We start from the raw sequence: 62552 nt of genomic DNA on the forward strand, positions 1-62552 counted from the left end.
ACTTTCTCAGAGACTACCTGCAACCTTGTCCTGAGTTGTTTCTTCCCTCCCTGACCCTTTCAGTATCACAGCCTGCCCTTCTGCCCTATCTAGGGCCTCACTCCATCAGCTCCCGAGCCCTTCGCCAGCGGAATCTACCTGGACTTCCTCAGCCTCCTTGCTGGGGTCTATGGACTCCTTTCTTGCTCTTCACCTTTTGTTGTGGAATATTGTTTTCACCGTGTAAAGGTATGCTACATTTGTTCCTGCTGCTTTTGTTAATGATGCAAAGACAAGTTGCATTTGTTTGATTAAATAAAATTAGCCAAGGGTCAGGAGGTTGAGTCAGCAACTAGATGATAGGAAATGGTAGGGAGGAGGGAAGTGTAGAGGAGGTTCTTTAGTGGGGGCTGAGCAGAAGGGAAGGATGCCCTTTTTCTGGAAATGTGAGCAAGGAGAGGTTAGCTACTTGCTATTCAGCCTGAGCTAGCAGGATTTCACCTCAACCTTTGAATCTTGAGTTCTATAGCAACTTAGATAAAGTTTCCTTTAGTGGCCCAGATAGAGTTGGTGCCTGAGGGAACAGAATTCCCACCTAGCTGTGCCCATGTGGCAGAAATGCTGCTGGTAGCTGCAGAGTTGCAATTGCGGGTTGGGACAGCAGTTGCTTAAGGTGCAGCTACTGTATCTATTGCAAGCATTCTCACACAGCACCTTTCTGGGTGAAGACTCAGGTCTGAGCATTCATTCCCTTGCTTAAAGCCTTCCGTGGCTCCCTGGTGCCCCGTTCAAACTTTTTAGCCTGCAATCAATGTCTTTACAATCTGGATCTTACCCTATCCATACATCCTCTATGCCTTACACGCACATGCATGCACACACACACACACATACACACACACACACACGCACACACTCCCTCTCACATGACTGTAGGTGCGTCCCTATTTCTGAACACACAAGGTCAATGAGTAAAATCCCTCTGAGTCTACCCCATGGGCTTCTCCAGGGTTCCGTCAGTGGGTGGGGGAGGGGCCCAGCCTGGCACTCCACCCCCCCCCCCCATTCTAGCCTAGGACTCAGGTCTCTAACAACAGAATCAAAGCCACTCAGCAACGCTGGAACCCATTCAGAGGGGCCTGAGCCCCCTCATCCCAAGCCAGGAGGGCTTTGGGGGAGGGGTGCAGCCCCTGGTAGACTCACAGTGTGGCCAAGGGGGCCAAGGGGTGCCAGGGAGGCAGGGGCTGACCTCATAGGGAGAGACACGAGTGTGGTTATCTTTCCCCCGCTGGGAGGACTGAAGGGCCATCGTCAAGGTGGGAGGTCTAGGAAGCCAAGCCAGTGGCTCAGGAGTAAGGGTGGGGCAGTGACTGGCAGCGAGGGCACCATGGCCACCATCCAGTCAGAGACTGACTGTTACGACATCATCGAGGTACTGGGCAAGGGCACCTTCGGAGAGGTGGCCAAGGGCTGGCGCAGGAGTACAGGTGAAATGGTGGCCATCAAGATCCTGAAGAACGACGCATACCGAAGTCGGATCATCAAGAATGAGCTGAAGCTGCTACGGTGCGTCCGAGGCCTGGACCCCGACGAGGCCCACGTCATCCGCTTTCTCGAGTTCTTCCACGATGCCCTCAAGTTCTACCTGGTCTTCGAGCTACTGGAGCAAAACCTTTTTGAGTTCCAGAAAGAGAACAACTTCGCACCCCTTCCTGCCCGGCACATTCGCACTGTCACCCTGCAGGTTCTGAGAGCGCTGGCTCGCCTCAAGGAGCTGGCCATCATCCATGCTGACCTCAAGCCTGAAAACATCATGTTGGTGGACCAGACCCGCTGCCCCTTCAGGGTAAAGGTGAGGGCGGTTGCCTGGGAAACAGCTTTGCTCAACACTGGGGTGCTCTGCCAACATGTGAGTCTCCCTGGTCAGTTCCATGGTGTGGCTCTGATTTCCAAACTGCCTCTCCTTGCTGCTGTCTGGCAGTCTTCCATATCCCATCCCAATTCTTTAGTGTGGTTGTTGTTTTTGAGACAGGGTCTTGTGGTACAGGCTAGCCTTGAACTCGCTGTGTAGCTGAGGATGTCTTGAATTCATTGCCTACCTGCCTCCACTACCCAAGTGCTAGGATTACTGGTATGTGTCACCACAGCCAGCTCGGTTAGCTGGTTTTTGGAGACAAGGTCTCATGTAGTCCAGGCTGGTCTGGAATTTGAGTGGGTCCCCCTTCTCAAGTATTTGGGCTACAGGTATTCACCACCATGCCTGGCTTCTCCATCTCATTTCCAAGGTCCTCCATGCTTACCCTCCAGGCCCTGAAGTCTCCCCAACCCTGCTCTGTCCAGCTTCCCTCCCATGGCTCAGGTCAGGGATGACATTCTAGTGAGGGAGACAGTACTTGGTAAGGAGTAACGTATCAGGTGAGTGAGAAGAGGTGGAAGCGGGAGGGAGAGGATGTAGGGTATTGCTCAGGGGTGGGATGTGGTGGAGGGGCTGAAATTTACAAGAGGCGGTCAGGGAGGGGGCACCAGAACGAGTCTTGAGGGTCAGAGAGGGCCATGGGAGAAGGGACAGTTTTCCAGGGAGAAGGGACAGCCAGCAGAAGGGCCCGAAGGCAGAAGCATGTGGTGGTTAAGGATTCTAGCAATGCAGGGGAGTTCTATAGCGTTGAGTAGAATGACCGGGCAAAGAGGGAGGGAGGGGAGGCGTTGTGCATTCAAAACTGGTTTGTTTTTCTTGTTTGATTGATTTTGGTTTCTTGAGATAGGGTTTCTCTGTGTAACAGTCCTGACTGTCCTGGAACTCACTTTGGAGACCAGGCTGGCCTTGAACTCACAGACATCCGTCTGCCTCTGCCACCAAAGCACTGGGATTAAAGGCCTACACTACCACCACAGGGGTTACTTTGTATTTTTTTTGACACAAAGTCTCACAATGTATCCTGTGGCTGGCCCTGAACCTGCTATGTAGACCAGGCATGCTTCAAAGTCATGGGAGATCCTCCTGCCTCTGCCTCCTAAGCAATGGGGTCAAAGGCACACACCAACATGCTGTATTCACAGATGGATTCAGAGTAGAAGGGCCTGCTCTGACTTAGGTGTTCAGTTTTTAAGGGGAAGTAGGATCAAGAAGGCAGATGGGGTAACCCAAGTAGGAGTTACAGATAATGAGATATAGCTGGGATGTGTGTGGATTGGGGCAGATGTGGAGCTAGGGAACAACAGAATTCACTGGTGGGTTTCGCAGTGTGAATGAGGGAGGTTTCAGGGATAGTCAGATGGTAACATGCCCGTTGAGCAAGCAGGAGGACATCATTTCAGGTCCCTAGCACCCATATAAGAAGCCAAGTGTGGTGGCTCACCTGTAATATCAGTGCTGGGGAGGTAGAGACAGGATGATTCCTGGAGCTTGTTGGCCAGCCTGTCTAGCCAATCAGCAAGCTCCATGTTCAGTGAGTGACAGCCTGTTTAGCCAATCAGCAAGCTCCATGTTCAGTGAGTGATCTTGTCTCAAATTATAAGGTAGAGAGTGACAGAGGAAGGCTAACTTCTGACACATGTGTGCATATGCACACAAACATGTACACACACACTCACAGTTTAGAAAAAGAAGGGCCAGCAGAATGGCTCAGCCAGTAAAGGTGCTTGCTGCCAAGCCTAAGGACATGAGTTCAATCCCCAGGACCCATATGGTGGGAGCAGAGAACTGACTCTCAAAAGTTATCCTCTGACCTCTACACACACACACACACACACAACTGCATTTGCATATTCCCCCTGAATGAATTAAGTCTAAAGGAAGAATGTGTGAGGGAGAGCTGGGCACAGGGCAGATACTTCCACCACTGCAGAGGCAGAGGTGGAAAGATTAAAAGTTCAAGGTTGTCTTTGGCTGTGGTGGCAAGTTCAAAGTCACTCTACACTACTTGAGAGCCTGTCTTTAAAAAAAAAGTGGGGGAGAAAGATAGGATTCAACTGGGATCCGCTGTCCTAGGCATCTGTAAGCTAGGTGGCTCTGGCCTCTGTTCTTGTCCCTGGGGGAGCACCTGAGCTGTCTCCTCCGCCATGAGTTCAACTTCTTCTGCAGCGCCTCTGTTTATGGCTTCTCAACCTACACCGACACCCTCTGTGCCTCCTCCACCTGTGTATTTGTCATCCAAGGCTCTGGCTATGACTGGGCAGGCAGTACCCAAGGGCAGGGCTGGACCAAAGCTGCCTGCATTGTGCCCTTGGCCTCTTCCAGCACCCCACTGAATGTTAGAGACAGAGACAGGAAGAGATGGGTGTTTTTGCCCTGAGGGGTGGAAGCACAGTGAGCTGAGAGATCACTGTAGATATATTAGGGCTCACACAGTGTCTGGGGGTGGTCACTGTCACCCTACAGTGTTTTCAGAATGAAGGGACCCCACAAACACGGATTTACCGCGCTCTTGGGGATTCTGAGTCCCAACTAAAATCCGTTTCATGATCAGCCTTGTGGGCAGGGAAGCTGTGGTGGTTGAGTGCAACGCAAGCAGGAAGCTCCATCCACTGCGTTAGTCTCAGGGATTCAGTGAAACCAGCAGAGTGCCACCTGGTGGCAAGGGGGAGAGATGAAGGCTCCTGCCCGCCACCCATGGCATGCTGAGGGCCTTCCGGGTTTTAAAAGTGTTGGATGGTGAAGATCATAGAGGATTTGGCTTTTAGGGTGGTTCCTTCCCTGTCCACAACACAGAAATGAAGACAGAGATACTCAGAGATGAGCGATTAGCTGTGAAGAGGCAACTGGAGACACACACACACACACACACACACACACACTCACAGAGGGGGAAGGGAGGGAGGCGGGCTGCTTGTGAATTCAGGGCCTGCCTCAGAAAGCAGCCTCAACATAAACAGCAAAGGCCTAGGGTGCCGGTACACACATGTAACTTAATCTCAGTACTTGACATGTGGAGGCTGGAGGATCAGGAGTGCAAAGTCACCCTGGACTCCACAATGGGTATGGGACGCATGAAACCCTATCTCAAAAGATCAAACACTATACCTAGCATGCCTTTAATCCCAGGACTCCAGGGGCAGGGGCAGGGAGATCTCTGAGTTTGAGGTCAGCCTGGTCTACAGAGTTCCAGGACAGCCAGGGCTACATAAAGATACCCTGTCTCAAAACAACAAAACAAAACAAAAAACCCTAAACAACAACAACAATGAAAGGAAAATCCTGATTGGTCTAAAACAGCCACTTGTTTCTCATTCACTTTTTCCTGAGCTCTATGATGTGCTGGGCACCATGCAGACCTCTAGAGACACAGCTTTGAATGAAATACAAAGCTCTTCTTCTCATGGGACTAGAATTTTATTTCACTTTTTAATTATTTTATTTCTTTTTTTCAGACAGGTTTCTCTGTGTAGCCCTCACTGTCCTGGAAAGTACTTTGTAGACCAGGCTGGTCTTGAACTCACAGAGATTCACCTTCCTCTGCCTCCCAAGTGCTGGGACTAAAGGTGTTTGCCACCACTGCCAGGCTAATTTAGTTTATGTGTGAGTGCCTGTGCATGTATTGTGGCTTTTCTGGTTACAGACAGGTATGAGCTGCCAGAGCAGCAAGTACTCCACTGAGTCACGCCTCCAGTCCCAGTGGGTTAAGTGCTTGCTGCACACAAGCAGATCCTAAGTTCATATCTCCAGCACCATTAGATCTGGGCTTGGGTTTATACTATCAGGGCTGACAGGTTGTAAGGGAAGACAAGAGGATCAAAAGAGCTCAGGGGTCTGGCAATCTTGCCAATATAGTGAAATTCAGGTTTAGTGAGAGACCCTGTCTCCAAAAACAAGGAAGAATGGTAGAAGATACCTACCATCAACCTCTCTCCCCTACACAGTACCCATGAGTGATGACACCCACCCGCATATGCATGTACCCCCACACAACCCCACATACAAGTGAAATTTAGAGTAGATGAAATATTAAAATTATAGCTGGGAGCTGGGCTTGGTTATACACACCTATAATCCCAGCCCTTGAGCAGGAGCTCACGGTCACCCTTGCCTACACAACCAGTGTGAAGCTACCCTGGGATACCTGAGATCCTGTCTCAGCACTAACCAACAACGGGCAGGGGATATGGGAGAAAGTATGCCCCACTATGCTCATGGCTCTGCATTGTAGGCCCACGCGGGGGTGGGTGGTACCCAACTATTATAGGCACAAGTTCAAGAGACTCAGAGACAGACCAACACCTAGCCCAGAAACAACAGCTAGATGACAGAGAGAGGGACATTCATAAGGAAGGAAGTCTCAAGGCACAGAGCTAGACAGACACAGGAGAAATAGAGATGAGTCCCAGGAGGGGCCCACTCCACCAGCCTACCTACCCCGTGTCCCATACCCTCTGCCCTTCACAGGTGATCGACTTCGGCTCGGCCAGCATATTCAGTGAGGTGCGCTATGTGAAGGAGCCATACATCCAGTCCCGCTTCTACAGGGCCCCAGAGATCCTGCTGGGGCTGCCCTTCTGCGAGAAAGTGGATGTGTGGTCTCTTGGCTGCGTCATGGCCGAGTTACACCTGGGCTGGCCTCTCTACCCAGGCAACAATGAGTATGACCAGGTGCGCTACATCTGCGAGACGCAGGGCTTGCCCAAGCCCCACCTGCTGCACGCTGCCCGCAAGGCTCACCACTTCTTCAAGCGGAACCCCCACCCCGATGCCACCAACCCCTGGCAGCTGAAGTCCTCTGCCGACTACCTAGCTGAGACCAAGGTACGGGAGGAGCAGGCAGGGTGAAGACAATCTGTGCTGAGGGGTGGGAGACTGCCATATTAAAAACAATCTAGATTAGACCTTGGGGGAGGACCAGAAGTCTGGGAGCTGGTTGTCAGAGCTGGTGGGCCAGCACATCTGGTGGGCCAGCACATCTGGTAGGCCAGCACGTCTGAAGGTTACGGTCATGTCTCTGGATTAGACTGAAAGTGTAGGTGCAGTGTGGAGCCCGAGTTAGGTGATGTGGGGGGGTGTCAAAGAACAGAATCGCATGTCCTCCCTATGCAGGAGAGCTAGGGACTAGAAATCGAGGCTCTGGTGTGAGGGGCCAGACTGGGCAGTCCAGCAGCAAGACAGCTTCCAGTCATACAGGCAGAAGTCAGGGGGATCCCACTTGGCTCCCACCATAGGTGATTTCTGGAGCCCCGAGTCTAGACACATGTCTACCTGGTCTCCCCCACGCCCCGTCAGGTGCGTCCACTGGAGCGCCGCAAGTACATGCTCAAATCCTTGGACCAGATTGAGACGGTGAATGGTGGCGGGGCTGTAAGTCGTTTGAGTTTCCCAGACCGGGAGGCACTGGCGGAGCACGCAGACCTCAAGAGCATGGTGGAGCTGATCAAACGCATGCTAACATGGGAGTCTCACGAACGCATCAGTCCCAGCGCAGCCCTGCGCCACCCCTTCGTGTCCATGCAGCAGCTGCGGAGTGCTCACGAGGCCACCCGCTACTATCAGCTGTCGCTTCGTGGCTGTCGTCTGTCCCTGCAGGTGGATGGCAAGCCACCCCCGCCTATCATAACCGGTGCGGAGGAGGGGCCTCCCTACTACCGCCTGGCCGAGGAGGAGGACACTGCAGGCCTGGGTGGTGTGGCAGGCAGTGGGTCCTTCTTCATGGAGGAGAAGGCCCCGGGAGTGCAGAGGGCCATTGACCAGCTTGATGACCTGAGTCTGCAGGAGGCTAGGAGAGGGCTGTGGAGCGACACACGGGCCGACATGGTCTCTGACATGCTGGCCCCACTCAAAGTAGCCAATACTGGCCATCGAGTCCCTGATTCAGGCCCGGAGCCTATCCTGGCCTTCTACGGCAGCCGCTTGACCGGCCGCCACAAGGCCCGCAAGCCCCCGGCGGGCTCCAAATCTGACTCCAATTTCAGTAATCTTATTCGGCTAAGCCAAGCCTCACCAGAAGAGTCTGGGCCCTGTCGGGGCAGTGGCTGGGAGGAAGGAGAAGGCCACGGGGCCTCCACAGAGCCATCTGTCATCCCACAACGGGAAGGAGATGGGCCCAGCATCAAAGACAGGACCATGGATACTGAGGTGAGCAGAGTGTACAGACTGGCACCCAATCTGGGTCTTGGTCTTCCTAGAGCTTAATCTATGGCGATGCACAGGTAATAGGGCCATGCTTCCCACAACTGTAGCATTTGTGATCTCACACCCAGGCCCTAAGGTTCAGTAAACATTGACACAAGGTGACAAGGCTCAGGTCACACCAGCACCCTCAGGACAGCTCAAGGCTTACACTAACTCTAATTAAGGCTGGGAAAGAAAATAGGCACCTAGTGATGGGCCTGTTAAGAAATGGGCAAAGCCCTGGGTGGTGTGGCACCTATCATCCCAGGAAGTTGAAACTGGGGGTCACCTCAAGGTCAAGTTTAGTTTGGGCTCCATAACAACACCCTATCTCAAAAACTAAACACTAACACCTCCTTCTTGCCCAAAAGGGCTGGAGCTTTAGTTTTGCAGTAGACTCCTTGCCTTGCCTAGTATCCGCCAGTGAGGGACTGGGGACTCTCCTTCAGGGGCAGGTAGAATGTTTACCTACAATCCAAGGCAAGGAACTGAGATATAACAACACTTGAGCATTTGCTTAGAATTCCTCAAGAGACCCAGAGGCAGAGTTTTTGCCTAGTATGAGCCTGGTCTGTTCTGGTTCCTATCCCTAGTCCCTGACTTCAGTGTGGGAAAGCCTGCACGAGGAGTGAGGGCCTTCCTGCCTGCTAACCCCTTCTAGTAGGTAGGTACATACACCAACAGGTACCCATCCCTCTTGCTGATGTTCCTCCCTCTTCCCCCACAGCGGCCAGGCCCTGAGCTGATCTTCGACCCCAGCAGCTGTCCTGGAGAGTGGCTGAATGAGCCAGAATGGACCCTAGAGGGCATCCGGGGGTCTCGAGCTCAAGGGCTCCCAGCCCGCCATCCCCACCCACACGGGCCAGCCAGGGCCACCAGCTTTCTGCAGCATGTTGGAGGGCACCATTGATGGGGATCCCACCCCTATCATTTTTGGGGGTTTGAGCTAGCTGGGCTGGCATCCCCTCTTGCTCTGAAATGGCTCTTTAGAGCCATCCTTTGAACCCACAGATTATTCTTACAGAAAATAGCTATCCAGAATGTTCCTATTTCCCTGTCCCTGGCAACATGCCTGTATCCCACTCTAAATGTTGGAGGCCATCAGGTCTGGCCAGAGAGTCAGGAAGAGGACTGCACCCCATTGGCCATGACCATGCCTGGACCCGCTTGCCTCTGTGTATTTCAATAAAAAACTGTTCCAAACCCTGCTCCTGCCTATTACCACTGAGTGAACCTGCACTACCCATATGGCCATGGTCTGCCTCTCACGCTGTGACTGGCTGGCTACCGGCTGAGGCCAGAGGCCCAGCTACTATGGCATTGGATTGTGCACAGGAATCTGCTCCCTAAATAAACTAAATTAAACTTGGCATGGTGGAGTAGGTTTGTAATTCCAAGCACTCAGGAGACTGAGGCAGGAAGAGAATCACAATGACAATGTCAAGACCAGTCTGGGCTTAAAGTGAGACCTTGTCTCAAAAACACAAAACAAAATAAAATAAAAAGATCAAGGGCTTGGCCCCTTGGGAGCCTACCCTCAGAATGCTCTCTGTTGGACACATGTCCATCTGAGTTTGCACGGACCACTGACTGGTCCTCTGTGTTTGCAATGGCTTGGCATGCTCACTTACTCACGCTCAGAACATGCTATGTGTAAACACACTGATGGGAATAAATTCAGACCTGGCACATGCTCTGGTGTTCAGATCTGTTGGTCTGTCTGTCATTACCCCACCCCCACCCCATACACCCTGGGATTTAGCAGTAGCTCTTCCCATATCGCTCTGGAGCATGCTCAGTACAACACATGCTGGTTATATGCATGCTCAGCCCATGCCTGCTAGTGTGGACACACACGGCATGCCCAGCCCACGCCAGCTTTGTGTGCATTGCATGCTGAGATGCCTCCATCAGAAACCCATGCCACCTGTCCCCTAACCAGCATCCCATCTCACGCCACTCAGGTAAGCACAGGCCATACAGACAATTATTTAGTTAGTATAATCTTGGCCCCTTTGCGGGGGTAGGCCAAAGGTCCAGGCCCAGCATGCACCCCCACTACTTGGGGCCTGAATCTCCCTAGGTCTGCTAGGTCCACAGGGGCCAGAGTGTCAGGCCAGCGGAGGTGGAGGTAGCGATGGGAACGCAGTAGGGGAGACTGTGGAGCCACGATGGGACAGACAGAAGCAAGGGCATGGGGCAAAAAGCCGGGACCCAAGGTTGCGTCCAAGGAGTCCTGGAAGGCTTTGGCCTATCCTTTGGGCCAGGCCTCACAGCAGGCGACAGGCATTGCCCACGCTGTCAGCTGAGGTGTCAAGATCATGGCTGTATGGGGATTCCCAGTCTCTCAGGAAAACAGCCTCCAGCTGGCTGCGCAAGCCACCATGCCCATTCTGTGTCACCAGCAGGGAGGTGCCTGCTGTCTCTGTGAAGTAGCTCCCAGACCAGTTGGAGGTCCCTGGCGAAAAGGGGTAAAGTAAGGATCTGATGGGCTGGTACCGATTCCCTCCCTTCTTTGGCAATGCCCGCGGTACTGGGGGCACTCACCGATGTACGTCGCACGTTCAGTCACCATGTACTTGTTGTGGTTGACACGGGCATAGGGGATTCGAGCCTGGCCTTCATCCGCGGGGACAACAAACAGTTTCTGCAGGGGAGGCGAGGACAGCAAGCTTGAGGTGCAAGTTGGGGAGCTGTGTGCAGATCTGGGATGACAGGGGGGCCACGCAAGTGGCATCTCCAAAAGGCACTTGGCTGCTTCCCGGGGTGTGGTGGGACCCTTGGACCGAAATAGGGCCCGGTGCAGCTGGTCCCCATAAACACAGGCTGAGGTGGGGGGGGTGGGGGGGATATGGATCTACAGTGACTCTGTTTCATCCTGAAGCCTTGTTGCCAATGTCCCTTTTTCTAGAGAAAGTCTGTCTTGCCTATCTCTCTCCCTTCTGTTTAGAGATTTTTAGGGGGCTGGAGAGATGGCTCAAAGGTTAAGAGTACTGGCTGCTTTTCCAGAGGTCCTGAGTTCAATTCCCAGCAACCACATGGTGGCTCACAACCATCTGTACTGAGATCTGATGCCCTCCTCTGGCGTGCGGGCATACATCGAGGCAGAATGTTGTATACATAATAAATAAATACATCTTTAAAAAAAAAGATTTTTAAATTTGTGCACAAGTGTGTGTGTGCGCACACGTGCATGCGTGCTGGTGCCCACAGGGACCAGGAGGATATGTGATTTCCTGGAGCTGGAGTTATAGGTTGTTGTGAGCTGCCAGCTATGGGGTGCTGGGAGCCAAAATTTGGTCCTTGGGAAGAGCAGCAAGTGCTCTTAACCAGAGAGCCACCTCTCCAGTTCACAGACGGTTATCCTTCCTCCTTCTCTGCCCCTGGTTCTTTTAGACCAAGTTTTACTACATTTCCCAGGCTGGCCTGAATTCACCGTATAGCCAAAGATAACTCTGAACTTCTGATTGTCTTGCCTCTGCCTCCTAGGTATTAGGGTTGTAAATGTGGGTTCACCCCTGGTTTATGAGGTTCCAGAGATTGGCTCACAGCCACAGCCCCTCAGAAAGTCTTTCTTGAACACCAGTATACAGCAGGTACTTTCTCTGTCAGTCTCACCTACCCTTGCCCCCTCCACGTGACTCCCCATCTCAGCGATGGACCTCTGCACTCTCCAGACCCTAGCCAGCCATGAGTCATAGTCTCCCCCTCACGGCTGTACGCTCTGGGTCATCCTTGTCATGACACTTGTGGTTCACGTGGGCTGTGTCCCCAGGACCGGGCACAGTGGAAAAGGGGTGGTCTGGGCTAGGTTCTTACCACCTGGATGTCAGAGTGAGTGTGGTTGTCACGAAGAGCAGCCAGGGAGAGCAGGAAGGACCGCATGGATGGCTCAGAGTGCCCCCAGCAGCTGATGAGCAAGCGCACTTTGACACCTCTTTCATAGGCAGCCCGTCGCAGCCCGTCATCAATGGCCGGCCAGAACCTGAAGGGCAGCAGGAGGAAAAGGCAGGGTTTTCTTTGTAATTTGTTTGGCTTTGTTTTTGCAGGCAGGGTTTCTCTGTGTAGCCCTGGCTGGCCTCAAACTCACAGAGATCCACCTGCCTGTGTCTCCCGAGTGCTGGGATTAAAGGTGTGCACCACCACCACCCCCTGGCTTCTTCTTCTTTTTAATTTGAAAAAAGATGTATTTATTTTTTAAAGAATTTAATATTGTTTTAACTATGTGTAGCTGTGTCTGCGTGTAGATGTGAGCATGTGAGTAGCAGTGCCCATACAAGACAAAGGCATCAGACTGCCTGGGGCTGGAGTTACAGACGGTTGTGGGCCACTTGACATGGGTGCTGGGGACCAAACTCACATTTTCTGCAAGAGCAGCAGGTGCTCTCACTGCTGAGCCATCTCTCCAGCCCCAACAGATGTATTCATTTTGGTTTTACGTGTACCAGTGCCTGATCTTCACGCATGTATGTGTGCTACCCTAGAGGAGGCGGTGTTAGCCCTAGACTTTACCTTCAGCTTTGGGGCTCCCAAGCCCTCTTTCAACATTCTCATATTTCTCTCCTCTTGTTCCTGGCCACCATTTGGTACCCCAAAACCCATCCTCCCATCTTTCGTTTTGACAGGTTCACTCTGTAGCCAAGGCTTGTCTCCATCCTCCCACTTCAGCCTTTCCTTCAAAGGACGGGATTAACAGACATGTGCCGCCATGCCCAAACCCCTCTCATCTCCTGAATGTGTGTGTGTGTGTGTGTGTGTGTGTGTGTGTGTGTGAGTTTGAGGGGGAGAGAGAGTGTGTGTGCTTATATGTGTGGGAGAGAATGTATGTGCACACACGTGTACATGTGTGAGGGAGAAAGAGAGTGTGTACGTGTGTATGAGGGAAGTGTGTGTGTGTGAGAGAGAGGGGGAAGAGAAAGAGTTTGTGTGTGCACGTGCATGTGAGGTGAGAGTGTGTGGTGTGTGTGTGTAAATGTGTGTGTACTCACTGGAATGACAGGCAGTTGTGAGCCACTTGACCTGGGAGTTAGGAACAATGTAGGTGCTGGGACTGAACTGAGCAGCAAGATTCTTAACTGCTATGCGATCTCTCCAGCCCCATCCACCTTACATTTTCAGACAAGGTCTCCTGCTGAAGGTGGAACACACCAGTTCAGCTAGGGTGGCCTTCCAGTGAGCCTTTGGGATCATCTGTGTCTGTCCCCACACCGGGGTAAAAGATGAATGCTGTCATGCCTACCTTCATCTGCAGTGGTGCTGGGGATCCAAATGGATCCTCACTCTTGCTTGGCAAGCGCTTTACTCAGCCTTCCTCCCAGCTCTCTATCTTCTGACCTCACAGCCAATCCCTCCCTGTCCCGCCCCTCCTTGGCGACCCTAGGGGTGACCCTGGGCCTCTAGCGTGTTATACAGGAGCTCTGTCACTGAGCTACAGCCCTTGCGTCCATATTTCCCTTGTATCTGCTATCCTGCCTGGGCCTCCTGTCGCAGGGGCTCCCCATTCTGAACCTCGCCCCCACCCGGAGTACCTGCGTGGATGGGAGAACTCCATGGTGGGCAGGTAGTTCATGACAGCAATGTAGATGAAGCTCCGGGCGTTGTCCACCACGTTGAGCAGAGCCTTCAGGTCTGGGGTGCGGCCACTCGGACACAGCGGTGGGGGTGCACTCTGGGGGTGAGGGCACAGTCAATACATGTGTCCTGCTAGGGGCAGCATCACAGTGGACCCCAAGTCTGGACAATTCACAATAAGCTAGGTGCTATAGAGCTCACTAATAACAGCCTCCATGAAGGGAAAGATAACGACCGTCTGGTTTGCAGGGGAGGAACAGGCACAAAGGGCAAGCTACTTGCCTAAAGTCACACAGCAAAATTAGTACAGCCAAGATGGACGTGCTTGGTTCTGGAATTCATACTGTTGAGTGGGTCCTGATCCAGCAGCAATAATGTCACTTTGTTACTTGGGGACTTGCTTGAAATTCAAATCCTCTCTCTCTCTCTCTCTCTGGTATATGTATACATATGATACATGATGTGACTGCTCATTGCACATGTGCCATAGCATGTGCGTGGAGGTCAGAGGACACCCTCACATGTTGGTTCTTGCCTCCCGTTTGGTTTGAGGCAGGGTCTCTTTGCCACCATATCTCCAGGGGAGCTGGGAATACAGATGTGCATGAGTTCTGGGGATTTGAACTCAGGTCCTCATATTTCTACAGCCAGTACTTTATCCACCGTGCCATTCCCCTAGCTCCTTATGATTTTGTCGTTTTGGTTGGTTGGTTTTATTGGAGATAGGATCTCATGTAGTCTAATTGGTCTGTAATTTCCTATGTAGCCAGTATAACTTGGAACTCTTGATCCTCCTGCCCCCACTCTCCCTGGTGCTAGAATTACAGGCAGGTGCCACTTCACCTGGCTAGAGAGGGTTTTAGTGATACCTTCAGGCAACTAACGTAGAGATTTTGTTCTATTCTCACATTCAGCCCTGACCAGGCAACTCCTCATGTGTCAGGGGTCACAACAGGTCCTTTGCTTGGGTCCCGAGGAAACTACAAGTCTAAAAGTAGAAGTGGCCATGGAAGAAGGAAGTGTTCATCGCTTTGGAAAACAATGGTTACAAAGGGCACCCAAGATCTTGTTTCCTTATGTCCATGATTCATGACCATGACTTTGGGCTTGATGACTTACTCAAAGGGTAATACAGGAAGCCCCAAATTGCCTTCCTCAGCTGAAAACACAGCAATAGCTGAAATCAGTAGTTCTGTCTATCACGCTCGGTAACTGCCCCATGAAAGACTCAGTGCAGATGGTGGCAAATTCGCCTACAGTCCATCACTCAGGAGGCTGAGGCAGGAGGATCAAGGGATGGGTGTAAGCTTGGGCTACACAGACCTGTTCCAGAAGAAAAAGAGGTGAGCACTCTGGCAGTGCTGGCACTTGGGAATTAGAAGTGGGAGTGTCAGAATTTCAGAAAGTTCCAGGGTTGCCTGACCTTGCCTCAAGAAATAGATAAATAAATATATAAGAAGGGCTGGCTCAGTGGTTAAGAGTGTGTGTCCTGTTCTCGCAGAGGATTGGGGTTCAGCTCCCAGCACCCACATGGGACAGTTTACAGACCCTGTAGCTTCAGCTTCAGGGGAAGCCAGTGCCTCTGGCCTCCATGTGCATACCCTCACTCATGTGCATACCTATACATACACACAGACTCAATGAAGAATTTCTTAAAAAGAACAGCTCGCTGGTGGTGGCACACGTCTTTAATCCCAACACTTGGGAGGCAGAGGGAGGCAGGGGTAAATGGAGCTCTGTGAGTTCGAGGCCGGCATTGTCTACAAAGTGAGTTCAAGGACATTAAGGGTTACACAGAGAAACCCTGTCTTGGAAAAAAAAAAGACAATAATGATGTATACCATGTGCTCTGTGTGTATGTGCATGCCTGTATGAATGCACATGCACATGTATGATTTATACATACATGCTTGTATGGAGGTAAGAGGTCAACAGCAGGTGTCTTCCCCAATCATTCTCTACCCTTTTTTTTTTTTTTTTTTTGAGACAGGATTCATCATGCAGCCCTGGCTGGCCTCATCAATATGTAAAATATGTAGATCAGGCTGGTCTAGAACCTACATAGATTTTCCTGCCTCTGCCTCCCGAGTGCTGGGATTAAAGTGTGTACCACCATACTTGGTCAATAAAACAAATTAAAAAAAAAAAAGAGCCGGGCGGTGGTGGCGCACGCCTTTAATCCCAGCACTCGGGAGGCAGAGGCAGGCGGATCTCTGTGAGTTCGAGACCAGCCTGGTCTACAAGAGCTAGTTCCAGGACAGGCTCCAAAGCCACAGAGAAACCCTGTCTCGAAAAACCAAAAAAAAAAAAAAAAAAAAAAAAAAAAAGATTGGGCATGATGGCCCATGCTTTCAAATTCAGCACTCAGCTGGCAAAGACAGATGGATTTCTGTGAGTTCCAGGCCAGTGAGGGCTACATAGAGAGAATGTGTCTCCAAAACAAAACCAAACCCCAAACCCCCAGTGAAGTTGTTCAAGACCATCCATAGGCACATAACTCAAGGCCAACGTGGGCTGCATGAGACCCTGATTCGTAAACTAAGTAAATCAGTAGCTGGAAAGAGCTACCGTGGCTGATTCAGACATCATCAAGAGGTATCTGGACCCATGCATTCTTCACACAGAGGTTGGAAATGCCAGGATATCTGTTTCCCAGAGGAATCCAGCACTGAGGGAGCTTGAGAAATAGCCCAATTTTTTTTTTTTTTTTTTTTTTTTTTGGTTTTTCGGGACAGGGTTTCCCTGTAGTTTCTAGAGCCTGTTCTGGAACTAGCTCTTGTAGACCAGGCTGGCCTCGAACTCAGAGATCCGCCTGCCTCTGCCTCCCGAGCGCTGGGATTAAAGGCGTGCGCCACCACCGCCCGGCTTAGCCCAAGTTTTTGACCAAGGGCGAAGTCCAGTCCTCCCTCCTTAACAACCCCCAGACAGGACCTGATGGAGGCCGCAGAAGTGACGACGTGTGGCCAGGAGCACGTGAAGACCCACTTCCCCCAACTTACCGCCAGGTAGGCCAGAGCTGGGGTGCCATTGAGGCAGATCTCCATTGGTGTCTCTTGATTGTAGCGGGTGTCAAAGGGCCGTGGCCAGGTAGAAGGGATGGAGCTACCGGGCTGCCCTAGAAACCAGTAGGCCTCAAAAATCTTGGTCAGGTCTCGAGCGAGGCAGCTGCAGTTATACATGACCACGCCCAGTTCCTTGACCTGTGGGAGTGCAGTGATGAGGCCGGGGACTGTGGCGCTCACTGACGACGGCTGTCACGTTCTATCTGCGGCCTCGCTCAACTCTGTCACCCAATCTTTCCCTGCACCTCCACTCTGAAGTGCTAACACCCTAGAACTTAAAAGTATAGCCACAAACTTGACTTCTGTTTTGAAGAAACATTCAGTCGTTGCAAAGTTGCAGGGCTTTTATTTTCTTGGGGCGCTGGGTGCTGAAATTAGGGTTTTACACACAATAGGCAGGTGCAGGCCTGCAACACTAAGTCCGGTGACCTACTTGTTTCTTGAGACTTTGCACCTGTTGCTTCTGCCCTATGCCAGCCAGCACCAGCTCAGCCTCAGGTGTTTGCTCCCCAGACCGTGCCAGGCATTCCCCTGGGCTCTCAACAGTCCCCAGTGGGAAGGTAGACAAGCACATGGGAATGCTATGTGTTAAGCATGTCCCTGCATAGCTGTTGAGATGAGGAGTCAAGGGAAGTATTCACAGGGGTGAATTAGAGTTGTGTCTGTTCTGAGTCAGTCCCTCTTGTGCTGGTCCCTGCTGATGCTTCAGGCAGATTTAGCTATCTCCTCCTCTGGGGACCCTTCCTGAAGATCCCAGGTTGGGTCCGATGTCTGCTTTAGACTGCTACAGTCAGCCCGCTGTGTTCCCCCATTCCAGCTCGGAGCTCTGCTTGTACCTCCTCATTCCACCCTAGATCCTCTCTCTGCCTCAACTTCCCCATTCTATCCTTGACCACCCTGCCCTTGACACCTTCCAACCTCATCTCCGAGCTCCTGCCTGTGCTTTCCTTCAATCCTACCTCATTTGACCTGCTACCTGCCTATCCCCATCCTTCCCAGACCCTCTGCCTGCACCCCCATCCCATGCTGGATCCTCTGCCTGCACCCCCATCCCACCCTGACATGGCTTGCACCACCATCTCACCCCAGTCTTTGTTTCTTTCCCATCCTGGCCCTGACTCTCTGAGTTGTAGCTGCCTGGTGATAAGCCAGGCTCCACACTGAATTGCACATCTGGGAAACCTACCTGTTACCCCCACGTTCCCAGAGCCCCCCAGGTCAGAGATGGGCTTCAAATACACACAAGGAATGTACAATGAAGGCCAGGTAAGTGGGTAGCACCTCCAGTGCTCTGTGTCCTGGCAATTGCCAGCAGGACTCAGAGGGAGCCCTAAGCTGCTGTAGGAACAAGGTTCAGAGGGCTGAACCACAGAATGTATAGGGAAGTGCAGGAGGAGACAGTGAAGGTGGGCAGGGTATACACAGACCTGGGTTAGAGAGCGCCAGTCCATGTTAGCACTGCCCAGGTAAAAGTGGGTCTGATCCACCACCCAGAACTTGGTGTGCAGGACACCATGGGTCAGCTTCTGCATGTCCACCATGCGGACTTGGGCACCTGTGACCAAGAGCAGGGGCAGCAGTCAGGGGCCAGCATGGGCAGCCCCAGGCCCGCCACCCTTGTGTTGCCAGCTCACCACTCTGGAGCAGGGATTGCAGGTCAGCCAGAGGTCCGTTGGGTTTGCTCACAGCGATGCGAACCTTCACACCTCGGGGTGCCAGAGCCTGGAGCTGCTGGAGAACCTCTTCACCCTGTGGGAGACAGCTACTGAGGGGCTGGGCCAGCCAGTGCTCCAATATCAGCCTCACAGGTTCCCCCATTAAAATGAACAGACTTCACTTCAACCTTAGAGGATTCACAGATTATGACAACAAACCCCTTCATCTTTCTTTGTGTGCGTGGTGCTGACTCAGAGCCTTGAGCATGACAGGCAAGTGTTCTACTCCAGAGTTACATACACAGTCCCTTTTTGGTTTTTTTCCAAGACATGTTTCTCTTGTGTATCCCTGGCTGTCCTGGAACTCACTCTGTAGACCAGGCTGGCCTCGAACTCACAGAGATCCGCCTGCCTCTGCCTCCTGAGTGCTGGGATTAAAGGCGTGCACCACCATTGCCTGGCTAATACTCTCCTTTTTGTAAAGATTTTATTACTGTGTATATGTGAGCGTGTGTATGTATGTATGTATGTATGTATGTATGTATGCATGTATGTATGTATACACACATGTGGATGTCAAAGAACAACTTTCATTCCTTTGTGGGTTCCTGGGATTGAACTCAGGTTGTCAGGTCTGTCTGGTAAGCAGTTTTACCTGCTGAGCCATCTTCCCAGGCCCTACTTTTCTATTTTACTTCAACAGAATCTCCTTAGATTGCTTGGGCTGATCATAAACTTGATTTGAAGCTGCAGTAGGACTTAAACTTATCATTCTCCTGCCTCAGCCTCCAAGTAGCTGGAACTATCAGCATGCGCCACAAGGACCAGCTTCCAGAATGTTGGGATTCCAGATGAGCACCCTCATGCCAGGCTTAACAATCACATCTCCCCCGCACACACACCCTGGAGACAGGGTTTCTCTGTGTAGCCCAGGTAGTTCTGAACTCACTCGGTACACCAGGTTGGCCTTGAACTCCCAGAAATCTGGTGCCTTTCTGCTTCCTGAGTGCTAGGATTAAAGGCGTGTGCCACCACAGCCTAGCTTCTAACAATCGTATCTTAACAGTAAACACTCAGAACGAGCTGAGTCTGTTCCAGGCTCTGGACTAAATGTGCACAGAGCCCACCGCGCCCTCACAGGAGCCCAGCAGAGGAACAGCAAGCCGTTTGCCATTTTCAGATAAGGTGAGGGAAGCCTGGGAGGAGAAGGGAACTGCCTAAGGTCACACACAGCAAGGAAGGTGGCAGCCAGGCTTGGGCTGAACTTGTTCCTTCTTTGTGTGATGGATTCAGGGTGACATCTTCAAGCCCAATTCATCATAACAAAAGTTACTCCTTGACATTCAGAGGCCTCCAGATAATCAGGACTCCAAAACACCACCCTTCCTTCAGAAGGCTGTCTGAAGTCAGCTATTACTAAACACCTGTGTCCAGTTAGCCTGTAGGATATGCCACCTGTCGCCACGGTGGCAGGAAGTCCCTCCCCCTTCACTATCACTATTCCCACAGCCAGTTTGGGACCCCGGTGGGGAACGGGTGGAGGTCAGCGAGGCTTGTGGGTACCTGCTGGGCAGAGGGCTCTTGAGTGTGGGTGTCATTGTTGGTGAGGGTCCAGTAGAAGGATGCGATGTCCAGACTGCTATGAGCACCGGCAAGGAGGCCCAACCAGGCCTGGCTAGTGGAGGGGTTGCTCGTGGTGGCGTTGGGGAACTCCAGACCCTCAGGGATGCTCTCCACCAGCACGGCTCTAAAGGTATGGAGGACATCTGTCAGTCACAGAGGGCCAGAGATGACAGGTTGGGACAGAAAGGCTCTGCTGGTTCCCAGATGTGGATGAAAGTCTGGTATGTGTGTGCCACTGGTCTGTCTAGAGGTGTGGGAGGGATGCGTGGTGTGTGTGCGCGCGTGTGTGTGTGCGCGCGCGCGTGTGTGTGTGTGTGTGTGTGTGTGTAGATGTAGACGAGAGATGCTGTGCCCATGTGTTCACAGACCTGTATAAAGGATGATGACGCTGTGGCTGCCATGGAAACAGCAAGGGGGGGGGAGTGGGCATGGACGTGGGCACACACAACCCCCTCACCACAGCACTGGGTACACCAAAGCGCGTGGTGCTCTTACAGGCCCAAGTGCCCCTGGGCTGGCAGGACCCCTCCCATCCACCATCCAGCTCTCCTTCCACTTACTCGCAGGGGTCATAGCAGGGGGCTGGGCGCTGGTTGGGTCCAAATAGATGCAAGTCCCCATATTCCCATAGAAACAGCTGAGTCATCAGGGCACCAAAGCCCACCACCGCCAGGATAAGGACCAGCAGGACCCAGCGGGCTTTCTGTGGGGGAGGGGAAGGGAGTTGTCAGCCTACACAAGGCTGGTCACCACGACAGTCTGACAAAGTTCAAGGGGAGCAGCTTATTCCTACCTTCTCTGCTGCCTTCCATGCCTCAATTTCATTCATGGGCAGTTCTCCTGCAGGCTCCTCCACAGGGACCTTCAGCTGTGGGATTAGGAAGGGATGATGGGAGTGGGAGTAACAGGATGATTTGGTGGGTCTCCTGCCTTTCAAAACACCCAGCCCTCCCCGCTAGGCACCCCATCCTCCTACCTCCTGGTACATCAGTTTAGGCTTCATATTGCCTGGCAGCTGGGAGACTGCAGAGCCGAGGCGGCAAGGTGGGTGTGTCGGGGACTGGAGGCTGGGGAAAACAAAAAAGCAGGCACTGTGTGGGGCGGTCTGGGCTTTCAGGGGTATCGCAGAAAAGTGGATGTTCTTGAGCTTATGAGATCCACCAAAACCCTTTATCCGAAGATCACGGGGGCCCTTGGCCCTATGCCCGTCACCCCATAAGGAGGAAGCTGGTCGCTGGTCAGCAGGGATGTTGAAATCCCTGAAGGACCAACGAATCTGATTTTTTTTTTTTTAATCACTCCAGTGCCGTCATCCTGCCACCTTTCAAAGCCTTCAGCTTGTCTGTCATTAGCACCCACGTTGTTCCCCATCGGCAACCCTTTTTGTTCCCTGCTGAGCTCGAATCTAGATTATTCCAAAAATACATTCCTAGTTGGGGGCCTGTGGAGCCCCGAATCTCTGTGCCTGGTTCTTCTCAGCCTTGGGATGACTCACGGAATGTTCCAGGTGGAGCGTCCGCCTAGTCCCAGGTAGACTTACCTGACCAGACACCTGAGGCTCACAGCACAGGGCCATCGCGGCCTCCCGGTTCCCACACTCCCGCACCCAGCCCCCTCCCTAATACGACCCCGGTCTTACTCCGGCGGCGGCTGCTACCTCGGTGGGGCCCCAGCTTCTGCTGAAGCAGCTGAGTAGGGGCGGGAGGAAAGAGGAGGCGGGCCCTCCGAGAACCACGCCCACTGCAGCGGGGAGTCTGCGCAGTGCGTGCAACAGTTCCTCTGCGGTGGGGAAGCGGGTAATCTCCAGCAACCTGGCGAGGCGTGTATGTGGGGTAGGGGAGTACGGGCTTCGTCACGCGCCACCCCAGTCCCACCATACCCCGAGAGAGACCGAAAGTTGGAGAAAAAGGAATTCTCACCCTTTTTCTGATCTACAAATGTGAATGTTTGTACCACGGCCACCTAGTGAAAAACAAGTAAGATTAATCTTGAAGACACTCATAAGATAAAATGGGGAGATCAAGGTTGAATAATGTAACTGAAAGAGGGGGGCAAGCTCAGCAGAAGACAGCGCACGCAGTGGGATGGGAAACCTGTCGCTGGTGGCCACAGCGGTGGTGGATTTTCTGGTAGTCTGTGGAGACGACGGTATTTCTTTTAAGTCAACTGATATTTTTAGGGATTAAAATAAAAAACTCCGAAGTTTCTGGAGCCCACATTCTATCCATGCCAGATTTAAAAAAAAAAAAAAAGACAAAAAACGTTCTTTTAATGCTGTTTATTTAGTTAGGTCTTTTGAGCCCAGGCTGATGCAAATCGGATTTAAAGCTAGGGAAATAAAAAGTGGTCCCTTCTCACTTATCTCCACCTAGCCAGCCCCAAAATGCACAGGAAGTGACAGAGACCAGCCTGCATTGCTACTGAGGTGCACAAATAGCCTGTGGTTGCCTCCAAAGGATGGCCCTCTTGGTTTGTGTATGTGTGATACACATACAGCCCAGGGCACTCACTGTAAATGCTCTACCGAGGGGCTACATCCCCAGCCGACTTTCTTATTATTAATTAACTTTTTTGGGTGGGTGGTGAGTGGTTTTACACAAAGTCTCATACTCTGGATCAGGCTAGTTTGTAACCCATTGTATAACCTAGACTGATCTTTTAGCAATCCTTCCTGAGTCTCCCAAGTCCTGGTCTTATAGCCCCATTTCCTGCATAACCAGGAAGACTGAGGCAGGAGGATATCAATGAAGTCTAGGCCAGCCTGGGCTACAGAGTGAGACACAGTCTCAGAAAAGAGAAACAAGCTGGGCAAGGTGGTGCACACCTTTAAACCCAGCACTCTGGAGGCAGAGGCAGGCAGCTCTCTCTCTCTCTCTCTCTCTCTCTCTCTCTCTCTCTCTCTCTCTCTCTCTCTCTCTCTCTCTCTCTCTCTTTGGTTTGGTTTTTCGAGACAGGGTTTCTCTGTGTAGCTCCGGCTATCCTAAAACTCACTCTGTAGCCCAGGCTGGCCTCGAACTCACAGAGATCCACCTGCCTCTGCCTCTCTTAAGTGCTGGGGTTAAAGGCGTGCGCCACCACCATCAGGCTGCTGTGCAGATCTCGTGTGAGATATCTCGAAAAAGAAAAGAAAAACCAGGATCCAAAAACCAGCAAGCAAGGACAAGTGCCAAGGTTGTCTGAGGCTGTGGGAAAGAACCCAAAGACACAGAAGATAGCAGCCTTGGGTCAGGGCAGGGAGGAGAAAAGAAGGCTTGAATTTATTATTTCTGGAGGCTTTGATGAGAAGGGTTTTATTGAAGAATACAAGGCTGGAAATGGGGCATGAAGGCACAAGTCAGTCATCCCAGCAGCACTTGGGAGGTGAAAGCAGGAACTCACCAGGAGACAGGCCTGAGTTCCAGGAAAAAAAGAAGGGGTGGTTAAGAACAAACACTGCTCTTGGAGAGGACCACAGGGGCAGCTCACACCGCCTGTAACTCCAGCTCCAGGGAATGCAATGCCCTTTCACGGTCATGACATACACACACACACACACACACGTAGACCAGACTGTCCTGGAACTCACAGAGATCCCCCTGCCTGCTGAATTCTGGGATTAAAGGCGTTCACCACCACCACCTGGCATAAACCTTTTATAAAATTAATTTAGCAGGACATGGTGGTATCCACCTGGCATTCTAACAGTCTCTAGTTTGAGGCAGAGGACTGTTGAAATCTGAGGCCAGCATGGGCTATACAGACCCTGTATGAAACGATAAATTGTTAAATTATTTTAAATACTATTTTTAATTTCTCTTTCTCTCTTCCTTCCTTTTTTCTTTTTCTTTTTCTTTTTTTTTTGTTTTTTGTTTTCTCGAGACAGGGTTTCTCTGTGTAACAGCACGAGCTGTCCTGGAACTAGCTCTGTAAACCAGGCTGGCCTCTGCCTCCCCAATGCTGGGATTAAAGGTGTGGTCAACACTGCTGGCCTATTTTTAATTTCTTTTTTTAAAATTTATTTATTTATTATGTATATAATATTCTGTCTGCATGTATGCCTGCAGGCCAGAAGAGGGCACCAGACCTCATTACAGATGGTTGTCAGCCACCATGTGGTTGCTGGGATTTGAACTTCGGACCTTTGGAAGAGCAGGCAATGCTCTTAACTACCGAGCCATCTCTCCAGCCCCCTATTTTTAATTTCTCTAAAAATTATTTTTTATTACATTTATTCTGTGTGTGTCATGACACTCATGTGGAGGTCAGAGGGCACTCGGCAAGAGTCAGTTCTCTTCTTACCAGTCTGACCAGCAGGTTGAACTCAGGCAGTCAGGCACACTCACAAAAGTATTCACTGAGCCATTCTGCCAGCCCAAATGCTTATAATTTCTATAAAGATTATGAGGTGTAATTGGCTCAGTTCCTTGTTGCGGTGTCCCTTCTCCCCACCTCTAGCCTCCAGAGACCAGTGGCCTTGGAGCAAGAGTCAGACCCACACTGGGGGAGGGGGCGGTCATAAAGAGTATGGCTGAAGTACTCAGGGCAGCCAGAAGCTAAGCTGGCATTCCTTCATGGCCATGCCACCTTCATGCAGGTGTTCCCACGGCTCCAGTACAATCAACCCAGCTGATCCTCCTACTCAGTTTCCTTTTTTTTTCCAAGTTTAATTATTTATCATGTGTACAGTGTTCTGCCTGTATGTATACCTGAACACCAGAAGAGGGAGCCAGATCTCACTACAGATGCTTGTGAGCCACCATATGGTTGCTGGAAATTGAACTCAGGACCTCTGGAAGTGCTCTTAACCTCTGAGCTATCTCTCCAGCCCCTCAGTCTCCTTTTATATATGGGGTGCACCTCAGCCTGGAAATGTACCTTCTTCCTGTCCACAGAATAGCCCCTCGTTCCTTGGCTTTGGTCCTGTCTGTGTTCAAGTATCTCACCACAATCTGTAAACAAAGAGGAAACAAAACTGGCTGGGCTCTTTTTTTTTTAATTATTTATTTTATATGTATGGGTGTTTGCCTGCATGTGTGTCTGTGTACCATATATGTGCCTAATGCCCAAGGAGGCCAGAAAAGGCCATCAGATTCCTTGGCACTGGAGTTACAGATGGCTGTAAGGGGCCATTTGGATGCTGAGAACTGAACCGTGGTCTCTGGAAGAGCAGTCAGTGCTCTGAAGGGCTGAACCATCTCTTCAGCCCCAGCTGGGCTGTTAAGATAGATGCCGGGGGGCTGGAGAGATGGCTCAGAGGTTAAGAGCACTGACTGCTCTTTTAGAGGTCCTGAGTTAAGTTCCCAGCAACCACATGGTGGCTCATAACCATCTGTACTGAGATCTGACGCCCTCCTCTGGCGTGCGGGCATACATTGAGGCAGAATGTTGTATACATAATAAATAAATAAATCTTTAAAAAAAAGATAGATGCTGGGTCCCGGCTCCCTGGATATTCACCTTCTGATGGCAGGAGCAGCAGGAGACTTGCTCTGCATCTCTTGTCATCAGCAATGCCTTGGATGGGAGAGTTCAGAGTTCAGATCTTATCCTCGCCACTTTCTTGCTGAGTGGCTTCAGTCTTGGCTTTCTGAGCACAGCTGGCCTGATTTACAAAGCTGGCATCATCTTATATCTAGGGATGTATGAATATTAAATGGGCAAGCCCTAAGCTCTGGGCTCAAAACTAGGAAACCTGGGGAAGGCAGCCGCCATCCGTGAGCCTCATATCCATTCCTTTTTCCTTTGAAACAAGATCTCTCTATTGAGCACTGGCTGTCCTGGAACTCAGAGAGATCCTCCTGCCTCTACCTCCAAAGTTCTGGGATTCAAGGTGTAACAATCATGCCAGGTACAATCATTCTTTTGTTTGTTTGCTTTTTTTTTTTTTTTTTTTTTTTTTTTTTTTGAGATAGGGTTTCTCTGTGTAGCCCAAGCTGTCCTGGAACTTGCTCTGTAGACCAGGCTGGCCTCGAACTCACAGATATCTACCTGCCTATGCCTCCCAAGTGCTGGGACTAAACACATGCACCACCACCACCCAGCTTAGCCTTGTGCTTTCTTAAGGCCACTAAATCCATCTCCACTTTCTGGGCTGCTGGGATTACACCTGATCTGGTTTATCCTCATTCATTCTCTCTGTCTCTCTCCAGTCTTGCTATATAGCCCTGGCAGGCCTGGAACTCATTGTGTAGACCAGGCTGGCCTTTGATCCTCTTGCCTCTGCCGAGTGCCACCACACCTTATTTCTTTTGGTTTTTGTCTTTTGAGACAAAGTCTTACTAGGTGACCCTGTCTGGCCTGGAACTTCACTATGTAGATCAGATTGTTCAGGAAACTCAAAAGAGGTCTGCCTGTCTCCACTTCCTGAGCACTGGAATTAAAGGCATGTTTGTTTGTTAACTTTAAAATTACATTTATTTGTTTGTTTGTTTGTCTATTTATTGTGTGTGTGCTTGGTCTGAAGAACAAATTATTCAGTTCTAGAATAGCATCACAGACAGAAAGTGCCCCTGAACTAGAACTCACAACTGTAAGCTGTCCCATTCCTGCTAAGCACCTTTCTATGGCACCCCAGCGCCCTCAGGTACAGAACTTCTCGCCATGTCCTACAGGGACCCGTGTGCACTCTGTGGACCACTACCCACTACTGCAGCTCCAGTTCCCGAGTCTGCATTCTTGTCACCGGTCTCTAGGTCCCTGAACTCTAGCGCAGCAAGTTGCACGGCCTGTGTTCCCACAGACCTCCCTCCAGCTATGTCTCCAGGCTGTCTCACTAGCTCTCCCAACTCTGCTCTTTTTTGTCTTTTCTTTTTAATTTGGGACAGGATCTCACTATGTAACCAAGGCTGGTCTTGAACCTGGACGTTTCTTCCTGGCCTTAAAGGTATCCAGGTACCTGTGTCAAGGACACTGTTGATTGAGGTGGCACTTGCTTGTAATCCCAGCAGTTAGGGGAAATGTATTTTATTTTTATTTATTATGTATACAATATTCTGTCTGTGTGTATGCCTGCAGGCCAGAAGAGGGCACCAGACCCCATTACAGATGGTTGTGAGCCACCATGTGGTTGCTGGGAATTGAACTCAAGACCTTTGGAAGAGCAGGCAATGCTCTTAACCTCTGAGCCGTCTCTCCAGCCCGGGAAATGTATTTTAGTTTGGTGTCATCACTTATGGCTGCCATTCTAGCACTTTGGAGGTAGAAGTAGGAGGATTGGGAGTTCAGGGCCTTTTCTCTCCCTACCTTCCTTTCTACCAAGGTGGCCTATACTCGGATACCCACCAGCCTCTGCTTCCCATGCTGGGATTAAAGGCGTGTGCCACCGCCACCATCTTTCTACCTAGTTTTCAGGGTCTTCAATTCCTAGTCTAGGTGTCACCACTTCTTCAGTCCTGGGACTTGTCCCAGACCCCGTGTGTCTACTTGGGCCCCTGAGGATCTGGTCCTACTTTGACCTGGCCTTATCCACCAGGCTCATCCTCACTCCAGCCACCTCCCCAGGTCCCCACTCTTCGTCAACCTTCCATGCCCTACCCATATGGAATAATTTGTACTTCTGCTCAAGATCTCTGTGGCTCCCTCAAGTCCCTAGAACAAAGTCCCAGCTACCTCCTGTAGCCCCAGGGCCTTAAATGATGCCCTCATCCCCACCTTGTGAGCCGGTAGCTTACTCCCTTACCACCCCTAACACCTCCTGGCACTGGGTTTGTAGACTCACTGTTTGTGTGGCCACTGTGCATTTCACAGACAAGAAAGTAGGGATTGTTGAGGCACGATTTGGTGACCAGGGTCATGCACAGGTTTAGGGGAAAAGTTGGGACCCTGGCATACCCTAGGCTTTAATACCACACTGCAAAAATCTGTACAACATGTACCCATGGAGGAAGAAAGCTGGGTGGCTACTTGTGGGGAGTGTGGAGTCAGGAGATAAAGAGGTCAGCTGTCAGAAGAGAGATGGAGCCACTAGGGCAGTGTGAGGGTCATCTAAGGGGAGATGGAGCCAGGAAAGATGGGATTAACTGATATGAAGAGATTTAGGGTGAATGAGGGTTTTATGGAGGAGAAATGACAAGAGAGATAGATGTGTGGGTGACTAAGACGATGCTAGAAAAAGACTGGCTCAGCATGCCTGTAATTCCTGCACTCAGGAGGCTGAACAAATGGATCAAACATTCAAGGCCAGTCTGAGATGCAGGTGAATTCGAGGTCAGTTTGGGTTACAATGGGACCCTGTCACATAAATAGAGAAAACTGTACATTTAGGGCCAGTCAGGGTTTAAGGGGAATAAAAACGAGTAAAAAGGTGATGTGCTGGAGATGGCTCAGCCCCTAAAAGCACTTGCTGCTCTTCCAGAGGGCCTGAGTTAGAAAGTCAGTTCCCGGATCGGGTGGCTCACAACCATTTGTAACTGCAAATGCAGGGAATCTGACATCTTCTCATCTACTCGGGCTATTGCAGTTGTGTATCTGTGATACACAAATAATTAAAAACAAAAATAAAATATTTTTTAAAGGAGGGGTGATGTAAGGAAGGTCCTGGCGACAGAACTGGGAGCGGTGGTGACGATTTAAGTGGGGCTCGACTTAAGAGAAGGAATGGGGGCACCTAAGGACGACAGAAGAGAGATGCATTACAGACGAGAGGGTGACATAGGGACAGCAGCAGAAGTGTCACGACCCCAGCTCGCACAGTACCTGCACTCCAGGGCTTCTACTCCAGAACCCAGCCCCGCCTTCTTTCTCAACTGTGCGCAGGCGCACTCCCCTAGGCTGAGGGCGGGGCAGGGGCCGACTTGAGCGTTTCTGATTGGCCGTAGTTGGTGAGGAGGAGGAGCCCGGGAGACTGCGTGTCCTCACGTGACGGCGATCGACGCACTCTCTCGCTGGTTGGCGGCTACGAGGGCTAGAGCGGCCAGGTGGGCGGGCCAGTCAGATCCGGTATCAAGGACAGGACTTCCGGGGCGGGCGGCCCAGGCGGTGGGAGGAGTGGCTGACAGTTGGCGCGACCGGGAGGGTGGGCAGGCGGCTCGTGGGGGTGCGGGCCCGCGGGGCCAGGTGAGGTGCGGGCCTGGGTGGCGGGACTGGGTTGGAGAAGGCTGGGTGGGGATGGAGATGTAGAATGACCAATGGTCTGGAGTCCCAGTGCGGACCACACTGTACGACCAGATAAGTGATTTCTCTTTCCGAGTCTCAGTTTCCTCCTCTGTACAATGGGGCCCGAAACAAACTGTAGTACCCTTTAAATGGGACGTCAGCTTGTGCTCGCCAGGGCTGCTCTCAGAGCTCCTGTCGTTGCTCTTCCATCCTTGTTAGAGCTGATCAGATGGGTACTTGCGCGGGAGATGGACGAGCTAGCAGGGTTCGAATCTCAGCTCCCTGTGCAGCATTAGGACTGTGTCTTTACCTCTCGGAACCCAAGTTTCCTCTGCACAATGATAGTCTCAGCTTCATAGGTTCATCGTGCAGCTTTTGATGAATGTCTTTGGCAAACCAAGAGCTCAGTGGATTGGGATTGTGGTAGCTGGGAGTCCCAACAAAATACAAGAGAAGCCTAGAGAAAGCAAGGAAACAGCCGGGAAGATCGACACTCTGATATTTGCCGAGTATTGAAGTAGAGATTTAAAGTACTGACAGATGCATGTTTCTCAATTTAAAAGGGGAAATTTACATTGTTATCCTTCTTAGGAAATTAACATTGCTTGCCAGGAGAAGGAAAACTTAACTTAAAATACAATAGTAATAGACCAATCTCTTCAATGTGGGCAGTAAATGAAAGATACTTGAAAATTGGACGATTTACTTATTTGTGAGACCGAGTTTTTCTGTGCAGCCCTGATGATTTATTTATTTATTTATGAGACTGAGTTTTTCTATGCAGACCTGATGATTGATTGATTGATTTAGAGACCTAGTTTTTCTATGCAGCCCTGATGACTTATTTATTTATTTATGAGGCCGAGTTTTTCTATGCAGCCCTGATCTTCCTTCCTTCCTTCCTTCCTTCCTTTCTTCCTTCCTTCCTTCCTTCCTTTTCTTTCTTTCTTTGACCGAATTTTTCTATGTAGCCCTGGCTGTGTTGTAACTCGGTAGACCAAGCTGGCCTCCAGTTCACAGAGATCCACCTGCCTCTGCTTCTGCCTCCGCCTCCCAAGTGCTGGGATTAAAGGTGTGCTCCACAATGTCCGGCTGGCTAAATAGTCATACTTGGTGCCCATCTCACACCTGCATGCAACTAACGTTGGGTTAGCTCCACAACTCACTAGTTTAGTTAGATTTAACTTAATATACTTACTATGTGCCGTAGTTGTAGGAACTTTGAGTTTGCACATTCTATCCCCCTAACACCTTTTAAATTTTTAATTAATTAATTAATTTTTTTTTTAAAGACAGTTTCTCTGTGTAGCTTTGGAGGCTGTCCTGGAACTTGCTCTGTAGACCAGGTTGGCCTTAAACTCAGCGATCTGCCTGCCTCTGCTTTCCAAGTGCTGGGATTGAAGGCATGCGCCACCACCACTGGGTTTAAAATTTCTAAAAAGATAGGTTTTATTATGTGGATGTGTGTGTGTTAGGTCAGAGGAAAACTTGACCTAGTGGCCTTCACCTTGCCTCTGAGAACACCTTTAAAGACTTTCCATCCTTCATGGACACTGCGGAATTTGTGTGGAGATTAGGACAGCCTTTGAGAGTCAGTTCTCTCCATTGCAGGGATGGGACTCCTGTGGTCTGAGTTGGAGGTAAGCCCCCTTGAGTAGATTATCTTATCTTTTTTTTAAGTACTTGCTAGGCATGTGCTCCGCCATTGAAGAGTTTCCCAGCCCTGGACTTTTTGAGGTAGGGTCTCTTTGTGTAGCACATCTGGCCTGGAACTCAAAATTTCAGCATCAGTTTCCGAGTTTTGGGATTACAGCTGCCTGCTGGTGCGATGGGTAGCAATAGGATTGTTTAGATGGCTCTGAGAGGTGAGTCCCAGAAAAGTATAGCAAAACCAGACTCGGTCTAAGCTCCCTGCCCCCTCCCTTTACTTCTCCACTCCTCTTGGTTTCTTTGAGACAAGGCCTTGGTATTTAGCCTTGGCTGTCCTCAAATTCTTGGAGCTTCTACTGCAGCCTCCAAAACCATGCTCTTGATTCAAGTCTCCTAAGGACATAAAAGCATCTGGACTCTTGTAAATGGTAATTCCTTGAGTTTTAAACATGTTAATTTTGTCAATTTTCACTATTCAGAAAGATATGAACTCTAAAATATTAATCTGTGTGTGTGCCCGTACTCATTTGTATGTATGCTCGTGTGCAGGCGTGCGTGTGTATACATGCCTGTGGATGCCAACCCAGTCCTTCTTTACCTTATGTTTTGAGTCAGTGTCTCTCATTCAATGTGGAGCTCATGCATTGGGCAGACAGGCTGGCCACTGAGCTCCAGGGGTCCTCCTGTTTTCTCCTCCTCCATGCTTGGCTTTATAAGAAGTAGGTGGTGGGATTTAAACTCAAATCTTCATGCACAAGACTGACTGAGCCACCTCCCCAGCTGGGGAGATGAACTTTTTAAAAAGAGAATTCATTTATTTTTCTGTATATGTGTATTTACTGGCCTGTGCGTGTTTGCACCATACGCATGCCTGATGTGCTGGGAGCCCACGCTGTTGGATCCCCTGGGACTGAAGTTACAGGTGGTCGTGGCCTGCTGTGTGAGTACTGGGAACCAAACCAAAGCAAGGAGCTGTGTTAACCCCTGAGCCATCTCTCTGGCCCCTGGAAATGGATTTTTAAGATAGTAGGGAGAGGAAGCTCTGTGCCGGGAAGGTAGAGGCAGAAAGATGATGAATTCATGGCCAGTTTGACTAATTCAGGAGACCCAGTTTCACCAAACTAAAATAGGCAAAATAGTGTTAGGGAGCTGAAACTGAGTTGACAGCGACTTCACTGCCCTAGGGAATTCTGGTTTAGGATTAAGTGAGGCTTTCAAGGAAAGGGTGGTTATGCCTGCTGTGTAGCAGTCCCTCGGTCTCCAGTCAATGGACTGACCTGAGTTCAGGTCCTAGCCCTGCTGCGAACCTGCTGTGTGTTCTTGGGCTTACCATGCTCTCTGTCTTTAACTTTATTTCCTCTTTTTACTCATTTTTCTTCCTCCCAGGCTCACCATGCAGAACCACTGAGATGTGCATATTCCCAGTTCCTGGCACAGAGTAAACACTCGCGAGGACCTGCTCCATGGGCTTCGGAATCAGAGAGAACTCACTTCGGAATCTCAGAAAGGTCAGAGTACATGTGACACTTGGCAAGTGTCTGTTCCTTGCTGAGTCAGGTGTGTTTTTTAATTGACGAGAACGGAACTAATAATAGTCTTGTGAGGCTGTTGGAAGGCATCTTTGTGGTCCTCTGACCTGGTGGCTACTTGGTGCTTGGTATGTGACATCTCCTGACTTTCTCAGGGCTGTTTTTTGTACTGTTATTGGTGTCAGATCCAGAACTTGCTGTATAGGAAGGCTAGCCTTGAACTTCTGATCCCAAGTGCTGGGACTGCAGGTGTGTTGAACCTGGTGCGTATGGTGCTGGTGATTGAGCCCAGAGCTCATATGTGCTAGGCAAGTACTCCCCCAGTGAATTACCCCTGTAGCCCCACCTACCTATCGAGACTGGGTCTTGCTGTACAACCCAGGCTAGCCTTGAACATGCTGTTCATAGCTTGGGCTGGCCTCCAAAGCTCTTCAACCTCCTTTAAATAATTGATCATCTCAGTGAAAATTGGTTTTCCATTTCTTTGGAGCCTCTTGGGGTCTGGTACCCACTTCTACCCCATCCCCTTCCAGTCTGGCTCTTAGGCACACTGGAGGAGCTTCTGGCTTAGGGCGCTAGACTCATTGTCCCCTTTTCTGGAACATTCTTCCTCTAAAAGAACCACACACTCACTGACCCTCCCTCAGGTCTCTACGTGACACCTCAGTCTTGGCAGATCAGCCTCTTGGAATGGCTCCCATCCTTCCCCAGCCATCCATGCTTTCTCCACAGCCACTGCCTTTCTAGCTGTTTTGTTTGCTGTCTGTCCCCTGCTTCTCTGCCCCCAATTGGGCTCCATGGTTTTGTCCTCCTCGGGATGGTGAAGTATCTTCCACATTGAAGGTTCTTGGGAAACCTGTTTGTTTATTTATTTTGCTGAGGACCAGACCCAGCCTTGCATATGCTAGGCCAAAATTCTGTCACTGAGCTACATACCAACTAAATCTTTTGTTTTATGTTTGATGCAGAGTCTTATGTATCCTAGGCTGGCCTCGAACTCATTAACCTCCTGTCTCAAGTCTTCTGAATGCTGGGATTTCAGATACTCTTCCCTGCCTAGTTTCTGTCTTATGTTTGAGAAAGAGCCTCACACTGGATGTGGTGACATACTTATTTAGTCCCAGCATTGCAGGGTGGGCAGAGACGGGATCTCTGAGTTCAAGTCCAGCCTGTTCTACAGACTGAGTTCTAGGACAGCTAGAACTGTCAACATCCAAACAAACAAATAGAAAAGGCCTTGTTTGTAGCCTGGGCCATCCCCCTGCCTCAGTTTCCTGAATGGTGGGTAGCAGGTATGTGCCACTGTGGCTGACTTAGGGAGTTTCCTTTGAGCCGTGAGTGGGTCCATGTGCTTGGATTTGGGGCTGCTATTTCAGCCAGACCTGCCATGGTGTGAAGCATGGAAGCTTGGACGTTTGCCTTCTGTGCTGGTCCTTGATGTCAACCTGCCAGAGTCATCTGCAAGGAGGAATCTCAATTGAGAAAATGCCTGCATAGAATTAGCTTGTAGGCAAGTGTGTGGTGCATTTTTTTCATTGATGATTGATGTAGGATGGCCCAGCCATGGTGGTGTGTGGGTGGTGCCATCCCTAGGCAGGTGGTTGTGGGCTTACAAGAAAACTTGACTGAGCAAGCCATGGGAGCAAGCCAGTAAGCAGCACCACTCCGTGGCCTCTGCATCAGTTCCTGCCTCCAGGTTCCTTCCTTGAGTTTCTGCCCTGACTTCCCTCTAAGATGGACTACAAGCTGTAAGATGAAATAAACCCTTTCCTCTCCAGGTTGCTTTTTGTCCTGGTGTTTATTACAGCAATGGAAAGCCTAGCTAGGACACCATCTTTGAGCTCCTTCCCAGGCAGAGCCGATAGCTGCTATGGCAGCTCTGTCCCAGGCTGACGTCCTGCCAGTTGCTCCAGGCTATTCTTGGGTCGTGAGCCCCTAGTCCAGGAATGCTCCTCTGGCAGGCAGGCCGGCAGCACCGGGAGCGTCAAGCTCTCTGTGGGTCGACAAATGGGACCTCTCCTTCTATCTTCCAGGCTCCAGGAAGCAGCGTCAAGGCCAGGGAGACGATGGTCTCAGTGACTATGGGTGAGTCTGGTTTCCCTGCAGGGCCCTTGTGCCCTCCTTTCTGGGGGTATGGTCTGGGTATAGAAAGAAAGATGGAATAGGAGGGTTGGAAACAGGCAGGAGCAGCTGTGCTCTCCTGAGGTGGGGGTGGGGCTGGAGCCTGTGCAAGGCTGGCTGTGTTCTTCCTGAGTTGGGCCTCCTGCGTTAGGAGTTTGGCCTGGAGAACTTCGTAAGACCCTCTGGTCCATGCTCCACCTGGTCTTCTAGAGCCTCGATTTTTCTACCTGTGAGATAGAGATGGTAATCCTGCCACCTGGATTGAAGAGATTACCGCATGTGGAATCTTGGGTGCATTCCTCAATAGATGTTATGTGTGCTTGCTGCGAGACAGCCCCAGATTCTCTCTCCACTCTCTTTCCTGAGATACAGGCTCAGGCTAACTCAGGCTAACCTGCTACTCCTGGAGGCAAGGATGACCTTGACCTCTTCATCTTTCTGCCTTTTCCTCCAGTGCTGGGGTCGTAGGCGCTACCACCAGCCTGGTTAGCTTACTTGCTCCTTCTCTTGCTCTTAGTTTTTTTGGTAGAGGGAGACGTAGTCTCCATATGTGTCCCAGGCCACTTTGAGTCTTCCTGCCTTAAGCTCCCAAGTGCTGGGTTATAGCTGTGTGCCAGCACACCTAGATCCCCCACTCTTTTTAGGCCGTCTGTTGGGATTGTCAAGGCACAGAGATCACATGGTGACTTAGGAAAATGTTGAGATCTCTTGCACATGTAGGAAAATCCATAGCCGGGCAATGCTGGCTCATTTCTTTAATCCCAGCACTCAGGAGGATGAGACAGTTGGATCGCTGAGTTTGAGGCCAGCCTGGTCTACAGAGAGAGTTCCATCAGGGCTACACAGAGAACCCTGTCTCAGGGGGGAAAAAGAAAAAGAAAAAAGGAAAATTTATAAAACATATTTGTATGGAATTAAAAGCAACTAAAAGATAAACATTTAGCAGGGCCTAGGCTTTGAGTCTACATAAACAAAACCATGCAGTATATAATGATGTGTGCCTTTATATAACATGTAACTGAGAGTACCTGTGGGGCTAAACATAACTATTGTCTTTCCTTTTTAATGCTGTGTAGTATTTCACACGTTTGTTTATGGATGCCACTGTCAAGGGATATTGCTTAGGGCTTGAGGTGTAGCTAAGTGGTAAAGCACTTGCCTAGGATTCCCTGTGAGGGACTTGGGGTATAACTCAGTGTTATGGTTTACTAAGGGCAGGAGGAGGGGCTCTCAGAGCTAGAATAGAGCCCTTAAACTGCCATTCATAAGGCCTGTCCCATCCTCAGCACTGAAGATAGGCATACAGTAAAGGATATTGTTTTGTTCTGGGATAGACGTCTGCAGTGTATGTTCTTGACGATTTCTCTTGAGGTTACTACAGGTAGTAACCTCATCTATCCCGAGTCTAAGATACACTGTTACGCAATGTAACATTTCTAGGTAGGGGCTACATTTTTTTTTTTTTTTTTTTTTTTTTGGTTTGTTTTTGGAGACAATGTCTCACCCTGTAGTTCTCCTGATCATTCACTGTGTATCCCAGAGTTGTCTCAAACCCACCGCTTCAGCTTCCTGAGTGCTGGGATTAAAGGCTCGCACTACCACCTGTGGCCCAAATATTTCTTTTCTTTTTTGGTTTTTCAAGTCAGGGTTTCTCTGTAACAGCCCTAACTTTCCTGGAACTTGCTCTCTACACCAGGCTGGCCTCGAACTCTCAGAGATCCACCTGCTTCTGCCTCCTGAATACTGGGATTAAAGGCATGAACCACCACCACCACCACCCAGTGGCCCAAGTATTTCTTAATGGCCACTGGTTTATGACAGCTCAATTGGTCACATGTTTGCCTTTTCTCTGTAATACATAACACGGTGGTGTGAGCCTGATGTAGAGATTCTGCAGCTCCTTGCACACCAGGCTCTGTCGGGCCTTTGTGGGTGCACACTTGTGATCCAGCACAGTAAGGCAGGAGGATCAGGAGTTCAAGGTCATTCTTTGCTACCTGGTGAGGTCAAAGCAAGCCTGAGACGTATGAGACAAGGTCTCACTATATAGCCTTGGCTGTCTTGTAATTTGATGTGTAGACCAGGCTGGCCTTGAATTCACAGGGATTGCCCTACTGGCCTCTGTCTCCTAAGGTGTGAGCCACTATGCCATCTGAGACCCTGTCTTTAAAGAAATAAAAATAAAAAAAACGAGGGATTCAAGGGAAGCAGCGGGGATTTAGCTTGGTTAGCGGAGTGCTTGTCTCACTTGCACAAATCCCTGGGCTCCCTCCCCAGCCCCACCTAAACTGAGTATGGTGGCCCCACATGTGGGGGTGGGGAACCAGGATTGAACCAGTCAAGCTTCCTGATAGCATGTGAATGTGAGCCTCTCTCTCAGGCTTGGTTGCTCCCTGCTAAGGCCATAGACTGACTCCAGGACCTGGGGTCCTCATTGGGCCAGGTGATGAGAACTGTCAGGCCAGACGAGTGGGATAAGGCACCAGGATAGGGTGAAGCAGTAGGAGAACAAGATGAAAAGCATTGGGAACTCGGGAGCATCATGTCCTGGCATGTTCCCAGCTCCGCAGGTCCCAGTTTGGGGAGTCACTGCCTGTTGACTCACAGGCGGTCAGGGGTTCTCATTCTACTGAGAGTTGAGCGCCCACAGTGTGGGGCTGGCATCAGGAGCTCAGTCTCTGGGAACCACTGCTGCTGCAGTCTGCTACGAATGACTGTCCTGTCTGACCCACAGCCACTTCTGAGTGGATCCAGTTCTTCAAGGAAGCCGGCATTCCCCCAGGACCTGCTGTTAATTATGCTGTGATGTTTGTGGATAATCGGTGAGGAGACTGATGGGACCGGGTAAACTGGGTAGGAGGAGGTAGGAGCTTGCTGGGCAGGGCCTCATTACTGTCCTCCCCTGTAGGATCCAGAAAAGCATGCTGCTAGATCTCAATAAGGAAATCATGAACGAGCTGGGCGTGACTGTAGTGGGTGACATCATTGCCATCCTTAAGCATGCCAAGGTGGTACACCGCCAGGTAGGTGCTCTTCTGTGACTCTGACTTCCTGGGGAAAGTGTGAGGCTAGAGGCGGCTGTTGTGGAGCTGGAAGGAGGCCTGGCGGCAAAGGAAGATGTTCAGAGGTAGGTTCAGATCTTTGCTGTGTGACATCGGGCATGTTGCCTGACTTCACTGAACCGTGTTTTCTCTCTGTCTTTCATATGCAGTGAGGCAAAATTACTTTTGTGTTTCTTTTTCCATTTTTCACGTGTGTGGTATATACACATGGGCACATATGGATTGTGGATGTTTATATGTGTATGTGTGCATGTGGAGGCCTGAGGTTGATAAAGGGAATTATCCTCAATCACTTTTCCACTTTATTCAGTGAGGCAAGGTCTCTCAGTCAAACCCAGACCTTGCTGATACGGCTGCCAGATGCCTTGCCCCTCACAGTAACTTGTAGAGACAGGCCTCCAACCATGCCTCATCCTGGAGCCTGCAAAGAGGACCTCCTCAAGCAAGAGGCGTCAACTCAGTAGAGGCAGCAAGCAAGACAATGTATTTTTTTTTAAATTTTAGATTGAGAATTAAAATATATATATATTGAATAGATGTGCGTGTGATGGATGTGTGGGCATATATGTTTGGTAGTCAGAAGACAACGCTGGAGTGGGTTCTGTCCATCATTTGAGTCCCAAGGATTAACTCAAGTCATGAGGTGACATCAAGTGTCTTTGCCTGCTGGGCTCTCTAGCCAACCCAGGGTTGTAGCTGGCTTTCTTTTGGGCCACCAACCAGCTCCTGAATCTTGACATGGAGACTTATTAGTTATGAGTGCTCGGCCTTATCTTGTGCTTGTCCTACTAGCTCTTATAACTTAACTGTTTCTCTAAATCTGTGTTTTGCCTCAGGGCTTTTTACCTGTTTCATTCTGTAGGTCCTACTTCATATCTGGCTGGTAGCTGCCTCCCTGGCTGGCCCCGGGCATCTCTCTCTCTCTTTCTCCCTTGTTCTCTCTTCTCTGCTCTCACGCCTAGATTTCTCCCCGTACTTGTTCTCTCTGCCCACTAGCCCTGCCTATCACTCTGCTGCCTACCTTTTGGCCATTCAGCTTTTTATTAGGTCAATCAGGTGCCTTAGACAGGCAAAGTAAAACAGCAGCACATCTTAAGCAAATGCAGCATAAACAAATGTGACACATCTTTGTCTAGTTAAACAAACATTCCACAGCTCAGGGTACTTTCTTTTTGCCCAGAGCATAGTACAGAGTTGGAGAGATGGCTCGGGGGTTAAGATTGTTTGCTGCTCTTCCAGAGAACCCAAGTTCAGTTCTTAGCACTAATGTTAGGAAGCTCACAACTGCTTGTAACTGCAACTTCCGGGCATCCCATACCTGTGGCCTCTGCAAACACCTGTACTTATGTACACAATATACACACACGCTTAAAACTAAAAATGGATTCAAGAACACCACTAGAGCAGAACAGACAGAACAGCTTTTTTTATTTTTTAAGACAGGGTTTCTTTGTGTGGCTTTGGCTCTCCTGGCACTAGCTCTATAGACCAGGATGGCCTCAAACTCACAGAGATCCGCCTGCCTCTGCCCCCCCCCCCCCCCCCCGAGTGCTGGGATTAAAGGTGTGCACCACCACCACCTGCCTGGTCCACCAGTTGTGTTCTGACCCTCTGGGTGCTGCTCTATTCTCTAGGTTCCCTATTCTGGGCTAACCTGCTACTTCTCATTTCCAGGACATGTGCAAAGCTGCCACTGAGTCAGTGCCCTGCAGCCCCAGCCCCCTCCAGGGTGAGCTTCGCCGTGGCGCCACTAGCGGTGAGTTGTGTCTGTTCAGTCTCTTCCTGTACAAACAGAGGTGGAAGCAAAGCCATTGATGCCCCCTGTAAGGGACCAAACAAGCTAGGTAGGGAGTGACTGTTTGAGTAAGCCCCTTCGAGACAGACAGAGAGAGAGAGAGAGAGAGAGAGAGAGAGAGAGAGAGAGAGAGAGAGAGAGAGAGAGAGAGAGAGAGAGAGAGAGAGAGAGAGAGAGCTCACAAGACAAAGTGTCTGAGAAAGTTTAGAGGACATATTGTGGGGGTTAGTTCTCTCCTTCTACCATGTAGATCTTAATGCTCAAACTTGGGTCATCAGGCTTGGCTATAAGCACCTGTTCCTTTGAAGTCATCTTTCTGACTTTTTTCTGGCCCCAATCCCTTTCCTTTTTAAAAACAAAAAACCAAAGGCTTATATAGCTGACACTGTCCTTCTGCCTTAGCATCTTGCTTCTGAGATCACCACAACTGATGTATTTCTTTTGGTAGTGCTGGACGTGCAGTCCAGAGCCTGTGCAAGCTTGTCAGACTGATCATGCATGCTGCTGTTCCTTCCACTCAGCTACACCTCAGTCCATATTCCCTACCTTATATATTCTCAGTCCATATTCCCTACCTTATATATTCCTTTGTCCTAATTTGCTTGGTTTTTGTTGTTGTTGTTTGGCTTGTTTGTTTGTTTGTTTGTTTTTCAGAACTTAATTACTCTGTAGACGAGGCTGGCCTTGAACTTAGAGATTCACCTGCCTCTGCCTCCCAAGTGCTGGGATTCTAGACAAGCACCATCACTTCTCCACCCGGTAATAAAGTATGGCTAGAAGCAACTTGGGGTGGAAAGAGTTTGTTCAGCTTACATGTCCTGACCGAGACCTGCAGGTGAAGCCATGGAGGAGTTGTTGCTCCTTGACTGCTCTCCAGGCTGCATGCAGCTATCTTCTCTGTTCTTTTTTTCTTTCTTAAAATAGGGCTCACTGTGTAGCCCTGGTTGGTCTTGAACTCATAGAGATCTGTTTGTCTCTGCCTTCTGAGTACTGGGATTAATTAATAGACATTGTTCCACTATACCTATCAAGTTTACACATCCCAGGACCAACCACATGCCAGGAATGGCACTGCCTATAGTGGGGTAGGCTCTCCCACACCAGTTATCAATCAAGAAACTGTCCCCACAAACTTGTCTATAGGCCAGTTCGATGGAGACATTTTTACCTCTTCCCTGATGCCTGTAGTTTGTATGAAGTTGACAAAAAAGCTAATTAGCCATACTTATAAAAAATGTCTTTATTATTTACATTTATTCATTCAGTATTTGCGTGTCTGGGGAGTATTTGTGTGCCATGGCATAAGTGGTGGCTAACGGACCCTTAGTGGTGGCTAACGGACCTTTCACCATGTGGGTTCCGAGCATCAGGACCTTCACCCACATTACTGCCTTTATTCACTGAGCCGTCTCAGTGGCCCTCATGTGTTCCTTTTTCAGGACACCTTGTTTACTATAAATCTGTTGAGTCATTTGCTGAGCTCACAGCCAGCACCACCATGACTCATTCCAGAACAAAGCTTGTGAGCCACACATGTTCCCATGAAGCACATCGTGGCCTTTCTGTGCGGTGCAGTGTCACACAGCTCCTTAACAGTGTGCTTGGTGTCATTTAAAGCTATGCAGTCCCCAAGCAAAAACAAAAAAGAGACCAGTTTTTACATTCCTAGCAGTAAGTAGGCCTCAAGGACACTCAGGGGAGCTGACCCCAGAAGGCCACAGGGTCTGTTGGACCCAGGCTGGGAACGTGTGCTGGTGCCGGTGCAAATCTGTGAACAGCTACAGGAGTGCCAGATGTGTTGGTGCAGGGGTTGTAGGAAATCGCAATGAGTAGGTGAGTGCACACAGACTGAAGACCTGGGCAACAGACAGACAGACAGACAGTGCTGGGCTAGAACTCACCTGGCACAGTGCTCACCTAGAGTACATAAGACCTTGGGCTCATCCCCAGCTCCAAACAACCCAGGCACTGTGGTACACACCTCTAATCTCAGCACTTGAAAGTGGTAGCAGGAGGTTTATCATTTAAAGTAGGGGGTTGGAGAGATGGCTCAGTAATTAAGAACACTTAATGCTCTTCCAGAGGACTTGATTTCAATTCCTAGCACCCACATCAAGTAGTTCACAAATGCCTGTAACTCCAGCACCAGGGATCTGACACCCTCTTCAGGCCTCCAAAGAAACCTGTATGAACATGGCTCTCTCTCTCTTTCTCTCTCACACACACCTAAATAAAAAATAAAATTTAAAAGTAAACAAGAAATTCAAAGTAATGAGTTTGAAGCCAGCCAGGGATACATAAGATCCTATCTCAGAAAAGAAGACAAGAAAAAAAAAAGTGGGGGGGGGGGCTTGAAAAGGCTCTTGCTATGCAAACCTAGCAGCCTGAGTTGTCTAGAACCCGTGAAAGTCAAAAGGAAAGAACTGACAGAAATCTTGTCCTCTAACTTCCTCATCTGTTCTGTGGGACTTGAGCCCCGTCTTCCCCCCAATAGAAATTATCAAGAAGCTGTACACCTTTAATCCCAGAACTCAGGAGGCAGAAGCAGCTGGATCTCTTGATTTTGAGGAGTTTAATGCCAGCATGTGGAAGTAGATCTCTGAGTTTTAGGCCCTCTTGATCTATATAGAGAGGTCTAGGTCAGTCAGGGCTGCACAATGAGATTCTGTTTCAAGATAAAACGGTGTGTGTGTGTGTGTGTGTGTGTGTGTGTGTGCGTATGCACTCATTCTGGGAGATATATATCCTCAGCTCTCAAGTAAAGATGGCTGCTGTGGTGCACATCTGTAATCCCAGGTGAGATGGGAGGTGGAGACAGAGTTCCAGGATGCTCACAGGCAGTTGGCCAGGTGTATGTAGTAACTCATAGACATTTACTTCTCCGTTTATGAGTTTGCTGGCCATTGTGCTCGGATCCAGCTCAGCAGGTTTCTGTGGGTCTGACATCTAGGTTGAGGGATAGCTTCATCTACACATCTCATTACTGGCTCGATGTCAGCTGGAGTAACAGAGGTGACTTGGCACCTTCTATCATGCAGCAAGCTAGCCTAGGCATGTTCCTAAAAACAGCCTTAGAAGGCAGGCCCCAGCACTCGGACCTAGGGAGTCTCCGCTGTTGGGACACTGCTCTTGTACTATTGGACAAAGCAGAGTCACAAGGCTGCAGGTAGAGTCAGTGGCAGGGCACACCCAAAGGTGTTGGTACAGGGAGGATGTAGAAATGAGACTTCATGTCTCTAATAAGTCCACATCATATATACAGAAAATGTTTGGTCATAGGTGCTTTGCTGGCTAGGGTGTAACTCAGCTCTAGAGTGTCTGCTTAGTTTGTTAGGCCCTGTGTTCTAGCCTCAGCACTAACTCATTAAAGGCTCCTGAATAGCATTCAGTATAAGATAGCTGATAAACAGCATCCCAAGGCAGAGACAAGCATGGCTGTCCTAGGGCAACCACATTCCTGGCCACCAGGATTATAGATGAATTTTGCCAATCTTTAAAGGGCCTGGCCGTAACATTTTCTGGGTACATTTTTTTCTTCTCCCTCTCCCTCCCTCCCTTCTCTCCTCCCCCTCCATCCCTCTTTTCCTCCCCCCATCTATCCCTTCCTCCCTTCCTTCCAAGACATCATGAGGTGACTGCAGCTGCTGCTTCCTGATTCAATCTAGTGCTTTCCCTTGGCAGCCAGGCTCTACCACTGTGGGTTGAGAACTCACGCCTAGACCGTTCTTCCAGAATTTTCTCCGCCATTTCCCAGCCCCTTCTCCAGGGTACCCACAGCATGACTGGACTCAGTTCTTTACTCCCACAGCTGCTTCTCGAATGATCACCAACAGCCTGAACCATGACTCTCCACCCCACACTCCGCCAAGGCGCTCAGACACCAGCAGCTCCAAGATCTCCGTCACCGTGTCCAACAAGATGGCAGCGAAGAGTGCCAAGGCTGCCGGTGAGGGCTCTTGGGCAGAACTGCAGGGGGATATGGGTGAGCAGGTGTGCGTGTGCATGCATGTGTGTGTGTGTGTGTGAATGGGGGTGTTACTAAATGTGGCAAGGTGCCACCCAAGGGTCATTGACCTCTGTGAACTTGATCTTGAAGTTGAGAGAACTTCAGTTTTGTTTCTCTCTCTTTTTTAATTGAATGTATTCATTTACATTACATCTTCTCCCCCATCCCCTCCTCTGTTTCTGTTCAGAAAGGGGCAGGCCTCCCATGGGTGTCAACAAAGAGTGGCACATCAAGTTGCTGTAGAACTAAGCTCCTCCCCTTGTATTAAGGCTGGGCAAGGCAACCCAGTGTGAGGAATAGGTTCCCAGAAGCTAGCCAAAGCGTTAGGGACAGCCCCTGCTCCCACTGCTCTGGAAGGAGACCTCTTTGTTTGTTTTAACTTAAAGATTTGTTTATTTATTTATTTATCTATCTATCTATCTATCTATTTATTTATTATTTATTTATTTTCGAGACAGGGTTTCTCTGTAGCTTTGGAGCCTGTCCTGGAACTAGCTCTTGTAGACCAGGCTGGCCTTGAACTCACAGAGATCCACCTGCCTCTGCCTCCCGAGTGCTGGGATTAAAGGCGTGCACCACCACTGCCCGGCTACAGATTTATTTTTTAAACTATGTGTATGTCTGTGGTTGTGTGCTTGTGTGTACAGGTATCCACGTAAGCCAGATAGTGGTTTTCCTGAAGCTGAAGTTATAGGCCGTTACGAACTGTCTGATGTGGTTGCTGGGATCTGAACTTGGGCCCTCTGCAAAGCAGTACTTGATGTTATGTACTGAGCCATATCTCTAGCTCCCTGTTACTATTTATAGAAGGGTAGTGGTGATGTCTTGATTTCAAGGAAAGTGAGAAGCTCTCCAAGATAGACTAGAGACCTGGCTTTTCCTCTTCTTAGTAACTGAGGCTGGCCTTGAAATTGTTATAGAGCCAGGACGACTTTGAACTCCTGTTCTCCTGCCTCCCATGTGAATATTCAAAACTCAAGCATGGATCACCACACCTTTTTTATGCAGTGCTAGGAGGACTGAACCCAGGGCTTCTGTGCATGCTAGGCAAGAACTCTACCAGCCGAGCCACACCCCAGCCCTCATCACTTCCTCTTGCCTGCTGTCTTCCAGCTCTTGCCTGTAACCTTCAACCTGCAGCATGCTTCTAATTGAGTTTTTCTGATTACCCTCTGTCTAGGGCTTCAAGCTGGTAGTGGGACTCAGCCTTTGGCCTCTCGAACTTCGCTCTCTGCCGTGTTCTTGTCCCTTTGTTGCACCCATTCCCATTTCCTAGTGTCATAAGGTGGGAACTGAGGCCCAGGGAGAGGACTTCACTTTTCAGCTGCCCAGTAGTCCTCATCACACGCTATCTGTTGCCACTGCGCTGGCTTTGTTTTTGCCGTGTGTGTGTGTGTGTGTGTGTGTGTGTGTGTGTGTGTGTAAGCACCTTCAACTAGAAGGTAAAATTAGTTGCTGGTTGTTGTGGTTCACACCTGTAATACCAACATTTGGGAGGGTGGAGGCAAGAGGATTGCTGTGAGTTTGCATCTAGGCTAGGCTACAAGCTCAAGTTTTTGTCTCATAAAAAGAGAAAAGACTCTGGGACTAGACTGTAGCTAAGTGGTAGAGTACTTGCCTAGCACACACAAAGCCCTGGATTCAATCCCCAGCACCACAAATAATCTGCAAATAAAAGTAAGTAAGGGCCAGGTAGTAGTGGTGCACGCCTTTAATCCCAGCACTCTGGAGGCAGAGGCAGGAGGGTCTCTGAGTTCAAGGACAGCCTGGTCTTCAGAGCGAGTTCTGGACAGCCAGGGCTACACAGGGAGATCCTGTTTTGAGAAACAAACAAAAAGTAAATGTGAAAATCTAGGTATGGTGGCATACACCTCTAAGTCAAGCACTCTGAAAGCAGAGGCAGGGGATCATTTCAAATTCAGGTTTCGTTTGTTCTATATAGAGTTCCAGGCTAGAGTTCCAGCAGACCAGAAAGGAAAAACAGAGTTAAAAGCAGTTACTAAAGTGCTGAGACAACGGTGGCGCCCCTCCTGATACTGAGAAGGGAGTCCCTTTTTGTGGTTGAAGAATAAAGTAGGTGTGGTAGAACATGCTGGAGTGGAGAGACTGAGGCAGGAGGATTACAAGTCCCAGACCAGTGTGGGCTACATTGTGAGAACCTGGCTTTGCAACAGAAAAGAAGTATAACTTCGGGTTGGTGACACGGTTCAATCCCTGGGACAACACAGTAAAGGGAGAGGGCGCCACACGTGTGCACACACACATATGTGCCACATGTGTACACACACACATATTGTAATTTTTTCCTTATTTTATGTGGTATGGATGTTTTGTCTGCAGTATGTCTGTGCATCACATGAATGCCTAGTGCCAGCAGAAGCCACAGAGGGCATCTGGTCCCCTGGAACTGGAGTTACAGATGGTTGTGAGCTGCCATGTGAGTGCTGGGAATTAATCCTAGGTCCTCTGGAAGAACAGCAAATATATAATTTTATATATATATATATATATATAATTCTACATAATACCTAAACAGTAAGTATGGACCTTGAGTGCTTGTTAAAAAGTGAAAGCACAAAACGAATCGGCAGAGGGCACAAGCACACAGTTCTGAAGGCAGCACCGTGGGGTCTGAGGATCCCCATCCCAGTGGGTTCTGTAGTCTACAGCGTCTGGGAAGCCACCACTGCTTGCAAATCCCAGGCATAACTGTGGTTTAGCCACACCACATGACTAATGTCCTTGGTGACTCAGTTTGGTGATGGGGGCAGCTGTGCACATGAACGATCCCATCTCACAAGTAAGGAGATGCAGCTGGGCATTATCGTGCATGGCTAAAGCCCCTCCAGGGCTAAAGCAGCGTGATTGTCAGTGGAGGCCAGCCTGGGCTACTAGTAAGCCCTTGTCTCCAAAGAGAAAGGACAGAGACAGACAGATTGTCTTGTCTATAGCTAGGTTCTCCCCCCCCCACACACACACCTTCCAGAACATCTATCCCTGAAGGAGCTAACCCCATGTCTCCTCACCAGCTCTGGCCCGCAGGGAGGAGAGCCTGGTTGTTCCTACCAAGAGGCGGCGGGTGACAGCCGAGATGGAGGGAAAGTACATCATCCACATGCCCAGGGGGACCACCCCCCGTACACGCAAGATCCTGGAGCAGCAGGCAGCGAAAGGTACAGGCTGTGTGGGCTGTAGATGGGGCTCTCTTAGCTTGTTCCCCGGTGATGGTCCTGCCCAGTAGGTGGGGCTCAGAGGGGAGCAGGTAACAGGGCCTTTGGCTAAGGGGACAGTGACCACAGAGGAAGAGACTCCCTCACCTCTGTGCTGTCATCCTGCCGTTCATGAAGCTGGACTCCTCATGCCTTGTCTCTGGAAGGCAGGTTCAAAAAGACAGTTATGGCTGGCCTGGGAAGCAAGTGACCATACCTGGCTAAGGGTGGGCTCGTAGTGGACACCAGCTCTGAGAGGTAAAGCAAGAGCTCGTCTCCTGGAAGAATTCCAGATGGTGCGTGTCCTCTTTCTGGGTTCCATACCCATGTGTTGTCCCTCTCTGGAGGAGGATGTATGGATCTGCCTGTGTCACTGCAGCTATGCCCCTAGAGAGGCTCTGTTCCTTTTCCTTCGCTTTATTTATATTTACCTAGTCATTTATTTTGTGTTTTTTTCCAGACAGGGTTTCTTTGTGTAACCCTGGTTATCCTGGAATTAGCTCTGTTGACCAGGCTGGCCTAAAACTCAGATATTCACCTGCCTCTGCCTCCTGAGTGCTGGGATTAAAGGCGTGTGCCACCACCACCTGAGCTGGTGGTTTATTCTTTTTAAATGATTATTTGTTTCCATAGTATTTTGGGCTATGACTCAGTGAACACTGTGTTGGTGGAGATATAGGGATTATTTATTCATCTATTTATTTATTTATTTTGAGATAAGGTTTCTTAGTGTAGCTCTGGCTGGGTGTAGACCTTGTGGCCTTGAACACAGAGCCCACCCATCTCTGCCTCCAGAGTACTGGGATTAATAGCGTGTGCCATGCTGTGCCGCTGAGATGTAGGTTTTATTTAATAGAGGACTCAACGCCATTCATCACGTTCTGCCAATTGCCCACAATTGCCAGCATAAAAGGAACAAGTGGAGGTTAAGAACTCTTTACCCAAAAGCTGGGTGTGGTAGCACCTAGCTGTAATTCTAGCTTTTGAAGGTGTAGGTAGGAGAATCAGGAGTTCAGGGCCAGCCTCAGTCACATAGTTCAAAGTTAGCTTAGGCTCCATAAGACCCATTCTCAAAGAAACACTTTTCCTTCCACATCAGCTTAGACAGAGGCATAGTGAGTTTCAGGTATTAATTTTTATTGGTTGTTTTAATTAGGGTTATTATTGCTATGACGAAGCACCATGATCAAAAACAGGTTGGGGTGCCGGGCAGTGATGGCGCACGCCTTTAATCCCAGCACTCGGGAGGCAGAGGCAGGCGGATCTCTGAGTTCGAGGCCAGCCTGGTCTACAAGAGCTAGTTCCAGGACAGGCTCTAGAAACGACAGGGAAACCCTGTCTCGGAAAAAAAAAAAAAAAAAAAAACCACCAAAAAAAACCAAAACAGGTTGGGGTCTTAGAATTCGGGAGGAAAAAGAAAAAGAAAAAAAAACAGATTGGGGAGGAAAGGGTTTATTTGGCTTACATTTCCACATCACTGGAGGAAGTCAGGACAGGAACTCAAGCAGGACAGGAATCTGGAAGCGGGAACTGATACAGAGGCCATGGAGGGGTGCTGCTTACTGTCTTGCTTCCCGTGATTTGCTCAGCCTGCTCTCTTGTAGACTTGATCAATCACTAAGAAAATGCCCTTCAGGGGGGCTGGAGAGATGGCTCAGAGGTTAAGAGCACTGCCTGCTCTTCCAAAGGTCCTGAGTTCAATTCCCAGCAACCACATGGTGGCTCACAACCATCTGTAATGGGGTCTGGTGTCTCTTCTGGTGTATGTATGTTAACAGACCATTGTATGCATAATAAATAAATAAATAAATAAATAGATAAATAAATAAATAAATAAATAAATATTCTTTTTAAAAAAAGAAAATGCCCTTCAGGCTTGCTATAGCCCATCTTATGGGGACATTTTCATAATCAGAGTTCCCTAGTCTTTGATGACTGTGGCTTGTGTCAAGTTAGCCAGTTCATTGATCTTTCCCAAATTTGACACTTAAGAGTTTGTGTGAAGGTCAACATGAGCCACCAGTGTAGTTGCAGAGTCTGAGCCAAGCATGGTCTGTCCCTGCTAGGTCATGCCACCTTGGCGTCTGCTCTGTGGGCAGCCTAGACATGGTCCCATGGAGCCACTGGGCAGGTACTGCCTCATGGTGCCGCTTCTCTCCCAGGTCTCCATAGAACATCCGTGTTCGACCGCCTTGGTGCTGAGACCAAAGCAGACACTACGACAGGGACTAAGGTGAGTCTGGTGTGCTGGGCTGACTCACGTGACCCAGTGTTGGTCGTGTCAGTGTGCTGTTTGACTCCGCGTCTCTGTTCCAGGTGTCTGCATTCTCTTCCCACGTTTGAACCCACGTTTTCTCTTTGGCTGTGGTGGACTTCCTGTTTGCCCTGTCTTTCCTCCACTGATCTGTAGGCCAGCCCCAGTCCATTTGACTGCTAGATTTCTTTCTTCTACCCCCAGGTCCCAGTTAGTCTCAGGATCTTCTACTATAGCTACTTCTATCTGAGCTTCCAACTCAGGGTGCCTGCCATCTGCATCCAGTCAGCTGAATGCATTCCAAGTCAGATGGCCTCATCTGTCCATGTCTGCCCCTCGGCCTGCGTGGGTGGGTAGGGTCCCACACTTCTGCCGTGAGCCCTCGTAGCCCCGTCCTCACAGTTACAGCCGTGCTGCCTTAGGAAGAGGGAGTTTAACTTTTTTGTGAGTCTCATATAGCTCAGGGTGCTCTGACACTGTATAGCCAAGAATGACTTTGAACTCCTGCCTCTGCTTCCCAAGAGCTCAAATGACAGGCTTGCGCTGCCACATCTGGCTTCTTTAGGACTGGATGTTTTTTGTTAGTCTCTCCTGTAGCCCAGGCTGGGCTAGAACTCATGATCATTCTCCTTCAGCTTCGCGAGTGCTGAGATCACAGACTGGCACCTGTACTTCCAAGGTTTTTTTGTTTGTTTGTTTGTTTTTCTTTCGAGACAGGGTTTCTCTGTGTAGCTTTGGAGCCTGTCCTGGAACTAGCTCTTGTAGACCAGGCTGGCCTCCAACTCACAGAGATCCGCCTACCTCTGCTTCCCAAGTGCTGGGATTAAAGGTGTGCGCTACCACTGCCTGACTGTTTTTGTTTTTTTAACTGCCTACAGCACCACAAAGCCTATTCTTATTGCTGTGACCAGCAGTTCCCTAGGCTCTGGGAATGGTGTGTGGTTAGGAGAATGCCCTAGAACTCACTCTCACTGGGTGTATGGCCTTGTCCTTGTCATTTTAGCCATTTGTACCTCAGTTCCTGAGTCTATAGTATCAGTTCATGGGGCAGCTGTGGGGTCAGCAGGGGCTGGGACACAGGACATGGCAAACGCTCCTTAGGTATCAGAGTGGATGCTATGGCTTTCACTGAGTCTCATCCTCACCAGGGTAGAACCCCCTGTCTCTGACGTCTGTCTTTTACCTCCCAGAATCTTACCGTGATAGTGATGGTAACACAGGCCCATAGGACTGGAGGTCCAGCCATTTGAGGCTTTAGTGAGTGCTCAGGAAGTATGATTGTCATTTCTGCCTTAGGAACCAAGTGCATACTTTTTGCTCTGCTTGCTCATCTTGAAGAGCTTGCAATTCCTGGCATCTCTGAGAAGACCTGATTGTGCCTGACTTGCAGCATGCTACTCCCCTTCAAATGCTGGCAGTGACAGCCCACATCCGTCATCCCAGCACTCAGGAGACTGAGGCAGGGGGATCTCAACTTTGAGACCATGGGCTATGTAGTAACCCCTGTCACAAAAAGTAAAGAAAAAGAAAATTCATGAAGACATGCTGTCCTTCATAGCACATGACTGACTGTTGAACTTGTAGAATTAGTGGAGTTATTTGTGATGCTGCCTACTCCATTGCACTATGACTCCAGGAGGGTCTGGCCAGGGTTGTCCTGACCAGCACAGTATCCTCAACGCTGTTCATCCTAGGCCAAAGTACAGTGTCTGCTAAGTAAATGACCATGTAAGGGGCTAGGGTGTGGTTCAGTGGTAGAGTATGTCCCAGCTATGTCTAAGGCCCTGAATTCTATCTGAGGCATGACACAATCAACAGCTAAAATGGCTGGAGAATGTTTCAGTGCTCACCCTGCCCTAGGCAGGGCCCTCCTGTTTCTCCCTGTCTTTACTGAGTCCCTGCCATTCAGCTTTCAGAGCTCTAGTGGCCTGTGCTCTTTCCTAAGGAACCTTCCTGAGCCCCCTGGCATAGCCAGGTCTTCCCTGGGCTTCCTAGCTTCTGGTCCCCTCATGACGCTCACCCTCACATAGGATGGCACTGACCTGCACACTGACTTCTTAGAGGCCAGCATAGAGTAGGCAGCCCGCCGAGTGACTAAATGGCCCACTGTCTCTCCTCTCACTCTACAGCCCACAGGAGTTTTCAGCCGCTTAGGGGCCACCCCGCAGATGGATGAAGATTTGGCCTGGGACAGTGACAATGACAGCAGCAGCTCTGTCCTGCAGTATGCTGGGGTCCTAAAGAAGCTAGGACGGGGCCCCACCAAGGCCAGTCCCCAGCCAGCACTGACTGTCAAAGCCAAAGCTACAAGCTCTGCAACCACAACAGCTCCAAGACTACGGCGCCTGGCGCTTCCCTCTCGTCCTGGACCAGAGAAGAAGCTGGAGTCCCTGCCCAAAGTCAGTGTCCTTCAGAGACTGGGCAAGACTGCTGTTGTGGCTGAGGCCCAGGACAGCCAGGTTACAAGTACCAAGAGTAAGTCCTCAGCTGAGGTCAAGTTCGCCATTAAGAGGACATTGGTAGGGCCCCGGGGGAGCAGCTCTATTGAGAGCCTTGGTGCCCAGATGGACCATGCAGGCGCTGTGAGCGTGTTCAAAAGACTGGGCCGAAGGACCTTCTAGCTGGCATGCAGGGTGGGGTGCAGCATGCAATGGCAGGCAGGTTCCTGCTTCCGTCCCTTCCAGCCTTCCTCGAGGGCTCACCTGTCCTCCCTCCCAGCTCTAGATGACACAAAGCTTGGCTCTTTCAGCATTCATGCTGGTTCCAAGCACTTGGGTACACAGGCATTTCCTCTGGTTTTGGATGTCCCTGTGGCCTGACCTTGCCTGCTCTGGGACCCTCCCTTTCTGCCCTCCGTCCTTTGTGCACTAGCTGTGGCCTTGGCAGATTCTCCTTTTCTACCTCTCCCCAGAGCCAAGTGCCCTGCCCCTTCCATGTAGCCCACCCCCACCAGCAGCATCTGCTGCCATATGTCCTCCTGTCCTGGCTGCTCCACCAGAGGTGTCACCTGGAGGCACCTCCTTTGCCCTACCCTGTGGCTTCCCTTCCCCTCTCCCCCTGCTGTAGTGTCTCTCTTCTCTTCACTCTTTTCATTTCTCTTCTGTTTTCTGTCCCTGTGGCAAGGCCCGACCGTCCGCTGCATCCTGCCTGACCCTCCTGCACCTCTGACCTCCCAGCGGCCCCCTCGTCGACGGTGGCGTCGAACCTGTAAAGACTGTTAGCTGCCTTCCATTCCCAGGCTGGAGGGAGGCCCCCCATCCTGGCCTGCAGCTGGGGCACCTCCGTTTCCCTGCCCTGGCCATCTTTTTCCTTGGTGGGTGGTGGGCAGCAGACACTGGGGAAGGGAGGGGTGCTGGGGGAAGGTGACGGCTGTTTTAATATATTTTTGTGACTTCTAAACTGTCCTTCCCCCTCCTTCAGTGGGAGTCACAGGTCTGTTCTTCACACCACACCTACACAGCCAACACCCTGGGGTGGTGGGACAGGTGAAGGGCATAATGGTGACAACACCGTAAAGCCATCTCCCATCCAAGCAGAGCGGTCTATCACTGTGGCTTCTCCTGTCAATTTCACCTGTTCTGCCACACTGCCTGTGGGTGGCTTGGTTTTATTTGAGATAGGATCTCATTATATAGCCCTGGCTTATCTGGAACTTGCTATGTAGATCAGGTTGGCCTCAAATTCTCAAGAGACCTGCCTGTCTGCAAGTGCTGGGATTAAAGGCTTTTGCCGTCATACCCAGCTGGCTTTCTTTCCTTTTTCTTTCTTTTTTTCTTTAAAACTCAAGATGGCCCAAGCTTGATATATAGTTGAAGAAAAACTTGGAATGTCTCTCTTTTAAAAAAATTATTATTTTGTGTATATGGATATTTTGCCTCCTTGTATGTATCAGGCACGTGAGTACCTGATGATTCCCATGAAGACTGGAAGAAGATTTTGGATCCCCTGGAACTGGAGTTAAGGATGGTTGTGAGCCCTTATGTGGGCTCTGGGAACCAAACTTAAGTCCCCTGTAATAGCAACAAATGCTCTTAACCACTGAGCCATGTCTTCTACCCCTACTTTGAGTTTCTAATTTTATAATCTCTACCTTGAGACTTGTGGCAGCATAGGCCTATGCCACCATTCCAGGGTTTTGTGTGCTGCAAGAAACTGGCCCAGGCTTTACATTAATACTCCATTGGCCTTTTTCTCTCTCCTTTCTTTTTGAGACAGTGTGTTACTGGGTAGCACAGGTTGACTTCAAACTCAGGATTCCCTTGCCTCGACCTCTGGACTGAAGCAATTTACAGGCATGGGTCAACTACTAACAGCCTCTCAGCTGTCCTGAGATGGTGCTGCCCAAAGAAACAGGGCCGAGGGGTGAAGCTTGGCCAGTACCACTGTCGTTGTATAGTCAGAAGATTTTGATGTGACACCATTGGGTGAACTGGGGATAAGAAGAGGTAATTTTTCAAACTTCAGAAGAACATTCTGACAGAAAGACAGACAAAGGCAAAGGCCTTGAGGTGGGGCAATGACCAGGAAGATGGCTGGCCATGAGAACGGCATGGCTGCTGTTGGCAGCGATGGAGAACGAATGGGAAGAACAGGGTGGGGAACAGTTCTAATTAACTGCATAGAGGCGCCTGGTGGAGTGGGTATGTGTATAATTCCAGCCTCCAGGAGACTGAGGCTTGGGGATAATCTCTCGCCAAGTGGTGGTGATGTGTGCCTTTAATCCCAGAGGCAGGGGGCGGATCTCTGTGAGTTCAAGGCCAGCCTGATCTATAGATAGATGGGGGAGAAAGGGAGGGAGGGAGAGAGAGAGAGAGAGAGAGAGAGAGAGAGAGAGAGAGAGAGAGAGAGAGAGAGAAGATAGAGCAATATCCAGGACAGCCAGGACTACAAAGTGAAACCCTATCTCGAAAAACCAAAAAGAAAAATATAGTCTTCTCTCATACATTATATACAAACCGAAGTTTCCCCTCCTTCCACTCTTCCCAGTCCCCCCAACTCACCTCTCTTCTCCCCTAGGTCCACTCCTCTGTTTTCCTTCAAAAACAAGGATAGACCTTCCAAGGATATTGCTCCAAACATGGTATAACAAATCTCAATAAGACAAACCCTCTCAAGGCTGGACAAGGCAACCCAGTAGGAGGGAAAGGGTCCCAGTCATAGGCAACAGAGATGGCCCCCCCCCATTCCCGCTATTGGAAGTCCCACGAGAACACCAAGCTACAGAGCCATAACATATGCAGAGGACCCAGTTCAGACCTATTCCAGGGTCTGCAATTATTGCTTCAGTCTCTGTGAGCCCTTACAAACTCTGCTTAGTTGATTCTGTGGACTGTGTTCTCATGGTGTCCTCAACCCAACCCCTCTGGCTCCTACAATCCTTCCTCCCCTACTTTGGGGTTCCCCTGCCTAGTGTTTGCTGTGGTCTCTGCATCTGCTCCCATCAGCTGCCAGAGGAAGCCTCTCTGATGACTATTGGATAGGTACCAATCTATTAGTATAGCAGAATATCATTAAGGATCATTTAATTGACTTTTTTTTTTCCCAGTCATGTTTGGTTTTGTCCTTGATCTCTGGGCTATCCAGCCTCTGGGTCCTGCATCTAGCTTGAACCAGGTGTGGGCTCCAAAGGGAACTTTTCTGTTTATTTTTCTTCTAATGCTGGGGATCAAATCTAGTGTCTTGCACATGCTAACAATGCTAGCAAGTGTACCAGCTGTCAGTTTTTAAACATCTTTTAAATCCTTCTTTATGTCCGGGTGGCGGTGGCGCACACCTTTAATCCCAGCACTCGGGAGGCTGAGGCAGGCGGATCTCTGTGAGTTCGGGGCTAGTCTGGTCTACAAGAGCTAATTCCAGGACAGCTGATACTGTCACACAGAGAAACCTTGTCTCTCTCTCTCTCTCTCTCTCTCTCTCTCTCTCTCTCTCTCTCTCTCTCTCTCTCTCTCTCTCACACACACACACACACACACACACACACCAAAAAAACAAATAAAACAAAAAATCCTTTTTTAAATTTTCTAGCACATACTGTTTTAACATAATTTTGTGTTGAGTCTTCGGGAATTTCATATCATTCACCCCAATCCCACTCATTTCCTAGTCCCTGCATACCTGCCCTCCACCTTTGTAACCTCCCAAAACAAAATAAGAAATAAAAATTAGAAAACAAAGGAAAAACAGACAGTTACCTCACAGACCCGTCGCGCAGCCTTCTATGCACGTCTCCTGCCCTCCACTTTCCTGACTCCCTCACATACTTGCTGGACGTCACTGTGGTGGCATTTGAAGTGGGGTGTGCCACACAGGCAGACTGTTTCACCAAGCTGTCCTGGGTGGTAGTGGAGGCTGACCTTGAGACTGAGCCTCCTCTGCCCTCCCCCTCCTAGGACATAGACTACAGGCTGGGGATTCTAGGCAGGAGCCACCACTTCTCATTAAGTGTTTTTCATTTGGAGGTTATAGGTTTTCTTTGTTATTTTTGTTGTCCCACCACCACGTCTCTGGGTGGGGGTTGTTGAGTCAAAGCACCGCTGTGTCATGTGCTGGAGTTGGCGTTGTGGTCCTCACACCGAGCTGGTCGAGTGTGGTGGCAAGTGCTTTCACCCACTGAGCTACTTTCTTACCACTTCTTTTCTTTTTTCTTTTTTTTTGTTTTTCGAGACAGGGTTTCTCAGCAGCTTTTTTAGAGCCTGTCCTGGAACTAGCTCTTCTAGACCAGGCTGGCCTCGAACTCACAGAGATCCGCCTGCCTCTGCCTCCCGAGTGCTGGGATTAAAGGCGTGCGCCACCACCGCCCGGCACCACTTCTTTTCTTTAAACAAGATTTTATTTTTAAGTTATGTACACGTGTGTGTTTATGTGTGGGATTGCTGATTACATGAATGTACTGTCTGCAGATGCCAAAAGAGGGTATCAGATCCCTTGGAGCTACAGTTACAGGCAGTTGTGAGCCACCTGATGTGGGTGCTGGATCCTCGGCAAAAAATACTCTTACCCACTGAGCCATCTCTCTAGTCCCTCTTTCTGGTTTCCTGATTTTTCAAGATAGGATTCCTTTGTGTAGTCCTAGCTGTCCTGGAACTCCCTCTGAAGACCAGGCTGGCCAAGATCTGCCTGCCTCTACCTCCTGAGTGCTGGGATTAAAGGTGTGCTCCACCACTGCCTGGCCCCTCTTCTGCTTTTAAGACAGGGTTTTCTGAAACCCAGTTGGTCTCAAAGTTACTATGTCAAGATTCAAAACTAATAGAATGTGTGTGTGTGGGGGGGGAGAGAGAGAGAGAGAGAGAGAGAGAGAGATTTATTAGGAAGGCTAGCAAGTCCCCAACAATGGCTACCAACAGGTTCATGAAAACAGCTGGATGTCTCAGCTGGTCTTCAATATACACCAGAATTCCAAAGAAGTTGGTTCTAATGGCAGTGAAGGAATAGACTTGCCAGAAGAGGGACAGTAAGCAGGCAAAGAGCAAGCTTCTATCTTCTTGTCCTTTATAGAGACTGTCAGCAGAAGGTGTGGCCCAGATTAACGGTGGATTTTTTCACTTCAAAAGATCTGGATTAAAAATTAGTCTTTCCACTTAAAATAATAATTTTTTTTTTCCATGACAGGGTTTCTCTGTGTAGTCCTGGCTGTCCTGGAACTCACTCTGTAGACCAGATCGGCCTCGAACTCACAGAGATCCATCTGCCTCTGCCTCCCAAGTGCTGGGATTAAAGGTATGCACCACCATAAATGTTTTAATTAAGAAAAAAAAAAAGCCCTCAGCTGGGTAGTGGTGCATGCCTTTAGTCTCAGCACTCAGGAGGCAGAGACAGGTGAATCTTTGTGAGTTCAAGGCCAGCCTGGTCTATAAGAGCGAGTTCTAGGAAAGAGCTACTCAGAGAAACCCTGTCTCAAAAAACCAAAAAGAAAAACAAAAATCCTCCCCAGGTGTACCTAGCCTCTTGGCTTTTAGTTAATTCCAGGTGTAATCAAGTTCACAACCAAGAAAAGCCACTGTTCCTTCTGAATCCATCTCCTAAATGCTGGGATTATAGTGCATGTGCCACTCACTGTTCCTGGCTTAAAATTTCATTAAGTCTGCCCCCCCCCCCCATGGTACTGGGGTTTGAGCCCAGGGCTTCATACGTGCTAGGCAACTGTACATTCTTCAGTCAAGGAATACTGTGATGTCATGCTAACCTGGCCTCTACAGGAACAGCCCTGGACTTGCTGCTAAAGCCACTGTGGCACAGAGATGAGGAACCGTTGTGGTTTGTGGTCCCAGCTCATGGGAAATGCTCATCTATTGGTTTGGCTGGGGCTTACTTTGATTTGCCTTCCTCTAAACAGGAACTCATGTCAAACCAGGGAAGTCCTCAAAAACTATCTGTGCAAATCTTTTGGCATGGTGTTAAATGTAGCAGAGTACGGTAACACTGCTGACTGAAGCACAGCCATGAACGTGAGATCCCAGCTTCTCTGCTGTCAGCCCGTCACATTGCTGACACGGATCACTTGGCGTCAGCCTCCATCATGCATAGGCCTGGTCACCGAGCCAGCTGTGTCAGGAAAGACACGTCCTCGCGTTTGTCTACTTCATCCTCTAATTCTTGGCTTCTCGGTTTCTTCACCTCCCCAATTCAAGATCTGGTTGCTTTTGAAGCTCAGTGCCATCCCCAGGGCAACCCTGACTAGTCTGGATTCTTCCTTCTCCTGGCAATAGGGGACTCCCAAGCCAGGCTTAGCACCTGGAGCTGGGGTGCTCTTTAGGCTCAAACCCTATATAGCAGCTTCCCAGGCTGTAGTCCCAGGCTCCAGCCCCTTCCTTTAATCCCCAAGCCTTGTAGGCCTTGTCTATGGCCTTCCTGATGCCTGGCCTGGAGCCCCTGCTGCTACTGCTCCCTGGCCTGCTTTTACTTCTATTTAGTCTTCCTTTCCTTCCTCCCTTCCTCTCCCTTCTCCCCTCCCTCTCCCACCCTTCTGTCTTGCCTATCCTGGCCTTCACCCACTATGCAGCTGAAGCAGGCATCTACTGAATGCTGCAATTACAGAGCATTATGCCCGGCATTAATTTTTTTTTTCAAGCAATGTTGGAGTTTATTAAGGAAACTGTGTGCCTCGTGTCCTGAAAGAGATTTACAATTTATCAGAGTACCTTACAGCATCAGCTCTGACAATTGTGGGTCAGGTGTGCAGGACCACACTTCGGTCCGACTGGTTTACATAGCTCCTGCCTTCTCCACTTTAAACTTTACCCTCATTTCAGGATCTGGAAGATGGGCTTGGGGTGTGTGTGTTTGGGTCACTTCATCACTTTGTTCCTTTTTTCTTTCTTTTTGGGGGGGTTCAGTTCAAAATAGGGTTTCTGTGTAACAGCCCTGGCTATCCTGGAACTTGCCTTGTAGACCAGGCTGGCCTTAAATTTACAGAGATCCACCTGCCTCCATCTTCGAAGTGCTGGGATTAAGGGTGTGCACCACCACTGCCCAGCTACTACTTTGTTCCTTTTTCTAGGTAACCATCTTGAATAAATCTCCTTTTTCTGCATTTCACTCTAAGAAAAAAGGAGGAAAGGCTTTTGCTCCTGGAGGAATAGCTGAGTTGGAGGTGTACTTGCAACTAAGCAGAAGGGACTGAGTTCAAATCCCAGCACATAAACACAAATGCACACATACACAAAGAAAACCAACTTGGATGGTTCCTGAGAACCAGCCGGCGTTGACCTCCGGCATGTTCATACATTCATACTTGCACATTTGGCCTTCCATATTCGTGCAAAACAAAAGGTTTTCAGGCAGTTCAGTGCACGGCTGCAGAAGAATCACATGAGTGTAGAGACTACCCTACACAGTGAGTGAGACTGTCTGACAAAACGAAAATAAACTACAGTAGGGTTTGAGAGGCCAGCAGGGCATTAAGGCAAAGAGACAGGCCCTTGGGAAGACGATGGCATGTGGCCAGGTGTGGGTATGGATTCGCAAGAGTCTTTTATTTTGAGACAGGCTTTTACTGGGTTGCTCAGGCTGACCTTGAACTTTCCAGCACCTTCCTTCAGCTTCTCTGTGGCTGTGGCTGTAAGAGCTCACCACCAGGCATGGCTTATTCCGTTGTTTACTTTAGTTTACTTAGTTCTGGGTGCCACCATCTAGTTTTCAGTGTTCACTGTCGCTACTGAGTGCCAGGCGGTGGCCTCCTCCTCCCAGGAGGTAGCCTGTCTGGAGGATCAGTCAAATTTGAATGTCAAAGGCTGACAGGTCACATTCGTGAAGGGTTCACATCCATTGTTTCCCTGAGTATCAACCTTTTTCCAACTTGAGCGTGGACAACCTGAAGAGACTTTGTCAAAAATCAACCTGACTGGGTGTGATATATCATGCGCATAGCCCCAGCACTTAAGAAGCAGACACAGATGGATTGCTAGGAGTCAGACCAGCCTGGGCTATAGTGTGAGACTGTTTCAAATACAAAATAAACAAGAATGAACTAGTGTTATGTCATTTTTCCTGAGAGACAGGAATAAATGTCTGTTCACCCCAGACAGGGTCCCAGAGACAGACCAAAGTATGAATCTGCCCTAATCCAAATTAGTGAACCAAGGAGTTTTTGGGGTTTCTTCCAGGAGCAGGGGTGACCCAAAGACACCTGTGTCACTGAAAACACAGTATAGGCCATGACTCACTTGAAGCCCACGTTTCGGAATCCCTTGTCCAATCAGGCACCTCAGCTGCTGTCTCTTCTCAGCAGATTTAACTTGTTTATCTATCCCTGGGAAGGGGCCTTGTCAATTTTATTGGTCTTAGGAACCTCCTGAGATGAGTTTTATTTTCTTTTTCTTACCTGGTGGGAATTGCTAGAGCAAGAGCATGTATGTGTGTGTCAGTGGTAGAGTGCTTGTGTAGCAGCGACTGGGTGTGTGTGTGTCAGTGGTAGGATGCTTGTGTAGCACAAGGCACTAGTGTGTGTGTGTGTGTGAGTGGTAGGGTGCTTGTGTAGCAGGCACTAGGTTTAGTCCCTAGCACTGCAAAATAAAAACAATCTGGTTCTCTCTCTCTCTCTCTCTCTCTCTCTCTCTCTCTCTCGCTCGCTCTCTCTCTCCTCTCTCTCTCTCTCTCTCTCTCTCTGTGTGTGTGTGTGTGTGTGTGTGTGTGTGTGTGTTTTGATATAGAGTCTCTGTAATGAGTCTCTGTTCCACTAGCCAACTACCAAATAATGACATGGAGAGTTCTTATGAAAGCTCAGCCGGGCTGGAGAGATGGCAGGAGAGCACTGGCTGTTCTTCCAGAGGTCCTGAGTTCAATTCCCAGCAACCACATGTTGGCTTACAACCATCCGTAATGAGATCTGGTGCCCTACTCTGGCGGACAGGGATACATGCAGACAGGACACTATACATCACTAATAAATAAATCTTTTTTTTAAAGAAGAAAGCTAAGCCTATAACTTAGGCTTGTTTCTAACTAGCTCTTACAACTTAGTCCATTTTTTATTAATTTTCATTCTATCACATGGCGTTACCTCTCTTCCACCTTGCACTTCCTGTTTCCTTTCCATGTCTTCTGGAGTCTCCCATGCTCCTTGCTTCTTCCTCTCTCCAGAAATCCCACCTATACCTCCTGCCTAGCTATTGGCTCTTCAGCTTTTTATTACACCAATCCTTCTTCACACAATATACAAATATCCTACAAGTCTCTCTGTGCCGCTCTGGCTGTCTTGGAACTAGCTCTCTAGACCAGGCTGGCTCGAACTCACAGAGATCGATTCACCTGCTTCTGTCTCCCAAGTGCTGGGATTAAAGGTATGTGCTACCAACTGCCTGGAAATTTTTTATTTTTAGAGATTTATTGTTTATTAAATGTATGTGTGGGTGCCCATGGAGGCCATAGGGCATCTTACCCCCTGTACTGGAGTTGCAGATGGTTATGAGCTGCCATGTGGGTGCTAGAAAGCAAACCTGGGTTGTCTGCAAGAGCAGCAAATACTCTTAACTCCCAAACCATCTCCCTTAACCCCTAGTTTGTTTTGGTAATTTTGAAATGGGGTCTCATTATGTAAGATGTAGGCTGGCCTCTTTGCCACCATACTCAGCTGAGTGGTGTCCGAGTTTCAGAACACCTTGTCTCCCATGCCCAGTTTTCTCATTTTGTTTTCTAACATCTTAAACAGGCAGACTGTGCCAACTGTTAACAATGTATCAGTGAACCAAGTTTCAAAGCCCAGAGTTTACTCTTGGTTGACTTCATGGTCACCTGTCTTTCTCTTCTTCAGTAGAGTTTCAGGTGGGGCAGAGAACAGGTCTCAGAACTTGTTGTGCAGGCACAGTTGACCTTGAACTCTGACCCTTTTGCTCTCCTTTCCAAATTCTGGGGTTCTAGGTGTATTGGCACACACAGCTTGCCTGGTTCTAGCTAGCACCATGTTCCATCTGTGTAGTCCAATTGGACATGATAGTTGATCCCGCTGTTCCTACTCCTCTTTCCTGTAGCAGTTTTCTGAGTTTTGTTTTGTTTTTTTTAATCACCTTTAGAAGCGTTTTGGTTTTGTCTGAGACAGGTCTCCCTTAGTCTATGGTGCTCTTCAACTTTTGATCCTTTTGCCTTCTCCTCCTAAGTGCTGAGATTATGGATTTGGCCACCATGCCCAGTTTATGCAGTACTGGGGTGAGAACCTGAGTCCGTATGCATTCTCCAGAGTCTCTCTCTTAATTTTACTTGTGTGCATGGTAGTTTGTCTCTGTGTGTACCACATGCATGCCTGTGCTCACAAAGATCAGGCACTTTACCTCTTTACCTGCTGAGCTAGACCAGAGGCTGATGGGGAGGGGAGGTCTGTGTGTGTATGAGACATGTACATCAGTTAGATGGCATATAAGGGCATTCTTTTTCCTTCCTTCCTTCCTTCCTTCCTTCCTTCCTTCTTTTTTTCTTTCTTTCTTTCCTTTTGAGACAGGGTTTCTCTGTAGCTTTGGAGCCTGTCCTAGAACTAGCTGTAGAGCAAGCTGGCCCCGAACTCACAGAGATCTGCCTGCCTCTGCTTCCTGAGTGCTGGGATTAAAGGCATGTGCCACCACTGTCTGGCTAGGGCTTTCATTTATACAGCAAGTGTTCAGAATAATAGCACAGATGTTCCTCACATTTCCATAGAAAAGGTTGTAAGCCAGCCAGTTGTAGTGATGACAAGTTTATATGGTGCCATCTTGTGGCAAGAGCTTAAATATTACTAATACATCTCCTTATTGGGTAAGTAATTCTTTTTAGGGGGAGGGGTGGGGTTTGCAACAGGCTCTCAACATGAAATATATATCTAATACTGGGAGAAAGGGTTTCACTATTTATTGCTGGCTTCCCTGGCGCTCTTTATATAGTTTTGGTTTTTTTTTTTAAATTTATTTTTATTTATTTTTTGGTTTTTCGAGACAGGGTTTCTCTGTGTAGCTTTGAAGACTGTCTTGGAAGTCACTCTGTAGACCAGGCTGGCTTTGAACTTATAGACATGCACCTGCCTCTGCCTATATATCTATATCTATATGTTATCTATATGTTATCTATATGTTGCATATAGATAACATATAGTTATGTACCACTATACCCAGTTTTGTTTTTAAACAAACTAGCTGGGCAGTGGAGCACACACCTTTAATCCCAGCACTCAGGAAGTAGAAGCAAGCAGATTTCTGTGAGTTCAAGGCCAGCCTGGTCTACTGAGTGAGTTCCAGGACAGCCAGGACCACAGAGAAACCCTGTCAAAAAAAACCCCAACCAACCAACCAAACAAAAAACAAAACAAAACAAAATAAAAAAAGCATAATCCGGAGTCTCTTAATTTTACTTCTGTGTATGAGTAGTTTGTCTGTGTGGGTACCACGTGCATGCCTGGTATTCACAAAGATCAGA

The 62552-nt window shown here is 49.4% G+C and overlaps 3 protein-coding genes across 6 annotated transcripts; 2 read left to right on the plus strand and 1 right to left on the minus strand.

The window, feature by feature from the left end:
- The first annotated feature begins 1366 nt into the window (after window positions 1-1366).
- Hipk4 (homeodomain interacting protein kinase 4) lies at window positions 1367-9279 on the plus strand. Its single transcript, XM_038340041.1, has 4 exons — window positions 1367-1831; window positions 6359-6715; window positions 7187-8035; window positions 8799-9279. Exons 1-4 carry the CDS (start codon window positions 1367-1369, stop codon window positions 8979-8981), a joined length of 1854 nt encoding a protein of 617 aa, XP_038195969.1. The 3' UTR covers window positions 8982-9279.
- Window positions 9280-10049: 770 nt separating this feature from the next.
- Pld3 (phospholipase D family member 3) lies at window positions 10050-28716 on the minus strand. 4 transcript variants are annotated; one of them, XM_038340739.1, is made up of 14 exons: window positions 28656-28675; window positions 24837-24910; window positions 21902-21944; window positions 20959-21049; window positions 20776-20850; window positions 20543-20685; window positions 19923-20106; window positions 18339-18453; window positions 18132-18259; window positions 16642-16842; window positions 13600-13739; window positions 11891-12056; window positions 10619-10718; window positions 10050-10529 (listed from the first exon to the last, which is right to left on the minus strand). In XM_038340739.1, exons 4-14 carry the CDS (start codon window positions 20983-20985, stop codon window positions 10342-10344), a joined length of 1467 nt encoding a protein of 488 aa, XP_038196667.1. In that variant the 5' UTR covers window positions 20986-21049; window positions 21902-21944; window positions 24837-24910; window positions 28656-28675; the 3' UTR covers window positions 10050-10341. The 4 variants fall into 4 exon arrangements, with proteins under 4 accessions (XP_038196667.1, XP_038196666.1, XP_038196668.1 ...); XM_038340738.1 differs by lacking the exon at window positions 24837-24910 and having other exon boundaries at window positions 28656-28716; XM_038340740.1 differs by lacking the exons at window positions 21902-21944; window positions 24837-24910 and having other exon boundaries at window positions 28656-28687.
- A 209-nt stretch (window positions 28717-28925) lies between these two features.
- On the plus strand, window positions 28926-52722 carry C8H19orf47 (chromosome 8 C19orf47 homolog). The gene is made up of 10 exons (XM_038339165.1): window positions 28926-29015; window positions 32091-32212; window positions 34267-34318; window positions 37089-37176; window positions 37263-37377; window positions 39091-39172; window positions 43020-43157; window positions 46247-46390; window positions 48589-48659; window positions 50810-52722. Exons 2-10 carry the CDS (start codon window positions 32168-32170, stop codon window positions 51299-51301), a joined length of 1227 nt encoding a protein of 408 aa, XP_038195093.1. The 5' UTR covers window positions 28926-29015; window positions 32091-32167; the 3' UTR covers window positions 51302-52722.
- The last annotated feature ends 9830 nt before the right edge of the window (window positions 52723-62552 follow it).

Source organism: Arvicola amphibius, chromosome 8, assembly GCF_903992535.2.
Source record: "Arvicola amphibius chromosome 8, mArvAmp1.2, whole genome shotgun sequence".
NCBI lineage: Eukaryota > Metazoa > Chordata > Mammalia > Rodentia > Cricetidae > Arvicola > Arvicola amphibius.

Bases quoted from the DNA above. Each gene is read 5' to 3' on its own strand.
- Hipk4 (XM_038340041.1), top strand. From the start codon at position 1,367: ATGGCCACCATCCAGTCAGAGACTGACTGTTACGACATCATCGAGGTA. The intron at 1,832-6,358 runs GTGAGGGCGGTT...TGCCCTTCACAG, and splicing joins GCTGCCCCTTCAGGGTAAAG to GTGATCGACTTCGGCTCGGC. The intron at 6,716-7,186 runs GTACGGGAGGAG...ACGCCCCGTCAG, and splicing joins ACTACCTAGCTGAGACCAAG to GTGCGTCCACTGGAGCGCCG.
- Pld3 (XM_038340738.1), bottom strand. From the start codon at position 20,985: ATGAAGCCTAAACTGATGTACCAGGAG. The intron at 16,843-18,131 runs GTCTGTGTATAC...GCACTCCCACAG, and splicing joins ACTGGCGCTCTCTAACCCAG to GTCAAGGAACTGGGCGTGGT. The intron at 12,057-13,599 runs GTACTCCGGGTG...GCTGCCCTTCAG, and splicing joins GAGTTCTCCCATCCACGCAG to GTTCTGGCCGGCCATTGATG.
- C8H19orf47 (XM_038339165.1), top strand. From the start codon at position 32,168: ATGGGCTTCGGAATCAGAGAGAACTCACTTCGGAATCTCAGAAAG. The intron at 32,213-34,266 runs GTCAGAGTACAT...TCTATCTTCCAG, and splicing joins CACTTCGGAATCTCAGAAAG to GCTCCAGGAAGCAGCGTCAA. The intron at 34,319-37,088 runs GTGAGTCTGGTT...TCTGACCCACAG, and splicing joins GATGGTCTCAGTGACTATGG to CCACTTCTGAGTGGATCCAG.